Here is a 71,659-nt window from a genome sequence, read left to right on the forward strand (position 1 = left end):
AACAGGACCAATTTTTTTCAGTAACTTCACTTCTTAGCTGGGCCTCTTCTAACTACTGAAATTAACAACATATTGTGCAGACAGTGTTCACTCTCTCAGGCTGATAAGACCAATGTTTCTAGCTGATGCCCAGGATGGTATGCAGAGAGGCTCTTGCTTATACTTATTGCTGTAACCCCCAAGGCCAACCAACTTTGTTATTTGCCACGTTGGACGGTCAGAAGCGGAAAAGCATAGTGGGGTCGCGCCTGCGGGGAGGAGCGGACAGGACAGGTAACCCAAAACTGACCAACAGGGTATTCCATCCCATCTGCCTCATGCTCAGTATAAAAGCTGAGGGATCAAAGGGTCAGGGCTCTTCCTTCAATGGCCGACATCTGAGGAGGACTCTGTTCGTCTGCCTGTGATCCCGATCCTGAATGCAGATCCGGAATCCAGTTCCAGTCCGTCACTGAGTCCAGCCTGGCACTGCCCCAGTGCCAGCCAGTGACGTGATTGTCATCTCGGGAGCTTGATATGGTTTTGTATATATTTCATTATTTCTTTTTATTTTATTATTAATATTTCATTAAAGTAGTTTAGTTCCTTCTAAACTCACAAGTCTCTTTTTCCCTCCTCTGCCTCTCTCTTTGAACAGGGGTAGAGGGGAGCATCTGTCGGTCCCGTCTGGGGTCCCCTCGGTCCCCAGTAGCTGATTTGGCCTCAATAACGACACTCTGGAAAGCTGAGGGGATGCTGAGAGTGAAGGAGATTCTATGATATTTGCCTTTTGGGTCTGAGGTGGGTCGGGACGACTATAGAATCATAAAATGGCTTAGCTTGGAAGTGACCTTGAAGATCATCGAGTTCCAACCCCCCTCCTGCCATGGGCAGGGACACCTCCCACTAGACCAGGTTACTGAAAGCCCCATCCAGCCTGGCCTTGAACACCTCCAGGGATGGAGCTTCTACAACTTCTCTGGGCAACCTGTTCCAGTGCATTACCACCCTCAAAGTGAAAAATTTCTTCCTAATATTTAATCTAAATTTACCCTCTTCCAGTTTGAAGCAATTTCCCCTCATCCTATCACTACATGCCCTTGTAAAAAGTCCTTCCCCAGCTCTCCTGTAGGCTCTCTTTAGGTACTGGAAGGCTGAAACAAGGTCTCCCCAGAGCCTTCTCTTCTCCAGGCTGAACAATCCCAACTCTCTCAGCCTGTCCTCATAGGAGAGGTGCTTCATCCCAGCCTTTGGCTGCTCCCAGATGCAGGCACCTTAACAGAAGTGGCTTTCGGGGGGCAGGCAAACACCCGAGCATCGCTCCTGCCTGGCAGGTTTCGGGTGGATTGATGGTGATGGGTTGCACAGTTGCAAAATGCGATGTTGCGCGTCATTTCCAAGGCCCCGGTAGATGGGGCTGTTATTCCTGGTTTGTCCGCATTTCGGCTGCTGCTGGTGGCCTGGCTGGAGAGCTGGACAGAGTGGGCACCAGGCGAGGGAAGAGTGGTCACAAGCTGCTTTGTGAGCACACCTGAGCCTTTCAGGGAAACTGCCTGTGGTGAAAGAGATCACCTGCCCCTCCTAAATAGCCCAGTTGCTACTCAGTGCTGGAGGAGATGCTTAATATCACTCTGAATCCCCTGGCTGTGGGTGCTAGTGGAGAAGCATCTTCAGCACCAGCCTCCATCTCTTGCCGTTGGAGCAGAGCTGGTCCAGCGGGCGCTTGCCCTGTCTCTCACCTGGCTTCTTGACTTCCCTGTAGCAGGATGGTGCCCTCTTACAGGGATCATAATACAGTTTTTGTAAAAAACCCCAAACCCTACTGTTTTTCTATACATGTCTGAGTGTTAAACTTGTCTCCATGCTCAGCTGCAAACTTTGATCTTGCTTTTAAATTTTCCCTTAAGGGAGCAAGTGTGGGATGCTGAGGGCTCCCAGTGCAGAGAAATACAGTGCTCCTACTTGAAGATACCTTGGAAACTTTCTAGCTCATCCATCCTGCTTGGCTTCTTGCTTCCAGTATTTCTACAGTGACTTGCCGTCTCCCTAGTACTCCCAAAACTTACAGGTATATAATTTGCTGCATCTGTTGGCTTTGCTTAAATAGAGAAAAATTAAGCAGCACATGTAGAGAGAGAATCAGAGTGTGTACCATTTTCCTTCACTTGTTATTTTGCTGTTAGAGGCCCTAATTTGAGAGGCAAGATACATATATATATAAAAAAAAAGCCACCGCCACCACCACCACTTCCCTCTCTACTGCACTTTTTCCAGAGGCTTCTTTAAGCCACGTGCCTGCTCCCAGCTGGGTAAGGTTTTAGGAGCTCCAGGTGCAGGAGGTTGGAGGTCTCCTCCCCTTTGCTCAGAAGGACTTGTGTGGGGTAGGACTGAGCATGCTGTTGGCTTTTCTTTTTGGCTTTGTTAGACAGACTCCCACTGAATGCTGTGAGCAGAGAGTGGTTCTCCATCAGCTCCTGCAGGAGGACGGAGAAGTCTAGCGACTAGTTTTTTCTGATTTCAAGGGTTCAGACCTTTGAAAAGTTTTGAGATTAATTTTAAGGCTTAACTTTTTTTTTTTTTTTTTTTTGCCTAAGCATGGCTGGGATTCCTCCTTGACTGCTAGGCTGCTTCTGCACCTTGTTTTAAATTTTATTTTCCTTCTGTGAAAGCTATGAGTTTGTGGTTTTGTTTCAAAATGAAAACTAGGATTTCTAAAACCACACCTTGAATATAGAAGCAGGAACTTCATTAAAATGTCGTATTTGAGATTTGCAATATAAAATGCTGCAAGGTTTCAATGCTGCAAGTGATCAATGCTGTGTGGTGCCCAGGTGGGATGACCTGTCCTTTTCTGGTGGCAGGTTGGTCCATGCTGGCTCTGCTCCCCAAGGATCCAGGAGATGGAGGCTGCTCTGCTCAGGTAAGTGTCAAGCCTTTGCATTTATTTTATTTTTTATTTTGAATCTTGGGAATCTGTTGTTCTACCATTACAAGAATAGTGGATTGACCTTCCCTTCTAGTGTCTGTTTGGTAGGCACCTGTGTTAGAGTGGCACGTCTCCTATCTGGCTGCACTCTGGGGAAGGCTCAGCGTGCACGTGCGGCCCCACGTGTGTTCTGGGACATGAGGGCTGCCGTAAGACTGCTGTCTTCGGGGACTGTGGCTTTGTGATTAGCGACCCTTGGGGCTCTTCTGCTAATAAGATAATTGCAACACAAAATATGGAGGAGGACAACGAGTGCCTCCTCTAGGGCGATGTAAGACAGAGGGGAATAGTGTAGGGACCAGGGGCAGAGCAACCATCTCTTTCCTTGCCAAGCCTGGTAGTCATGGTAGCTGCTTGTTGCTCGTACCATAGGGACACCCGTGACACACGCGTGCTTGGTACATCTTCCTAGGCTAGGTAAGGCTTAATGGAGGATGCCTAGTATGCGTCTTGGTGCTGCGGGACCCCCGCATCCCACCTCTCGGACACTGTTGGGGTGCATTTCTCATGGGGTACGTTTGGAATTAATGGTTACTGCATGGCAATTAGAGCTGTCCCACCATGTTGGTGTTTGCGGACCTGTTCAGGGGCTCTGAGCTTCAGGCTGGTGCCTTGCTGTCCCCAAAAACGCTCTGAGGCTCCCTTCTCACCTGTGGCCTTGCAAATAGCTTTAAACAGATGTTACTTTCAGAGGCTCTGACTTGCATCCCTTATTATTCCCTCTGAATGTGAGGGAAGGACGTGCTGAGAAAGGGGCACGGCACTGTCTGCAGGTGGCTTGTGGCTGCCAATGCATCAGCGCTGGCTCCCCATCACCCAGCGAGGATAGCAATCTGAAATGCAATTAGTAAATGAACCGTGACTAAGAGGGGTTGAATCAGCACCTTCTTGGGATGCGCCCTTAGCCAGGAAGCGCACAATTTGGTGGTGGGTGGGAGGGAGCCGAGGCTGCTGTCCCCGGGCCGGCTGCGCTGGAGGGGATGGTAGCTGTGGGGTAGGGTGGAAGGAGAAGGATCAGGTTGTGCCCATGAGGTCTTGCTATGTTTCTCGTTGGAGTGGCAATGAAAATGCATGAGCTTTGCATACTGTCAGCGCCACAGTCCAACCCAAATAACCCTATTCCAGCTACTTGCAACCCCCCCTACATTTTTAGATGGATATATGTTTTTTTCTCCCGGACTTTGGGTTGGAGGAGTGCTGTGAGAAATGTATGTCTGATGAAGTGATGTTTTTGGCTGTTTGGTGGATAACCAGTTCAAATATGCTGCTTGGCTTTCACTTCTGTGGCACCGTGGTAGTGTTGCATACCCAGGTGGTGACTTGCCCTGTTCCAAGACAACTAGATTAGCTCTTCAGAGACAGCAAAATGTCTTTAAAGCTACTTACCCTCCATGTTACTGGCATTTGGGGGGATATAAGTGGCTCAAAGGACACGTGCCTGACATTTAGCTTTCCCTGGAGATGGGTTAGAGCAGATTTCCACTGCTTCTGCACCAGAGGACAGGCTCTGTCCACGGGTCAATGCTCAGGGCAGTGCAAAGGCGGAGGTTTCCCTACTGCTGCTCTCTGCTGCTGTGCCACAACCCTGTTCCATGCCAGGACGATGGCAGACGTGTGGAAAGCTGAGCAGGGGCTGCGGAGAGTTTCCCAGGCTGAGCTGAGCTGCAGCTGCTTATAAGGGAAGGCTTGCCAGTGGCTCCTTAGTTATATTAGAGCAGCCCTGAGGAGAAGGACTTGGGGGTGTTGGTTAATGAGAAGCTCAACATGAGTTGGCAATGTGCACTCGCAGTCCAGAAAGCCAACTGCATCCTGGGCTGCATCTCCAGCTGTGGAGCCCCTAACACAAGAAGGACGTGGACCTGTTGGAGCGAACCCAGAGGAGGGCCATGAAGATGATCAGAGGGGTGGAGGACCTCTCCTACGAAGACAGGCTGAGAGAGTTGGGGTTGTTCAGCCTGGAGAAGAGAAGGCTCTGGAGAGATCTTATAGCAGCTTTCCAGTACTTAAAGGGGGTCTACAGGAAAGATGGTGAGGGACTCTTTATTAGGGAGTGTAGTGATAGGATGAGGGGTAACAGTTTTAAACTGAAAGAGGGTAGATTTAGATTAGAAATTAGGAAGAAATTATTTACCCTGAGGGTGGGGAAACACTGGCATGGATTGCCCATAGAAGTTGTGGATACTCCATCCCTGGAGGTGTTCAAGGCCAGGCTGAATGGGGCTTTGAGCAACCTGGTCTAGTGGGAGGTGTCCCTGCCCATGGCATTGCAACTAGGGGATCTATGAGGTTCCTTCCAACTCTATATTTGCATATGCAGTGTCAAAACACTTCTGCAGCCTTCTCCGAAATTGTGCTGGGCTTCCCAGGGAATAGAAGTTTGGTTTGCTGGGGCCTTCTGCAAACCCCTGTAGGCCTGGCCTTGCGGCAGTTTCCCCATTGCAGCAGCCGCTGATGGAGCTGGGGCACCCGCAAGCTGCAGTGGTGCTGCGGTGATGGCAGTGAAGTTCTTCTTCATGTTCAAGTGGTGGTTGTACTGCTGTGCCCAAGCTGCTGTAGCAAAGTGCTCTGGCTAATTAAGAAGGCATGGTTTTTATTATATTTTTTTTTTCTTTCTCTCTGCCTGGTCCTGAGTCCTCCCAGTACCTGATTTAAATAAATCTGATAATAACCTTCTTATCTTGAAGATGCTAAACATCTGCGTAGGCACTGAATTATGTACTGCTGCTGCTATGCAAAAGAAAAAAAGTCATATATGTGTGAAATGCTTCTTAATTAGAAGAAGGTTTGGATCTGTAGCCTTTTGCAGAAGGAGTCTTGGTTCCCCTAAACAGCTTTGCTTTGAAGGAGGGAGAATGGAGAAAGGGGGAGGAAACAGCTGCTTGGGATGTTTCTGCAGATGCTGTTCCCTGGTAAAATGGGGTTACCAACTCATTTTTAATAATGTTACACCTACTGCTAACCTGGTCTGCACACTTGATCTCTATAATGGTTTGCCCATCCTCGAGCAGTCCAGGTAACAGTGTTATGCTGCTATGTTTTTTTTTATTTTATCTTCAACTGAGCTGAAGTGATTTGTTTTTTTTTCTCCCTCCCACATTGCCTGGAGAGCGATGGCATTGGCATCTTCTGCAAGCATAGCTCGATTCCCACCAGAGAAGCTCCCCTCACCTCTGTTCCTGCTTTAATATCCTCCAGCTGTTTCCTTGCAAAAATTTTTTGTTGCTTGTATGCAGCAGCGGTGGGCGCAGTGCGTACCCCTGTGCTGGCCCTGAGGGGCGTGTGAGACTGCCGGATTTCTAAGCCATCCGCTTGCTGCGCCTGGGGCTGAACCCTCCTGATTTCCCATCTCTGTGAGCTGGGTTAAATGATGCTAAACCCTGCTCCTCTTCCCTTGGGTATGAGCCTTTGGAGAGCCCAGCTGGGCTCAGCCCTGGTGGCTCTTGTGTCCAGCTGGTGCTCTCCTGCCTGGGTCTGGCCCCCAGGAGATGGGGGAGACCCTCTGTGGTCACCCCTTTCCACTTGGGCTGCTCTGCCACCTTTGGCGGCTTTTGCCTGTCTGGTCTTTTCATGGGGGTTTGATGCTGATATACTCAAAGCTTTTGCCTGCTGGGAAATGGCATCTGTCCATCCGTCCGTCCCTGAGCAGCCGCGAGCTCTCCTCCTTCTGCCTGTGTGCAGCCATGGGAGGATGCTCGGTGCACCAGCCTCAGTGCTTTCCAGTTTTGCTGTGAATCATGAAGGAGTAGTGGAGAACATGATATCAATCCTGAAACATTTTTAAATCCACTCATCTTCATCTCAGTGCCTGTGTGGATACATGCATACGCAGATTGTCTCCCAACATGTGGGAGCTTAACGGGCTGCTTTTGCTGAGGTGCATGGAGGAGGCGGGTACTCCTGGGTAGCGCCTTGTGGTACCAATTTAAGATTTAGAGGCAATATTCACCACTGGTTTTGCCTGTCTATAGATGGCTGAATTGAAGGGGACTCTAGGGAGTTGGGTCCTGTGATTGGAAATGAATGATGGCAGCAAAGCCAGTCCTCCCTGCGTTAGCGTGCCGCAGCACAGCGCTGAGTTGGTAGACTCCATTTAGAACGCGATGCTGAATTTGGATTCAGCAACGATGACAATGTTGTGGAAGAAATAGGCCGGGACCTAGAAATCCTCGGTTTCCAGAGCTGCCTTTTTCCCTAGGGAAAAACTGTGTCTGAGTGTTTCTGAGCTCTAAAGCCTTGGCTGCAGATGAAACCGGGCTGCCACCTGCCAAAAGACAAGCTGCCACCTCGGTGCTTAGGCGAGCGGCAAGAAAAGTGTGACGGAGAGGAAAAAAAATCCCTGTGGTTGTCAGGCCAGAGAGCTGATAACGTTGCATGCAGCATGAATCAAAACGGGGGATCACTCTTTAAAGCCTTTTGGTGAGGACTTCATGTTTTTGTCAGGACATTGCTGCTTTAAAGAGACGTGGTTTAGAGATGCAGTGGGGTCAGGCTTCAAAGGTCCACATCTGACCTGCTTTGGTGGCAGCAAAAGCACCTGCTACAGGGTCACGAAGAGGGGTCCAAGCACGCTGGGGTGCAGAGAGGTGCTGCACCCGTGGCCTGCCAGGGTCAAGTCAGATGTTAGATCAAGTCTTAATGCATCTTCACTGGTGTGGAAGCCACTGTGGTACTCCTGGTGCTGGCAGAGTCCCTGCTCAACTGCTCGATAAGCTACAAAAATACCAGTCTCCATCACCGGGAAGTTTCTCTGGGCATGAGGAATGGCTGCCAGTTGTCTTCCTCACCTGGATTCGTCAGAGAAGCTTTCTCGGGGTGGGTCTCAGCGGGTGCCTGTGCTGGTGCATCTCATGGCTTCTGTTCCTATGATGTCTGTTGTGGTATGTGGAACCTTTTTCTTTTTTTTTCTTGATTTCTTTAGCTTAGACATGCAGAGCACACCTCCCCTCAGTACCTTGAAAGAAACCACAAATCCCTCCCCAAAACACTGGTTCATTAGCTGGTATGAGGAAACCCTTCTCCCCCTGCCACAAGCAGTGCTGTGCAATGTTTCTCTCCTTGGAAAGCTTCGTGTGGGCAACCTGAAAATACAAGCTCAAACGTTTCAAAGTTCTCTTTTGGAAGGAACTTATTCTTCTCCTGGAGGGAAAAGCTGACAGAGAAGCCGAGACCCCAGTATTATGGTACTGAATGCAAAATCAGTGTATTCTGTGCATGTACGTAAGATATTTGGACCACTTTACTGCCTTTATAAGCAAACCTATTTAGCGGCGTCTACTATTTTCTGTTCATTGTGAGCATAGCAAGCAGTTTATCTCGCACCACGGCTGAGCACAGTATGAAAGAAATGGTTGAATGGCATTCTTTACCCTAAGAGAAGTGTGCATGCTGGCATCCCTTGCGCAGTTCGTGTTTAGCTATATGTGTTTTTCAAAATTGCCCTTTTAAACTTTACTTTTTTTAAATTTTGTTTGGATTCCTGTTCATCAGTAATGCTGAGCAGATGCTCAATCTTTCCATTCTCTGTCTGGCCACGCAAACTAAAAACTGATGCCCGTAAGACCTGCCTGTTTAAAAACAAACCTTCAGTGAGAAGAATAATTAAAGAATTAAGCTTAGACAGTTCCTTGTTTTTTACCAAAACCTTTTGGATGCAGCGTTTGAGCTAGTGGCAATAGAAGATGTGAAAAATTTGCAATGCAGATGGCTTTTCTAGTCATATATGAATGCAAACCGTGCGCTGTGTGAGGTTACTAGGAAGCTCCCGCAACACACCACTAAGCTTTTCTTTTTTTACTTTTCCCCTTGAAGTTAGCCTTGGGGCCCAGAGGAAGCTTCAGATGGATATAGTCTTTCAACAAATGTCAAGGGAGGAGGGGTGAAAAAAAAAATAAAAATTAATGCTGAATTCTCAGACAAGTACATATCGCAGTTCAATATAATAACATAAAAATAGGGATGAAACCAAACACTACTGAGTGCTCCTATGAGTTTGTGAAGTTTAGCTTCCAGTTCCACATGAGTAACTGGTGAATAAATAAATAATCTTTTTGGTCAATATGAAGACCAAAAGTTGTCATTTTTACACCTTCACAACTGTTGTGCTCTAACAGAGGACTCCATTGTGAATTGGAGTCAGGGAAGAGAGTTGCCGCTGGTCTGCAGAAATCATTGTTTAGCTGATACCATCGCCCTCGTATCCTGAAGCCTCTGAGCTTGCAGAAGACATTGATCAATGGGTGAACCTAATGTATTATAATTAGAGGTGAGCAAACCTTCAAAAGATTGATGAGCTAATGGGCAGTTACGTGCTCCAGCGACGACAAAGTTCTTTGTAATGCTCAGTATTATTGCAGGTCTCAGGGGCCTGATTCGGAGAGCATTCAAATCCTGGAGTAGTTAATCAGTGTCCATCTAAGCCTGCTTTAGCTTCTCAGGTTTTGAACAACTGTCTGGAGTTCTCTATGGCTTGTTCATAATATTTCTTATTGCCCTTATATTCCTTGTGCAAATAAATCAATCGATGTGTTCTTCACTCTTCTTTCACATGCACACGTGTATGCACGTGCACAGTCAAGTTTCCAGCCCCTTCTGTTTTCTAGCAGAGGTGAGTGAGATCTGAAGCTGCATCTTGCCATTTTAATGTGAGATAAGGAGCTAAGAGGAGGGAAATCCTATTCCTCATTATGCAACCATTCCCTAAGATACTGGAGTGTGCAGGGCAGACCAGCTGGGCTGAAATCAGGGTACTGTGTCATTTCTGCAACATCCTTCTGGATTAGCAGGCTGGCAGCACCTTCCCCAGCACTTTCTGACCGATATTTTCTATGGACACCCATGGAGAAGGATGGGGGACAACGGCTTTTGCCTCCCGAAAAAGGCCTTCTCTTTTCTGACTTTTCTCCAGTTCAAGGACTGGGTATCTCTGTGGACAGAGGTGGCAGGAGAGGCAACTGCAGCCATGTTGCACCAGCAACTCTCACATGAAAGAGGCAAGACATGACCTTATCTGTGAGACCCAGCTCAGAGAAGTGTCCTTCCAAGACCGGGAAATAAACCTGGTGAGCAGCTTCCCACATGAAGGCTCCCTGGGAGAATGAGCAACCCTGATAATTGCAGCATGCCTGGGAACAGCCAAACAGACTTTGAGCCACACGCCAGGGACAGCTATTTCTACAAATAACTAATTGACTCTTCTGTATTTGAAAGCAAAATGCAATGATTGAATTTTTGACGAAATTCTGAATTCTCCTTTTAGTTGACTCTCACTTGTATCTCCTCAAGTGCTCCTCTGGGGCTCTGTTCTGTGTTATAAAGCACAGACATCAAAAACTAGGTCTCTGCCTACAAATAAGCACAGCACAATGTTTAAGCTCTTAATTCCAACAGGGAATCAGATGCCTAAATAATTTTGTTGGTTTGGACTTGAAAAAGGGAATACTTTTCCCTATTTTCTTCACATCCTATCTAACTATATCCCTTTGCCCAGCTCCTGCAAGGTGGACTTTCCTGCACTGAAGGTTAAATGCTCTGTGCTCTGTCAAGCCATAGAGGAGAAATAAGTTAATGAGTTTCCGGTGGGGAAACTTTTAACCCCAAATATCTCCGCTGTAGTGTGATTGTTACAAGCTATATTTATAGATTTGTTTTTACTAAAGAACATGAGTTTATTGTTTACAGAAAGTTTTATGAAGAACAACACATATGTGAACATCAAATCTAAGCTGGCTGGGATGGGATTGTGTCAACAACAGGAACTAACTATTGGTGTAAAGGAGCAGGACAACCCAGAGAAGTCCTGCCATGGAGTCCTGGGAAGTCTTAGGCCTTAGGTCTGTAGATGTGGGAGATATAATCCTTAAATTGCACCAGAAATTTGTAACTAGTTATAATGGGAAACTAGGCCAAAGCACTTTTAGTCTCTCAATTGTGCTGGGTGATGTTCCTAAATTAGAAGTTGTAGGGATTGAAATAATGGTGCAAGTGACTGTCAACAGGCTATGAAAAGAGGAGCAGAGCAGAAACCCAGGGAAAGCGGTGGTGAGATACACAGCAGGGTTGAAACAGAAAGATGAATGTTTGGAGGTGGTAGGCTGGAAGAAATACAGCTGACAAAACCTCTTCCTGTGCTGGCCTAGTAGGAGTCCTCTACTCCTAGTAACAACTGCCATGCAGCTGGGAAGGGACACATTATTTTAAACAAATACTTAATTCCTCAGGTTGAGGGACAGGGAAAAAAAACCAAACAACCCAGCAACAAACCACCCCATCTTTGTTGAAATTATAGGTAAACTCACACTACTTTTTATTAACTGAAGAAGCCTTTGAAGGGAATGACAAGTACTCACACCACAGAGCGAGCTCACTGTGCTGCTGTTTGTGGCCACAGGGTTGCATCCTGAATGTAGTAATTTAGCAATGCCACAGATGATTTTTCATCCTGACGTCCTCCTGTCTTCATGATCAAAATCAGCATGGCTATTAAGGGTCACAACTCCAAAATATTTCTAAAAAACCTGATTTAGATAGAGCCAGTGTTGGCAGATACAGCTCGTCATGGGTGGATGACCAGAATACAGTAATCATTTCCTACTAAAACTACGACAGTTCATGCAGCACCTCTACTTTAATGTCAAACAGGAGAAACATCACTGAGCTTATCGAGCAGTGTGTGAGTAGCCTGGCTGTCCTCTCCCCCTTCCAGGGACTGGTCCCATTGGGTGTCCCCTTGGCCTGGGCTGACCAGGGTAAGGTGGCCGGACACCCCGTGTTGGTGGCTGTGTCACAAACACGTGCGGCGGAGGGGTGAACACTGCTCCTCTCCCACCAGTCATGGGGCTGCCGTCCAGGGCTGTTGCTTTGCCTTGTTTCCCATCAGAGCTGGTTTTATTAGGAGACTCTATTTTCTTGTCTAAAGCAAAGATTATGAATGTTATTTTCTTGAGAGGAAACACTGCCTGCCTTCCTCTCCCCCGTAGCTGCTGTTTCTTCTGTGTGCAATAACCCAAGCGTCTGGGGATTTGTGTTTGAGTGAAGAAACCATAAATAAGACCGTTAGCCCCCGGCCAACAGCCAGTATGTGTCTCTGCTGCCTGAGTCCTCTTTGCAGGTTCATACTGATGCGTTTATAAGAGATGATAGTCTGACCAGCACTGCTGGTACACATCTAGACTTGTGGGGGTTCATGGGTAATTGCTGATTTTAGTCTTTATTTTCAATGCACTCATAATGCTGCCATCACTATTTGCATTTAAATAAGTGCTGTGGGTCTGTTCTGGGGATAACCTGTATTGGGTTGGCCTGAACTTTCCAGCTCGTCTCAGCCTCTCCAAGAAGCAGGCCCATCTAAACGCGAGAGGGTTATGGTGGCACTAATCTGCTGTTATCATCTGCATCAAGATAAATTCAAAATCTTTAACACATGTTGCTCTGTTTCTCGCAAATGAGAGCAGGAGGCTCTGGTGGTCAGGAAAGGGCTGTTTCAGACTGAGCCTGGAGGATGGGTCTTCCTCAAGAGTGCCTGGGCCCTGGTGCCAATGACTCCTCCCACATTTTTCTGCCCATTCACAGACCCCCCTCGGCAGAGCTTACTGCATGTGTTTATTTGCCCTGAGACCAATGCAGTCCTGAAAAAAGCTTTTGTCTCATTCATAATGAATTTTCCAATGAAAACCTCAATTTGGAAAAAGTGTGTGTCTGGCTTGACTCATCAATCCAGAAACAATGCTGCAGTTTCAGCACTGTTTCCGGAATAAATTGTTGGTTGAAACAATCATGATCAGCATGGTTGATAGCTGGGATTTGAGTCATAACTTTGGATTACAATTCCCACACTGTGATAAGCCTGTGTGAGACATAACCCAGTCTAAGAATACATCCTTCCTGCACATCCATTGGCAGGTGGGCTTTTGTAAGCTCACAAAATCTGTGCTAGTTATACTTATCCGATCCCTTGCAAAGGTGTATTGCCCCAGTTTCTCAGTCCTTCCCAGGCATCATTTGCTGACAAAAGGAGCCTTTTCAGGAGGGTTGAGGGGTGGTTATTTAGTTTTTTACCTTCTCCTTGTTTGGGCTGACTTTCGCTCTTCGTACTTGGTGTAAGTAAATCCTCCAGATCTTGCAGCACAGGGTTAGTGCTTGCTTTGTTGTTTCTCTTGTTTTTCTCCTCTTCGCGTTGCTGCATCAATAAGAAGTACCGGTTTTAGTTTGAAACTGCAGATGTAATCCATGAAATGGTGGCCTGGTGTCATGGTTTGTCTGGTGAGGTGTTTGTTGCTATGAATGTAATCTCTCTGCCAAGTTCAGCGTTGCAGAACCTTGGTCTGGTGACCAAGGGTTTTATGGAAAGAAAGCATATCCCAGACAGGACCGAGAGCCTGGGAAGTCACGGTTCTGCTCCTGTTAGGGCAAAGCACTCACTGATGACATGGTTTATGTCTACCAGGCTGTCTGTGTGTTTCTGCTACTGCCAATCTGCCCTGCCCAGGGTTTTGGTTTGTTTTAAATGTGGACCTCTTGGGAGGAAGGATGCCAGTGATAAATGCCAGAGAAGGAAGGCATGGCAGCATGGGGATGGGCTGTAGGGCTGTCTTTGGTTTTACTTGCATGCATTTAGATCTTCAAGAGACTTCCTTTTGGATGGCAGAGAGAAGAAAATACCTGGGGGCTGATTTTGCTCAGGACAAGCATGCTGGGTGGGGAAGGGAGAAGCTTCCCTCTCTTATGCAGTAAGAAAGCTTAGATGGACTCTACTCTGGCTCCGTCCATCCTCCCAAAAGGGTGATCTGCCAATGGAGGGGACTGTGTGCTGGGGCCATGGGGTCCAAGGCAGCTCGTGGCCTTGCTGCAGCTGAGAGGTCCCAACCCACAGAGCAGCCATCCATTCGGCAAACCTGGCAGACTTTGAGGGCAGCCACGGCATATGACTCTGAGGTCAACAGGTCACCACACAGGGGTCTCTGGTGGGCTCCAACTGCTGACTACCCCTGCCGTGACCAGGCAGCTCCCACCCCTCGCTCCCTAAGCATTGGGGCTGTGCTGACACCCTCCCTTTTCCCCAGCCCTGCTGTGTACCCTTCCTCTCGCCAGGCTTGGCTGCCTCAGCAAACCTACAGGTGCCTGTGCAACAAAGATACGCAAGGTCTGTGCAAAGGCACATGCTTGTCTGGAAATGTTGCTGTTCCTTTGGGTAGCACCTGGCCTGGCTTTGTGGCCTCTCCATGGAGGTTTGTGTTCCCTCAAACCTTGGTTGCAACCAGTGAAATAGACTACGTGCCTCCAACTCCAAGCGTGCTGTAGCATGTGTTCGACTCTTGCAATACTTGAGGGTGCCCTAAGCACCAAGACCCCTTTTTTAAGCCGTATGCATGAGCGATCAGTTCTGAATTGGAGCATTCAGGTGTACTTTATGGAGTCTCATTTCTCAGTGCTTACATCCTTACTTTTAATGTTGCACCAATCTCAGCTTTATGCAATGTGTTGCTTGATGTTCCATTGCCTCCTTGGCTTGAATCCTGCCCTGTACCAGTAAAATGGCTGATACCAATCCTTTGGTGGCATCATATCCTCTCCTGATGCAATACTAGATACTTTGGACACTCCTACATAGTATAAAACAGCACAGGGTTAGAGACCCACCAGGAAAACTCTGGGGGAAACGGGTGCTGCCAGACCAGCACAGGCCCTGGGGGCAGGACACCTTTGCTGTTTCTCGTTGAGACTCATTATCTGAGTAGAGCTGTGCTTTTGCAGCAATTCTGCTGCCAGAGCTAATTTATATTAGTTCAAGGGTTCCTGCTTTATGGTCCTCTGCATGTTGCAACCTCTCCCAGTTCTGAATATCATGAGGTCCAAATCCTCCCCCTGCTAATTTGAATCATTGCATCCACCTGTATCTTGCTTTTCCCATCTGCGTGGCAGAGACAGACACCGGCCTCCTTTGTAAAGCGCTTTGAGAATTACTGGTAAAAAATGTTATTGCCATGTTGTTATTTATGGCTCTTTGCTCTTCAGCTTGAGCAAAATCTGGCTGTGGTTTTGACAGGCTTATCATTGTGCCTGGGAAATCTTAGGCTCCAAAACGTTACTTGAACTTTGAGGTAACTTATTTTTGTAGGTGGAAAGCACACTTTACGGGAAAACTCTCTGTAGTTTTGATGTATGAAATAGCAGCCTATTATGGGATGTGACCGCTCTGCAGTTAGCCATTAAATGCCATCAGAGAGGACTGAACAAGTACAAAATGGGTCTTCTCCTTTTGTCACTAAAGTGTTCAGAAGTGAAGAGCAATTTAAAAGTATATGTTGCACACTAAACTTGAAGTGCATAGTGTTTCAAAGATGGCTTTGCCAGATCAGTACATACCATTTGCATTTTCTTCTTCAGCTCTGCATTGGCGCGCTGGTACGCTTCAGCCACAGCGTTTAGATAATAGATGGCGAGGCTACAAAAACAAATGTGTTGCTGTAGTGATCGGATCAGGGGAGAGAGAAAGTTTTACAGGGAGCATTTAATTTTTGCCTACCTTTGCATGCCTAGTTTTCCCACCAGCTGTCTCCAAACTGCCTTTAGAGGCTCAAGACTTAGGAAAAATTCAGGCTGCCTTGTGGCACAGTCTGCTAAGATGGGCTGAGCCAGCCCAGTAGCTCATTTCTGCTCAAATAGAAGAAAAACGACCATCCTGCCTCCACCTTGGCTGGCCATGGGCTCCCTCTGCTTCCTTTGCACAGGTTTTGGCCCTTGGATCTTTCCTTGGTGGTGGGCTCATTCAACTCAATACGTGGATGAAAACCAACTCAGCTGATAAAACACATGGCTTTCTCAAGGACTCAAAGGAAAATCAAAACAGACACCAGGTCACACAGGGAACTTAAAAACCAAACCAAAACAAACAAAAAACCCCACCCCAAAACTAGGAAACAAGGAAAACAGTGGCGTGGAACAGTCCCCAAGGCACAGTCTGCCTTCTCCCCCGGCCAGGACTGGCTGCCTCCTGCATCCTGGGAACGGGCTGTCAGGAGCGAGCAGAGATGGGAACTGAGGGTGAGCAGGAGCCAGGTTGAAGCAGAGCCATTGGCTTTGGTTTCAATCCCTTCTTCTGCTAAAAGGGCACGCCAAAGCTAGGGAAAAACCAAGCCAAGCTGGAGGGAACTGAAAGGGGAGCGGGATGGGAGAGGGCGCGCTGGCAGCCAGCCTTTGGCGCACAGAGTGGCGCATGTTTTAAAACCCGCCCAAGTGTCTGGGGCTGTCTCGCCGCTGATGCCACTCTCCAGCCAGTAATATTTTTGGTTGTCAAAAATGTCTCCTCCTGGTTTTTTAGAGTGCTTTTATTCTTCTAAATTATAAACATCATCTGCTCGGTAACTCTGAGCCATTCCCAAGAAAAGCACCAGCTGTTCAGTTCATCGCTACAGATTTTATATTTTTTTTTTTAAAGTAGAAAATTCTCTTGTAAAAGGGGGAAAAAAAAGGGGGGGAGGGGAAAGAAAGAAAAAGGTGGACTGAAAAAAAAACAAAAAGGGTTTTCTGACAGTTCATAACCTGCTTGTGTGGCTGCTGCCCCTGTTCAGCATCCTCAAACCATGCTCGAGGATTTTGTCAGCAGAGTACCTGACTCTAAGCCCAACTAGGCACAATGTACCAGCGTTTTGATTTCCAGGTGGGAGATCAGAAGGGGGTACTTTGGATGACGTTTCCTTTTTTCAGGGATCTGTCTGGAGGAAACACATTTGCTTTCTTTTGCCTAGTATTAACCCAAAACTCAGTCTTGGTGAGTTTGAAAATTCTTATTTTTGATTTTCTCTAAGGATGAAATAGTTTTATTTCTTCTACATTGTCAAACATTGCATAGGAAATATATTGCTTTGTACTGCTTTCATAAAGATAACTGGATCTACCTGGTCAAAGCCATCTGGGATGCCATGGGCTCTATTTCTGATCTGCCTTCTCAAATTCATTGAGTAACTGAACAAATCCATTCCCATTCCTTTTTCAGTCCTTTCGCACCCTCTGCATCAGCAGACAGCACCATCTCCAACCACCACATCTTCCTTCCCTGCTGACTCCTGTGTTTAATGGGGCATTGATGGGAAGGGTGTCAACTCACCAGGTCCCTCGCCCAAATGTCGTGAGATATGAGCCTGCTTTGTTTGCAGGCTAAGCCCAAGTTTCCTCTGTCCTTGGTTTACTGCAGGTTTATTGCCCAAGGGAAGTTGAGATTGTCCAAGACTGAGTTGCCCTTAAGGGGTCTTGAGAGGGAAAGGGGCAGTGCCACAGAAAGGGGATTTGGGGGGATGGCTTTGCTGCAGTTCAAATCTGCAGGTAGTTAGGCAGATTTGGACTGGGTTGTTCAGGTCAAGACTCAGCAATGCTGAAGCAACCTGGATGGTCCTCCAAGGTGCATGCCAGTGTCCTGCTGAGGTCCTACAGGTGTGCTGGATTTGCTATTGTGTTCCTGATTCACAATGCTAGTGCTGGCTCCCAGAAAAGGCAGAGCAAAGCCATGTCCTGGTCTGACTGTGAGCAGCAGCATGAAGAGGTGTAAACTTTGCTGGGAACTCAAGTGAGCATTAGCAAATAGAGTTTACCCACTTTTAACATCTACCTGCCTCTAAAATGAGCCTGGGGGCTTTACATCCACCTGCCTCTAAAATGAGCCTGGGGATGCCCCCTTATGCTTGAGCTGCTTAGCATGGATGCTGCGTGGCCCTGGCACCCCTCTTCTCTGATTTACTGCTCCCTGAGAGCTGGGGAGAGAGTGTGGGTCACTGTCCTTCTCTAGCCTGCACGGTAGTTCTGTATCTTTTTCTCCTTCCCCTTGATGCAGTGAAGTGCTTCTAGCTTCTGCCAGGAAGCTCTGCAAGCCATGGCTTGAAAACCTGCTCCTAACCCAAACGCGACTAGGTTGTAAGCCTATGTGCAAAGTGTCTCTGATGCTTCTTGCTCTGTTTCCTTTTACCCTTGTCCCCAGGCAGCTAGAAACATGACAGTAAGTTTGACACCAGTGTCATCTGCTGGACCCCATCATTGTCTGGGATCAGAAGCCAAGAACAGAAATAAATAGAAAAGGCATTTTGGATTGCACCTGGAAAAAGAGAGGGGGTTATCATGGCTCGAGGAAAATTACTTAATTCAGTCCATAGAAGCAGAAAACACGCTATTTGAGTGTCAGCCATCAAAATCAACTGACTGTCCATTTACGATACACCTGTTGCTCTTTGTAGACGCTATTTGTTATTTAGGCTGCATTGTAGATTGCCTTGCCTGCTACTTTGAGAGCTGCTGGCTCTCTGCTCATCAGGACCAAATGAAGCTCCAGCAGTTGCATTTCTGTGACTTTAATCTCTTGGCAAGCTGGATGGGGATCAGTGTAAGGACTGGCTGCAGATTGACCCTGTCTACCTGTCTGCACCGTGGCAGAAGTAGCGGCAGAAGCAGAAGACTTTCAAGGAGAGGTAGGAAACTGGGGGACTTGTTTCTGATTTATAGTTATCTACTTTCTGGAGAAAATGGTGAAAGCAATGTAAACCTAAGTTGCTGGCCACTGGTAGCCATCGGTTACAGGACTGTAAACAAAACTATTGTTGTCTTGCTCTTCTGGCAAAATTTTAATTGGGGTAATTAGATTCTGTCTTCTTGTATACTTAGGTCACTTTTGTAGGCGTACAAAGATGGCTTGCTAAATTTGCGTTCCTTAATTGTAAATTTTCTAAGGTGACAAAAGGACCCAAGTCTTAGGAAACGTCCTTGTAGGGTAGCTGTAACGTTGTCTGGGATTATCCCAGACATAGTGAGCACACATAGCGAGCAGTGCTTCTGCAAGACACCTGATGCTCTGGGGACATGCAAGAGCTTCTGCCAAGGGGCTGTTGGTCTGATTTGTCCATGCAGCATGGGGGCACCCACTATTTTAGGCCTGTGACTCTCTCGGTAGCTGGATGACTAGAAATCACATATATCTAATATTGTCAAAGACCGCACAGGCAGTGTATCTGGGCGGGAAACAAGGATGTTTTAGGTAATGTGGACATAGGGTATCTCTCAGTTTGCAGAGGGGATCAGGGCAGAGGCAAGATGGTTCCTTGAGGAGAGACGGATGGATGGGAAGGCTCTGGTGTGGGAATAGCCTAGACTGGGAAAGGGTGATAAAAGGTGTCTCTTCAGCAGATAAACTGTTCTTATGTTGTTCCCTGTCCTGGCTGTCAGTGGAAGAAAGGGCAGGAGACTGTCACTGAACAAAACGTTATTTTCAAAGGTCTACTGCTCTCCTACCACCTTTTTTTTTTTTTTTTATTTTTTTGAGTTACATCAAAGCCCCAGAAACCTGACCTGCAGCCCTTTCATAAAGGTCATCCATTTGGGCTGATTAGTTCTGCGCTCTTCATCTCATGTTTGTGTTAGCATCTGCTAGTGCTACTGTGAAGCCTGCAGGGATAGAGCTAATAACTCAATAATATGCTTGTCTGTACTAGGGATGTAGCATGAGACTTCTTGTCTCCTGCATGTATCTGATCTGATTCTTCTAAGGGTAGGATCTGTCTGCATGAGTTACAGTATCTGATCATCTTTATTTAGGTTAAAATGAGTAAGTAGTTTGAGGCAGGTAGAGGGATGACAGATCACTTTCAGTTTAATTGGAACTTTTCTCAGGTTGAGAAAAATTCAGGCTGAGAAACTTCATAACACGGGAACTTGTATTTGATTTGATTTAATGGCATTGTCTTTGGTGTAACCTATTCAGAATGGAGGATCACAGTGCCTAAGAGTGGCTGTACTGGATCAGCCCAGAGGTCCATCTCCAATGTGTGTGGATGCCCAAGAAAGAGTCCGAGCAGCCAAGCATATGTAATACGCTACACAGCTCTCTGTGAGTCTCCCACTGTTTAGTCTGGAGTGTTCAAAGCTGCCTGCAAAATTTGGCCACAGCTCTCCCACTCATTTTGATAGCTATGGAAATCCTGAGAACAAAACTAAAAATATCTCTTTAAAAAGGAAAAAAAGATAACTGTCCTGGTCCTAGTGATGCTGAAGGTGCTAGGAATTAAGCATGGTTTCAAAGCTGAAATGATCAGATAGTACCGAAACAGATTCCAATGTATTATTCGGGGGAGGTGGGAAGGGGAGAACCAAAAACCCAAACCAAAACCACACATCTTCATATTTTTGGAATGTCAAATTTTTGAACACCCTGGTTTGGCAGTGCTGCAAATACCACCAGCTGTGACAGAAATTGCTTCTCCACAACGCACTAGGCTGCGACTGTCCATTTATTTCCTGCTGGCTACAGAAAATGTTTCATATGGAAGCTGTGACGGCTTTGATATCCACGAGGCCTCTGTCAGCAATGTGCTTCATCTACAAGGTTGTGTTAAACTGGGTCAGTAATTTAAATTTTGGGAAACTGGGTTGGGCAAGGGGACGGGGGGAATGGGTTAGGGAACATGTCTCTGCCCTCATCCAGGCAGTTACCTCAGCAGAAGCTATAAGCAGACCTCGCTAACATCCCAGCAATTTTTTCCAACCTCTTCCTCCCAGCCAGGCACGTGATATTGCAAGGAAAACTTACATCATGAGCAGAATTGCAGGTATGATCAGCCCTGGGTTTGCCACATAGCTGAAGATCTTGGCAACAAAAAGTGGGAAGTCAAGCTCGATGGTCTCTTGAATGACCTCATACATCCTTTTCTTTCCACTGGAAAGACAAACAGCTAGTTAAGGAGTGTACGTATTTCCTGGAGGGACAAAATAGCCGCTAATTTAACAATGCTAAGTAGCATGTTTCCTCTCTCTTACTGTAAGTGTCAGCTTGCTGTCGGGCACCAAGGATTTTGACAAAAAATTCTACTGGAATGACTTCATTTTGAATTATCTATTGGTCCATCCATTCCCCGCATGCCCCCCATTGATTATAAGAATAATCTTTGCTAGGCAAACTTGGTCCTGGAAATAATACACTTATTTCCATGTGTGGCTCCTTTGAGTTCTATTTACTCCTCCAAAATATATAAAATCCTACAGATTGCAGTAACCGTACGTTTCTGATCAATAGCTTGTTAAATATGGCCTTTTCATGGTAGAGAAAACTTTCCATACACAAATTCCAGCTTTCTGAAATAATGAGCCAACTTGAAGAGCTGCTAAGTAATGACAAAAATAGCAAGCTGTGATTATTGCTTAATAGGAAACTCAGCGAAAGAGTAATTTCAAACCGGATTGATAAAACAGATGAGAGTATTCTGTATGAAAGGAGCATAAATCTATAAAAGGCTGGATTATGTAATTGACCTTCTTCTCTCCCCAGCATCTCTGGCTCTGTGAATTCAACCCTAAGAGTGCTATGCCTCATCTTTAGGCTTGTTGCCTCCTGGGATCTTGCAGGATTCTGCTCAGGAAGGTGTTGGACTCTGTCCTGATGATGAGAGTCAATAAAGACAAACTTGGCTAAACGGTATCCCAACTTCATCAACTGCCTTAAGCCCAGGAGAGCTGAGCTTTCAGATGAGCTGAGAGGTGTGCCAAGGGTCTGAATCAAGCTGAGTGGCTTTTGAAGGGTTGATTGGGAATTGAAATAGCTCTTTCACGTTGCAGATTAGTCATCTCCAAACGACAGCCGTGTGTGCAACAAGTTTCTTGTCAGATCTTCTGACATTGCTCGTTGACACCTGTCCTTGTTACAGAACTGAGGGAATTTTGGTCTCTTGCCTTCTCCCTGGAGTCTTTTAGCTTTCTATTGTCATTCTCCATTAGCAAGTGGATAACCTAAAGCAGTGCATCTACAGGAACAATTTGTTCCAAGCTGGCTCCTTGCTGAGTCACACTCAATGGGCACAGGAAATAGTGCTACTCAATCAAATTAGACTTTATTGGCATGTTAATCTGGTCCACTGAATGCTCTGTGCAGTGCTGATTCTGTCCTAACTTAAAAAAAAAAAAAGCATTAAAAAACCCCCCAACAACACAGCTTCAACTCTTCAGGCTCAAACCTATCCACTTCCTGCTATTTTCTAATAAAATTCAGCACATAAAATATATTTTGTGCTGTGAGAGTTCTTGGCTCTGTGGAAGGTCTTAGAAGGAGGCTTTGGACCCCCATTTTGCTCCCACAATGCTCTTGAGAGCCTTAGGGGTGCTCCCGTTGCTTTTTTTTTTACTGGGGACTACACCCTGCTGTCCCACCCCTGCTGTCCTCTAGTGCTTTCATCTGCATGTGCTGCCCACAGCTGAGCACGGCCCATTGCCTCACATTGCGAAGGATTTAACCAGATGGAGAATGGAGGCATTTCACCGTGCCTACTGGAGTCCAGGCCTTCTAACTTCACGAAAATAATCTCATGTATCGCAGCAGAAAACTGGTGTTTTGGGTGTTATGCTAGTACCTGAATGGTCCACAGTCAAAGGAGGGAGGCAGGGACATGATGGTATAAGCCACTGGCAGGAGGCTGAGGAACAGGATCAACAGCAAAAGTCCCATGTAAAAATTATTAGACTTGGATGCTTTGAAGACTCGTTCATGAGGGACATTGCTACTCATGACAGCCCAGCACTGAAAGTACATGGAGGTTAATAAGCGCAGCACGTTTATACCAACGAGCCCTGGTGCGTAAAAGGATCCCATCCTGAAAAGAAAAGGAGAAGGACAGGTGTTGTTTTTTGACAGACTGGAAGAGGTTTTGTGTTTTCAGAAGAAGGAAAATAAGTGTTCATGTAGTGGGAAATTTACCCATTCACGTTGGGGTACGGTAATCATACGTTAAGGAGCAGTGAGGTCTCAGATCCCTCAGTGCTTGGAAAATATCAGGTGAGTGTAACCAGCAGGGAGAGACCTCCCAGAGTCTGCAGAGATGATGTAGTAGGGGAACGGGCAGAAATCATTAGTCTGCGGCAAAAGAAACCTTGCTTCCAGAGGAGGTTTTGTGCTCTTGCCTATTGCTTCTTGTGCTGTCGTAGCAGGGCAAAACAGTTCCTGGTTGCTGTCACATAGAGCAGTTTTGGGACTTGTCTCTCCTGCCCAATCTGTTGAGCTGGCTCCATGCCCACCCTTGCACTGACGTGTAAGCTCGTGGTGCCCCCAAAGCCCTTTCTGATCTCTTCCCATAGTACATGGACCATCTTAATGTGTTTTTACCACTGGGGGAAGAAAAAAAAAAAAAAGGACTCCGGAAAGTGAGAGTGGGGCAGGGATTGCAAGACTGTTCTATGCTGCAGTTCTGCCATTGCTACTCCTCTTGGATGAGCAAGTTGGCGTTTTTAAATTTCCACTTTTATAGTCAAGCACAGAAAGCCAAACAGTCAGAGAAACCAAAACCCAAAGGTTATTGTGGCTGGTATGGAAGATTTCTAACTCTGCTGGCAGGTTTTCTAAATAATAATAAAAAACAAACAAACAAACAAAACTCAAACCAAAAAACCCACGGAAATCTTACCAAATCATTCCCTGGTTGAAGACCAAACCCAAAACGTTGCCGCTAATGTCAAACTCGGCATAGGATGGCTGCATGGGGAAAGAAAGGAGAGTTTGTTGTTGCTAGAGGTGCCCACTGTTGTTGGCTGCTGGGTATGAGGATGCTTGTTTAAAGCTGGTGCGAAGGGATTTCTGGGAGGGGTCCCGCCGCGTGCGTGCTGCTTGAATGACCATCAGCAGTGCAGCGAAAGCAAAATTGGAGCTACTGCGCAGTCGGCTGCTGCTTCTCTCTTGGCTTGCTGAAAATTGGAAAGACGTATGGGTAGAGAAGAACCTAATGAGGTTCAACAGAACCAAGTGCAAGGTCCTGCACCTGGGGAGGAAGAATGCTAGGCACCAGTACAGGTTAGGGGCGGACTTGCTGGGAAGTAGCTCGGAGGAGAAGTATCTGGGGGTTGTGGTAGACAGTAAATTATCCATGGCCCAGCAATGTGCCCTTGTCGCCAAAAAGGCCAATGGAATCCTGGGCTGCATAGGGAAGAGTGTGGCCAGTAGGTCGAGGGAGGTCATTCTCCCCCTCTACTCTGCACTGGTGAGGCCACAACTGGAATACTGTGTCCAATTTTGGGTTCCCCAGTTCAAGAGGGACAGGGAACTGCTGGAGCGAGTCCAGCGAAGGGCAACTAAGATGATTGAGGGCTTGGAGCATCTGCCTTATGAGGAAAGGCTGAGAGAGCTGGGACTCTTTAGCCTGGAGAAGAGAAGGCTGAGGGGAGACCTTATTATGGCGTACAAGTATCTAAAGGGTGGGTTGAAGGAGGATGGAGCCAGGCTCTTTTCAATGGTTCCAAGTGACAGGACGAGGGGCAATGGGCACAAGTTAGTACACAGGAAGTTCCGTTCAAATACACGGAAACACTTCTTTATGGTGAGGGTGACAGAGCACTGGCACAGGCTGCCCAGGGAGGTTGTGGAGTCCCCTTCCCTGGAGATTTTCAAGACCCGCCTGGATGCAGTTCTGAGTAATGTGCTCTAGGCAATCCTGCTTTGGCAGGGGAGTTGGACTAGATGATCTCTAGAGGTCCCTTCCAAATCTGATAATTCTGCGATTCTGTGATTCTGTATGGAGGTGCTTAGAATTGCTCTGCGTTTCTGTCTTCTCCCCGCTAATATAAAGGCAGCTGTGAGCAAAGGAGCCATGGCACGGCACGGGGTTTTACACTCCAGCAGGTGTGTCCAGCTATGGACTTACAGTTCTACCCCGGTAAAATATCAAATGTTTAAATGAGGAGGATGATGATGAGCTGGAGGGCAAATGCTATGCCAGATACACCCATGTCTTCAGGTCTTGCAGCAGCATGCTGCTGAAGAACCGAAAGAGAGGGCAAAGGGAGAGAAATATGAGGGAATATATGACCTGATGGGTATCTGGTGGCATTTTGCTCTGTACTAGCCAGTCATTAAAATACTGCTTTATATGGAGTAACCTGTCTGTTGTGGGTGCTAATGGTGGTAGATCCAGAACAGGCTGCTCTAATCTGTTGAAAATATTTGCTATTTTATAAATTATTATTCTGGTAAATTTGCCTATGTTGAACCTGCTCTTTCTTCTATGTATATCTGCCTTTGTGCACACAAAACTCAAATGAGTTTTTGGCAACTTGAACTATATGTAAAATTTTTCTTTTTCATTTTCTTGGGGGAAAAAAAAAGCGTGTATTTTTTTTACTGCATTGCAGAAAACGTGGTTCTAAGAAATGATGGGTGATGCCTTTACATGTTTGAAATGTCCTGCACAGTATGTCTGTTTTTCACCCAGTTTGCACATACTTAATACTGTAAGCAGTTCATAAAGTTGACGTTTAAGATGTCTGTTGCTTATGATGAAAACTTGGAAGGAGCCTGGTCAGAGTCTTGCTTCGCTGACTGCTCACAGCTTTGGGAAGGGATGGGTGCAAACGTTGTTTGCTTTGTTCTTTTGATTCTAGTATATTTCTACTTCAAATCTTTAGCTAGAGGTTAATATTGCCTTCTTTTTCCCATGAAAACAAAGACAACTTTCAGTGCCTGCTGTCCTCTGCCTCGAGTGCTTCTGTGTGAGAATGCGTATATTCACTGTATGCATTAGAAAAACACGTATATGATTATGCTCGTGCCCCTGGCTAGGTTGGGTTAGAAGGCTGTTACCAAACCATCCTTCACTCCTTTTTCATTTCTGGGCCAGGGGAAAAAAACCCAACCAACCCCTACTAGAGGACCAGTGGAGTAATACGCTAAATACATGAATCTCCCAAAGATGTAGGAGAAAAAGAGGAGGGAAGCCCACGGTGCTTTCTTCTTGCTGTTACTACCATGGGAGCTGCTTGGCACGAAAGGAGAGTTATGGCTTTGCCCAGTCGCAGAGTGCGAACCCTGTAGTGCTGCCCCATGTTATGGTCTGCAACTTAACACTGCTAATAAACAGTAGTAATAAGTAACAGCCCTAATAAATAAGGGCCTTGCTTTGCTCCTTGGGGGCTGGGTTGGACTGCTCGTTTGCGAATACCGACCTTTTGCAGCATGTTAGTCTGGTCATCCCCTGACAGATGCTGATTGCTGTTTGTTTCTCAGTGCAAAAATCACTTTACAGCCTGCCTGGGCTGATGCCGAATGACACAGGAAAGGAGAGAAGGAAGTGTGGAATAAGCCCTAAAGCAGCTCTTTTAAATTTCACTGAGAGGTGAAGGATGGATTTCCAGGAAATGTATGGGGGCTTTTTTTTTTTTTTTCTATACATCAAGGATTGCCTGCAGGACAGAAGATACCTCCAGCTGTTTCTACAATGGAGATCTTAAGAATGAAGAAAAACCCCATGTGGTATTTCTAAAGGTTGTTTTGAAGAAAGCACCTAAAAAATAAAAAGAAATCAAAGCCAGCTAACAAAGTGAGAGGAGGACATAGCCAGGAGGAGGAAATCAGAAGGTTCAACAAGACCATGATCTGTCAGCACACGCAATGGGAGCAATTGTGTGCTGCTTGGCTGCCAGGGAGTTCCTGCAAGCTCCAAAATCCCTTGGGCACCCTGGAAATATCCTCTGCCTTCCTCAGAAGAAATGCAAAAAGCTCCGCAAGCAGCAAAATGCCTGCTGTGCCCTGCCTGCCCTTGCTTGACCAGGCCCCTATAGACACCTGCAAAGCCCGCCTCTGCTCTTCTCCAGACCGCTCCTGGAAACCCCCCCAGTATGACAGCTGGGCAGCTGGTGCACTGATATAATTGTATTCCTGCCAGGTATTTCCATCTCTGTCTGAATCCATCTGTTTCTGCCACTTCTTATGTGAAACAATGGAGTGTATCTATTTTATTTTTTTTTTTTTCATTATTTTATTTTGTATATGTGCAGCTCCAGGACCAGCTGCTTTGGTAACGTAGCCATTATGAATACCAAAGAGTCCAGAGCTGTTGTGTGTTCTGCATATGGGAGAGAGGAAGGAAATGCTCCTTGCTCCACTGCAGCAGAAGTAACACCAGCTTCCAGCATCCATCAGAAAAAGATGCTGTGAGTAAAGCGTGCTACTGCCTGCAGGGCGGGCAACGATCAGGAAGGTCCGAGGCTTTGAGAAGAGGTATAGAAGGGCCCAAAAGTTTGGGGTTCTAACGGCTGAATGAAGATCAGATTAATTTATTTTTTGTTAAACTCAACTTGGTGTTTTAAAGTCCTGAGGTGGGAGAGAGAACTGTATTTCTGTAGAGTTCTTTCTGGGATGAAACTGACTGATCCAGAGAAGTGATTCAGAGACTACCTACGCCAATTAAATTATCAGACAAGATCAGAGGACCACTAGAATCATGCAAAACAAATCTGTAGCGTTTGACCTAATGGCCCTAAATTACTTCTGTCTTCTCAGCTATAAGGCATTAACTTACAAATCCAGCCTCTAGGTCCCAGCACCAACAGTAATTCACAAATCTGACGAAGCAAGCTCGGATGAAATCTCCCACCAAGATGGTTATGTAGGTCACCAGGATATCAGACACAGTAAGCCTTACAAACTCCTGCAATTTAAAACAAGGAAAAAAACATTTAGCTCTTATAATTTCAGTAGCACATTCGGGATTATATTTTTTTTATTAAGCCATTTGTCCTTATATGACAGTAACTTTCAGAAAGGCATGCCATGAGCAAACTCCCTGCCTGTTTTCAAAGAAGCTTTACCTCTGTGCTTGGGAACCATGAGCTCTGTTAGAGCCATTAGCCCTGGTAGTCGCTGCTAGAATTACTGACTGCGCTATATGTTTTGGCAGCATGTAAAATGTAAGCAGAATGTTTATGCTGCGGTAATGCTGGTGTAAAACATAAATACACTGAGGGTAATTTTGACTGTGGATAGCTCTGCTATGGCTCAGCTCCATAACCTTCCTGTGGACTCCTGAGGAATTTGCTCAGTTGTAAACAAGAGCTGCGAGGAAGTGTAGGGAGGGGAGATGTGCAAGACAAGAAGGGTAAAATTGCAGGTAGAAGTAAGACTTGTAGGATGGGGATAGCTGGTGTCCCAAGGGTTCAAAAGGAAAAACACTGACAAGAAAAGGTTTAAAAGTCTTAAGGGGGGGGGGGGGGGGAACCCAAGGATTTGCAAGGTGACAGCTCAGTTGCACTGAGGATCAGCCCCTTCCAAGGAGCAATGGTGGCTGGTCTTTCCCCACTTGACTGAAAACCGTTTGGCCAGTGAAGAGTCATTGGGTGTACACACTAATGCATAGCCTTGTTGCTTGGTTAAGCCCTAGCTAGCTGTATCAGCCAATGCATAATTGCTTTTACTTTTTAAGTTGTCTGACTGCAGAACTACTTGGTGAATGAAGAAAGTTGCCCGAAGTGGGAAGGTTGCACAGTGGGTTTGTGGGGTGAAAGTCTGAGGACTTGAAGGCCACTCTGCATGCATTTCAGGGAGGTTATTTTTGCCTAGTTCTGCTCTTGTCCCACGGCATCATGATGCGTTAGTGATTGGGACGTGTCAGGAGTTCCCTTGAGGCATGTCTTCTGGTTAGGTTTTACCCATGTGCTCCAAAGCCTTCCTGCAACGTGAACTGAAGCGCAGCAGTAAGTGGAGAAGACAGGTTCCTTCAAAGGCACAGTCATGATCTGAACCAAAGCATGATGCAGGCATGGCTGCAGACTGCCCGGCCTCTTGTGCCCTTCATGGAAAGGGCCGCAGAACAGTGCATGCCGTAGGCAAGTCCAGCTGGGGATTTCACCACCAATGCTTGAGAACTGTGGCCAAGGATTTGTACTGCCTTGGTGTTGCTATGCGAGAGTCAGGAAAGGAGATGCCATTTGCAAGGAAAACTTCAAGCCTGGAAATGCTGAAAACATCAACACCACAAAAAAACCCCACCACCTCAAACCAGCCCAAAGACTTACTACATAATGAATTTCTTACAATGCCAACAGTTGTCTCCCAGCAGGGTCCCCTGGGCACGTCTGCGGGATCAAGGGGAGGTGGGGTGGCGGCACTGCCGTTCCCCACAGATGAGTTGTGGTGGCCAAGCAGCGTCCAGCGTGTGATGTTCTTCACCACGTCCTCTTCAGCCAGCTGCAACGAAGAGACCTTGCAGCCAAAAATGTCAGGAAATGGGGGTCCCAGAGGATGTATTTGGAGAGACCTAAGGCACTGGGTTTCCCCATCCTCCCTACCAGTTACCACCCTTTATATAAGCATTTGCTTACAGACAATTGCAGTGCCGGCACTGGAAAGGGAAATAGCACAGAAACTCCTTCCCTTTTGCCAGGAGCAGGGGAGCAGCAGCCCCTCCAGACTGAAAGCAGCTCGGGGCATTGAGTTTTGGGGAGCTAGCAGCCTGCTCCCCACATGTGGAGGAGCCAGACCTCCTGTCCTCCTTTCTCCATCGTTTTTCAGGGCTGAACAAACTGCCCTGATTCCTCCAATTCTTCTCAACTTAAAACAGGCTCATTTTTTCCTGCAGATCAGTTGGACGTTTATCCTTTCCTGCAGTTATCTGCCTGCAACACGCTACCAGGATAATATTAAAGAGGGGAGGGCAGGGGAAAAGGATTAAACTATATCCTTCAGGGCCTGCGTTAATAGAAATTGCAAACGGTGTCGGAGAAAAAAATTATCCTAATATGCCATGATTATAGGAGACAATAACCACTCTCTTCTCAGGGCTGTAAGGAGAAGCTGGAGGCTCTCTGGAAACCCCTCTGAGTTGCGAGTCTCTCCAGACCACTGCAGCCGGTGCTCGTGAGGATTGGGGAGAGGGGAAGCACCTGCTGCAAAGGGGGTGATCGTCCCTGCTGGCTGCGGGGACGGGCTACGCTTACCCTCGGCTCTGGACAATGATAATGAAGTTGAACACTGAGTTTTGGCTCAGCTCTTACTTTTTCGTTGACGTCATCCATCAAGGCCAACAAAAACGTGTAGAGATTCCCAAGGAAGAGCGCGAAGATCCGTCCCAGCTGCCACTTCAGCCCGATGCGGGGATGGTAGTTTTCTAGTGCAGCGATAGTTTCAAACAGCGGAGGGCAAAACATGCCTAGCAAGGACATCACAATTTCAACCTGCCGCGTGAGGAAAATGAGATTACCACCAGTAGAAACAACGGCGACTATCTTTCTCAGAGTGGAGTGAGGGCTGCCAGCAACTCATCAGCAACTGGTTGGAGCTTCCTGAAGGATTTATAAAGGGGAGGGAGCCAAAGCAAGCTCAGCTCCTGGCTCCGCTTAGCACGCGGGTGGCACAGCATCAGACTTCGGGGCTGGGTTGCACGGCTCGCTCTTGCAGGAGTGCTTTTGCTGTTATCTCAAAGGGGTGAGCTTTGAAGGATTTGTTCCCTGTCAGTCCAGACTCATGAATATTTAGGTTCCTCAAGTCCCTCGTAGTACTGCTTGCATCAGCTCCGAGGTTCTTATTTTACTTTCAGAGGAAGCGCAAGACTTGGCTTGTGTGCACAAAGATAATTAGTTGATGCTAATGTTTATTTTCCACATTCAGCACCTTTGCTTTTGCAATAAGCAATTACAGATTTGAATGGAAACAGATCAAGGACTCAGTTTTGCAGCTCAAGAAAATATGTCCTAGTGGTATTTTTCTTCCTATATATGGTGCAAGATGCTAAGTTGTACTGTGGTCAGTGAGGTCACTGGGAAGTCAGAGTTAGCTCACGCATGACTTGTAGGCTCTATCTTTTTTTTACAGCCTTACAGTGCCCGTTGGCCTGCAGAGGACTCTGTCTGTACAGCCGCTGGCAGGCTGTGACTCACAGGTCTCTCTTCTGTGCTTTTCATCGCGGTAGAGGGAACAGTACCCAGGACTGTATATAGTCAGATCTCAAGTTATCACCCGCAAAATCTCAGACACTAAACCTTTTTTTTTGTTTTTAAATAGTACTTTTTTTTTGTTGGGGAAAGTTCACTGAAATAATTCAAAGCATTTTGTGAGAAACTGCAGTATTGCTAATGTTTTCTGATGGAATTCTGAAAATGCATGGCTTTGAATATAATTTGGCTCTGATATATAAATACATGAGAATGCTAAAATTAAGTCTTTCATTAGGTTGAAACAACCTTTTTTTGTGTGTGTGTGTGTGAAGAACTTTAAGATTTCAACTTAAGATTTCCAAACTCAGATACAGAAAAATTTTGACAACTGAAATTTTTCTGCAGGTTGTAAAATCTTATTTCCATTATTCAAGATAGATGACAAAGGTCTGAGTTTAGCTTTACGTTTGATCATGGACGTTTCTAACACCCAGAGAGCTTTCTAGTACAACAGAATCTATAAGCCGTAATATGTGACTTGGGGTAGATGCTTTAAAAAATGGTCAGTGATGTAAATACTAAAAGCCCATTAATTTATTGTGATTTATTGTAAGAGTACTTTCCCCTCTTTGCAAGAACCATTAAATTACCCTAGAAACTCTCACTGATACCAATGTGCTTCCCAGCTAAAACAAGTACAAAGGTATTGAAGGGGTCTTCTGGGCCCTGGTAGGGAATCCCTCTGCCTTGGATGCTGTCCTGAAGCTGTGGCAATGATTATCCTGATGTCCAAGGCAAATTATCACAGCAGAAAACTGGAAGCGAAGTTTCCTTACCTCATTTCTTTCATACCACCCGACGTTTTGCATTTTGGAAAACGTCTGGGAGCGTTTCACCACGAAATAAATGAGGTAGCCACTCCCGCACAAACAGCATATGATGAGGACGTTGGCCAAAACCCGCAGAAACCTTCTGAGGTGGATGTTCTCATCCTTGTTACTTTCTTGCTCATCCACGATAGACTCCTGAAAAAACAGGGATGCTCACAGAATTGGAGTGTGCACCTTGCAGCACCAAGCCTAAGACAACATTGGATGGTTTTCTACCCTATGAAATGTATTCCCATGCTATTCTGGCTATGTTGAACTTGGTAGTTTGTGTTAAGCTCAAGCAAAGCTTCTTACAGGCATCCTGGTTTGACTGGAAAACATCAAATGGCAAACAGCCAGCCGTGTCCCTGGGGAACATGGTGGGGAAATTGCACTCTGAAGTAAAACAGATTTTTTTTTTTCAAATCCTAAAAAGATTGTTGGGGTGGCCTACGGCACAGGAGCTGGAGCTGCTGTGATTCAGCTCTATACCCTGTTCGTATGGAGAGATGCTGTACAGGTACCCAGATTTCCCCTTAAACCTCTGCCATGGTAGGTACAGAGAGCATCCCCAGAAGCAGACAGAGAAATGCCAGTTAGGCCAGTTCTCTTACCTTGAAGCTGGTGGTGATGGATGCAAACTTGTTGTCTGCTGTCTCTGGGTTGCCAATGAGGTAGTCCCAACTGGTGAACATTTTCCAGCTAAAAATGAAGTTGTCATCGTCCCCGTCTGCTGTACTTTCGTTGGCATTGCGTGCCATCCTGTGCAAGGACATGTGTGATGGCAAGGTCAGGGAGTGTTTCACAGAGCCACCACGTGTCCTTCAGCTTTGCAAAGCAGCGCTGGTGGCTTGGGATTACTGGTGGGTAAGGAAGGAGCGGGGTGAGCATCTCGGAGTTTGGGTGTGACTGTCTGTCATGTGCCATGCGACTTTAGGTTTAAGGAGGACCGAACTGTCAAAAGAGGTCTTCAGGGATATGCAGGTCTTGTATTAAAAACAGTAAAGTAGAAAAAAACCTTGAAAGTTAATTAAAGCACGTTAGGGATTGCTTCCACCAGGTAGTGCATAAAGAAAGTCTATTTACAGTGCTTCTGGGCCCCAGGGTACAGCATACGTTTATGGCAACCTTTAGTTAGTTAAATTTAGTTAAATTTAGTCAAAAATCACTGGTGCTGTCCAATATACCCACTGCAACACAAAGTTTTTGTGAGATCTCAGTAGCTGCACAATGCTGGAGCCAAAGGGTTTGCAGCAAACCATGCAGAGAGAGAAAAAGGATTATTCTTGTTAATCAGCGTAGGAGCAGATATGGCTTCTGCTGTTCCCTCTCTATTATTTGATCCTGAAATCCTTCTGTAACTCCCACTAGAGTTCCTACCACCAGTCCCTCAAGGAAGGCAAGACAACAGATGCTGCAATTTCATGGCAAATGTGCAGCAAATCCCCATGTCCCACTCCAGCCAAAGGCTCAAGAGGCTCTTTCTGCTGCACAGTAATAGGGCCTGTTTCGATAGCGATACAAATCCGTGGGCTTATTCTTTCTTGCAAAGGAAGGATAACCTTTGCATAGTGTGGCCTCGAGAGAGAGACAGAGGGTTTTATTTTTGGCTTTGCAGAGACTGCCTCAGCAGTGAGAGGTGCCTTGGCTGCATCTTTGGTGCCCTGGGGATGCTGTGGGGGCCTCACTGGTGCCCCAGGATGGTGCACCAGGGGCACAGAGATTGGGGCCCCACTTTAGAACTCCACTGATTGGTTTGGGGATGCATCAAAAGCAGTTTGGTACATTTAGCTCTTTCCTATATTCCTTGCACTACCTATGTGTCTCACTTTGGCTTTCAGGAATGTTGTTTTGCAATGATAAGGACGGGAAAAGGAGCCTTTGAAATTTAGTGTAAGTTAAATCCTCCTTCATGTACAAAATCCACCTGTTTGGTGGCCCTGTAGTAATGTTGGAGGAAGGGTTAAAGTGATCCAGAGAAGAGGAAGCGGAGGAAGAGGAGGGCTGGAGAAGGAGGTGGGAGGATTCAAAATAATGCAGATGAGTACTGTGGCTGAGGCAGGGGACTGCCCAGTCCACCCAGCCCACCAGAGCCAGGGGTCGTGGATGCTGAGGCTGAGTGCGTGGCCATAGCTGGCACGCAGGCCCCTTTGCCCCAAGGCTGGACAGAGCTGTGAGCCGTGCCCATGGAGGGAACCCAGCTGTGAGACACATCTGGGTGGGTTTTGCAGAGAGGGCAAAGCCAGCCGTACTCACGATCTTATAACAACCATCAGGCTGTAGCCGAATACGCTGATCCCAACCATGAAATATGCCATCGGTAGCCTGTATTTTAACCAGCCAATTGTTCTCTGGTTGCTGTAGTAGCCATAAAAGAGCGCTGAGTATTTGATGTAGCCCTGGAGGAAAAGCGAAAGCAAACCTTTGTGTAAGCTGTGCAGTGTTTCTTCTGCAGGGAAGAGGTTTCTGGTGAAAACTGAAGTTTTAAAACAAGGAAAATCAACTTAGAAAAAATTTTAGTGTCTCATTCTGATCTGTTTGCTGCTCTGTCACCTCTGAGAGCCGTCCTCCTATGAGCTTATCCTCCTAAGAGAGGGAAGAAGAGGGAGAGCACGTCAGAGGATACTGACTGAAAAAGGTAGTTTTTCTCCATGGCCGTTTCATTCATCCCAGAAAAACCGGCTTACTGCTTTTTGTGGCTGTAGCCCACCTGCTTTTCTAAGCCAGTATCAAACACTCTGATCTTGTAGAACTGCTGTAGTAAAGGGGTTTACCACCATGATATGACGCTTTTCCTTTCAGCTAGGAGGCAGCTGATGTTTGGTACCCTGCAGATTTAGTTCCTTTTACTAGCTACCACCTGCAGAGCAAATATAACTAAAGACTAAGATAAAAGCATTACTTTCCTGTGGAAAGCAGAGCTCAGACACAGTATCAGCCATGTTGTCTCAAGTAGATATATTTTTTGCTGTACAAACTGTTGGGCTTTTGACGAGTGTGCAAATCTCCTAATCTACATTAGCAATCTCTCCCTATTTTTCTGTCATATCTCATCCAAGTTGACATGTATCATTGCATATTGTACTTCTCTATTTTTGCCTATAGTCTTTCAGCTCATAAATTAAGCGTAGTTAATCAGTCTGGCCATGACAGTTGAGCAAACTCCACTCTGATCAAGCCTTTGGGAAGACCAAGATTGAGACATAACTTGAAGCTCGTATCAGAGTCTGTGTAACAGATCTTGTTTAGAGACACTGAATAATTTACATAGGAAGGGACCTCTGGAGGTCATCTAGTCAAGCCCCCTGCTCCAAGCAGAGCCAATTTCAGAATTAAGTGCTGTGGCTCAGGGTCATGCCCAGCTGAGTTTTGAAAATCTCCAAGGATGGAGATCCTACAGCCTTTCTGGGCCTCTCTTCCAGTGTTTGACCGCTTTCATTTAATCAATTAGACTAAGCTCCCCCAAAGTGCCAGGGTTTTCATTCCTAACCAAATATAAAACTTTGGGATCTCTGGGCACCACATCAGCTGTGTGTTTGCCCTGGGCAAAGCGCAGTGCCATGGGTACAGGATGATTTTGCACATATTTCTGCCAGTGTTGCTGAGCCACTGGGGGAAATGCAGCAAGACCGTGTCTGGCACACCACAGCATGGGTGTTTGGAGCTCGTAGCGTGTTAGGTATAATGTGTGCTGGGGAGGTGTAATGAAAAAAGCCTCGTAAAATATAAAGGCGATGTTCCTGGAAAGTGTTAGTGAGGTTTTTTTCTCGGGTTGTGATCCCAAAACTTTGTCTTTTTGATTCATCAAATGGTGGGGACTGAAAAATTAGTTTCTCTGCTCGCATCATTCAGTATGTTCTTTAAGCTCCAATTGTGAGACGGTGTCTGGTGTCCAAGTGAGATTTATTCCTTTCTACTCCTCTAGAAATCCATGATGTGACCTCCTTGCTGCCAAAGCATACGTTTCCCTAGCTCCTCTCTCTTGAAATGTATTTTTCAGGATCACAGTATTGACTCTTCATTGCCTGCTCTGAAATATGTTTCCCTATTGCACCTCTCCTGTGCAGCACACTGGAATAAACATCTATCCATTTTCAAAGGGCAAACCCCTGTGATGGGCTCAGTTTGACATCTTCTGGCTGCAGAGGGTATAGGTGTACTTTATTGCCCCATAGCTGGAGATTGCTTCTCAAGCTTGCGTGATTGCTCTCTGGTGTCAGGCAGCAAGGGAGTGGGTACAGGATGGGGACCTGTATGGCACAAGGGTTCAGAGGATCAAGCCCTCGGTGGCAACAAGGGAATGTAGTTGCATGTATCAAGCCACAGGCAGAAGACTGGCAGGTCATGGTAGGCAGCCCTTCATTCAATGGTACAGCCTCATCCAAGAGCAAGTTTCCTTACTGATACACATGTAGTTTATGGTCTCCCAGACAAAATCAGCAGCTGCAGGGTATTTTTGTTGGATTTTGTTGTTGTTGTTGTTGGGTTTTGGTTTTGTTGTTGTTTTTTTGTTTTGTTTTGTTTTTCTGGATGAATGAGTATAAATGCTGCTGCTTGTATCTTTACAGTGTGATGCGCAAATGAGCTTTTCATTCATTGCAATATTATTCAAGGTGTCACCTCAGAATTTTGGATTCTGGCAAGGTGCTGGGAGAGCAAGAGCTGAAAGGAACATCAGCGGAAAATGGGTAGTGAACAAAGGCCTGGCCCTGTCAGGTTTGTGGACACATGAGTATTTGAAGCTTTATTATTGAATTAATTTAGATAATCTGTCTTTCATTAAAGTAGTTGGGTTTTTTTTTAAGCTAGGGAAACTGTGGTGGGGTTTATTACAGAAGGACTGGGTCCCACACTTGTAACATATGAGCCATTGCCAACAAGCATTTAAGAAGTATTTCCAGAAGTAGCACCTTTGGAAGTCAGATCCCAAGGTATTGGCCACAGCAGAATCTCTTCACACCCTGCATGCATCTTTTTCTTTTTCAGGCCATGCCCTAAAACCACTTAATCTCTTTGGCCTAAATCTTCAAAGACAAAGAGTAAATGGGAGGGGGTCTGAGTCGGGGTTGCGGCCAAGTGCTCGCAGGCGGCTGAAAACTCGGCCTTTCCCTTTGGAACTAAACTTTGGTTTCAGCTTCAGGCTCGTGAATATTTCAGGTGAACAGGGATGGCAGCTATGTTGGAAGCGATCCCCTTCCCAAGGCTATGAGCAAATTCAGTGGTATGGGAAGATGCTTCCTGCCTGCCAAGGTGGTCTGCTGCTTCTGGCTGCCTGGTTTGGAGTAGGTCTCGTGTCTCACCTGCATGCTGGCTGCCTTTCTAGTTGGAAGTAAAAAGCCTCTTATGCATACAAAATTTTTTGCTTTTTTCAGTATAAAACTCTATATTATGAATGTGAGATGATGATAGAGATTTCTATAGATTGTTCTACATAGATTTAAAAAACAGCAGAAATGTATTTATTGGGTGTTTTTTCCTTTGAAAAAGGAACTTTGTTTTGCCTGAGTTCATGAGTCAACTCTGAACGTGGTTTACCTGAGTTGTACCGAGCTCACCACTGGAAAGTTCACATAGTCACCTGCCTTCTACTAACGCTCATAGAAAAACCTAACTTTGCCTTCTTGTGCTTCGTGAATAAAAATACTGTGTACATAAAAGGACATGGGGTTCTTAAATCTGCTTTGACTTCCTTCGGTGTGGAACTGTATAACTCCACTAGGCCTTAGTGGATTTTACTTTGTCCTGTTTGCACTTCATTGACCCCAGACAGACACATTTCGGGTGGTGTTAGCCAGCTGTCTTGGGATGTGATACGTCCTCTTTGGAATAAAAGTGCACGTGCCATACTGAGAAACCTATGTCTGTGTGGAGGTTCTGTTTTACCTCAAACCAGGACCGTGTGTTTGTGTGTATATATGCACGTGTGACATACGCCAGCTAGCATATTTGGATATGGAAGTGGTTCAAATCCATATGGAAGTGGTTCAAATCCATATGAAAGCGCCTGCGTGTGCACATGCTGTTTTGGCCAGAAATCTCTGGAGATCCACAAAGATTTCGTGGCAGCAGGTGTCATCATCTTCTGGAATAAATAGGTGCATTCATTGCTGGTTTATCTTGGAACAAATTCGTCCCAGTAGTGCCACCAAGTTCTGAACAGTTTTAGGAGGTATTCAACTGATCTCTTATAGTTAATGCTTCTGTGCTTACCTCAAAATCCCAAAGAACTGAAAAATCCATAGCTGTTTCTTGTTCAGCCCGGGGTACGGTTTTTCTCGGCATGCTCCCATATGGCATTCCCATCAGGACCTGGTGAATGTTAATAACAGTGATGCATGTACAGTATAACACACTGTACAGGTTTTAGCAGTTTTCTTAATGAGTCTTTTGGTTTGCTTTTTGTTGGTTTTCCTTTTGGTTGATTGTAATATATATTTTATTTCTTAATATCAGAGCAGCAGTTTAACATATTTAGAATTAATTTCACCCAAATAACCAGAAGAGTTCCCTTTCCCTGGTAAAATCCATTGCACAGAACTATTTTGCCAAGGAGCTGTATCCCTCAATGAACAGCTCCAGTTTAAATGTCCTTAGTTTATCAAGAAGTTCTTTGCTTGAACTTCATGGGTCTAATGCAATAAAGGGATTAGCTTTATCTTTTTACACAGGACTCCTCCTCTGAGAGAAGTCAAGAGCACTGGGTTGAGCTTGTGGTATATTTTGTATTATATAGTCTTGAACTGAAAAATGATCTCAAGGTGAGGTGAAGGGCAGTTAGGTTTGGGCAAAACCAGCATATGACAAAAAGATGCAAAGAACAGTTTTCATGGCACAGTCTCTCCTGATGGCACCGTGCAAAGCAGGACTTGCAGCAAGTCCAGCAGCTACTGCAGTCCAGACAGAGACCATCAAGGGCCATGGAGAATTAATAATGTATCTACAAGCAGAGTCCGACTCGTGCCCATAACAAAATATCTCATTAGCATTCATAGTCTAGCATTTTATCTAGTACTTACTTTTTAGGGCTATCTAATTAATTTCAAAATCATTTATGATTAAATGTTTGTTGCCCAGCTACTCTCCATATCGTAACAGTTCAGTAGGCAATGAGTAACAGTATGCATACTTTAAAGATGAAAGCTGTTTAGTTGTCTACCATATGCATAGTTCCTAACAAAATACATTTGTATTGTTCAGTGCTAATGGTTATGCCTCTTCATCCTGGGAGGAAACACAGCTTTTACTTTCGATAGTGTGAACAACCACATTAAGGAGAACAAAAGCACATTCCTCAAGAGAGACTCTGTGTTGCATTTTTGCGCCATAAAAATCTGCATTGAACAGAACAGATGCCACTGTCTGCAGATTGCACAGCCTTTAAAGACTGCACTGAGTAATTTAGCCAGAGCTGTAATGGCTACATTAAAAAATTATTGAATAAACGATCATATAAAGTTGACTATGAAATCTTTTTCATTCTCCAAGCACAGCAATAAATAGAAAAACTAAAAATAAAGCTCTTCCTTGGGAATCATCTAAATTAGAAGTACAGAAGAGAGATGTTTCCCAAACAAATGTTAGTTGGCAAAGTGCTTGGGAAATTGTTCCTTCCCTTGATGGCTCCTCCCGTGGGGCTCTGCAGTGGCTGTTGCCCCTGGGCTGTGCCCCTCAGAGGGCCCAAAAGGTGCTTCTGAGCCTGCGGAGGAGTCCTGACATTGGCACTGTCCATCAGAAACCTGGGTTTTCCACCCTCACCTTACCATTGCATCTGTGAAAGCTCATTCAACCATACATTTGTCGAAACTGGACTCAACACACACAGTGAGGACTGCATTGCAGCTGATGGCCCTGGTCCTTGGTAATTGTGTAGAAATAACTGATCCTACCTCACCATCTGTATTGTGATTTTTGCAGTGCAGACAGGTGAAGGAAATGTTTGGAGACGTTCCATAATGTCATGGGGTTTTTCTTAATCAGTTTCAGAGCACAGTCCATTTCTTATGGCTCTTACGGACCTGAGCTTGTACCTAGGAGGATTGCTAGATTGTGTTTTACACTTTAGTCAAAACATAAAAATAGCCTCAAGTTAGGTTTTTGAGCTCCTGTTTTAGCTGCTAGGTGGGCAGGATCTTTGGTAGCATTTTAGGTCTCCTGATTTCAATCTGAATTTTGATCCTGTGTCAGTAACAGCCTTGTAAGTTGGTCTGTGTAAGTAATCACCCTTATACATTTCATTTTTCTAAAGGACTGCCTGTTATAAGATGCTTGTTTGTGTTATCAATCTCAAGTTCATGTTAAGCAACAGGCAAGCTATTACTGAAAGGAGAATTAGCACTTACCTCTGGAATTATAACCAGTCCAAATATTAACCCAAAAAGGACAAGATTTACTCCGTACATCCATCGCAGAAATATGAAGTAGGAAGCAACTGAGGAGCCAAAGTGACCTTGAACCAGAAGACACTTAGTGGGTAGGAGTTTAGGAGGGTTAAACTATCCTCAGCAAGACCTGGACCCCTTTGCCTTCAGGTCTTCCCAGCATGTTGCCCAAGACCCTCCCGACAGTCCCCACCATGGATGGAGATGACAAAGCCCAGAGCTGTCCGGGGTGCATGCTCCTAGGTTGGAAGCAGGGCCCTGGGCCAGTGGACACTGGGGACCAGGAGCATTGTTTGGATGAAGGCAAAGCTGTCTTACAAAATGTCTCACTGCTACTGTGCAGCAACTTCCACTTACTCTCCACTTCTTTTATCTTCATCTCCCAGGGTATGCACTGGGTTTTAAAATTGTCAAAGTCTCTCTTAAATTTCACCCATTTCTGAAAGAAGACAACAGTGCTGTGAGCAGAGAGGAGCTAAGAGAGAGGCTGTAAGGCTTTCTAATGTCAATGTTTGGTAGCGCTACTAGAAATGGGTGTAAAGTCCAAAGCAAAAATTCTGGTCTGGGTCTGACCTTTTTCACTATTTCGGAAACTACCTTCAATCCAAAAGGACCCTACGCCCAGGTATTCACATTCATTATCTGAATTTTAACCTTCCCAAGCTTTTGGAAAGCTGCACTTGTGCTATCAGTTTACTATATTATATAGGGACGGAAAATTCAGACCTAGCTCTGCGTTGAAAGAGTTGACGCAGAACCATCTCTATTTAAAATTTAATTTGATAAAATACTGAGCTTGAACCCTTCCTTGTCAGACCAGTGGCTAAACTCCCATTGATTTCATCATCTCAGGCCTGGCTGTGTTTTTCACTTCTCTATATAATCTCCATGACAACATGCAACTTAGCTACCAACTTCAAACTTACAACGCAGCCATCATCCACCTCGTTGTCTCATTAATGGGAAAGATGAAATTTTACAGGAGTCCATGGGACAGTGCAAGAGTTTAGCATGGCCTCTCTCCTCTGTAGGGGTACCTTGTCCCACAGTTCAAGGTTTTGGAGAGTGCAACCAGAAAGCAAAGTTTTTCCCTGCTCCTGCAAACCCTCCATTGCTTCAGGGAAGGTCACAACGAGATGCAAGTGGGGGAAAATTTCCCCCTGTTCTTTCTGTAATTATCATAGATTTGAAGCTGGCTAGTATTTTTTTTGAATGCAGGCAGGAAGTTCTATTCTGATTTCCTGGTGTCTCTTTTGCCAAATATTAGCTAAAAAACTCTACAAAAACCAGGCTGAATGCACAACCAGGTACCCAGGCTTTTTCCTGACATCGTGGCAGCACTTACCTTTGCCATCATCATCTTATACGCGTACAACTTTTTGCCCTTTCCTTTTCCTAGAGCTCCTTCAAACTTCTCTACAAAAGCTTGTGCCTCCCTAGTTGGAAAAGAGACAAGCGAGTTATTGAAACAGCAAAGGGGTCTTTAGCTTTTCACCTCTGCCTGGACCAGTGGGAAAGCAGCCGCACTGCCCTCCCCATGTGAAGACAGGGGTTTGGGCTCTCCATGCCCTGTCCTGCGTCTGGGTGCCAGCTTCTATCTGCTGGTGGTGTTGCTGTGCCATGCAGAGGTCACACACCCACCCAGGGCTAGCTAACAAGTCCCCACAGCACTCATGCTCATGCAGAGATGTGTCCCAAATCTTGCTCCCTGCTTTTCCCTGCGTGTAGACCAGAAGCCTGCCTGTTCATCTTGCTCCAGAGCTCTCCCACCCCCACATGCCTGCTATAACTTCTCTCTCCTGGTGCACTGGTCGAGAAAAAAAAAAAATCTAGTGAAAAAGACTCCAAGAGGATGCAGAATTTCCCTCTATGAACACTTCCCCTGGACCTGGATAGGCTGGATCGATGGGTGGAGGCCAATAGTATGAGCTTCAATAAGGCCAAGGGCCGAGTCCTCCACTTGGGTCACAACAACCCCCAGCAGCGCTACAGGCTTGGGGAAGAGTGGCTGGAAAGCTGCCTGGCAGAGCAGGATCTGGGGGTGTTTGTTGACAGCCGGCTGAATATGAGCCAGCAGTGTGCCCAGGTGGCCAAGGCGGCCAGCAGCATCCTGGCCTGTATCAGGAATAGTGTAGCCAACAGGGCTACAGAAGTGATTGTCCCACTGTACCCGGCACTAGTGAGGCTGCACCTTGAGTATTGTGTTCAATTTTGGGTGCCACAGTATAAGAAGGACACTAGGTGCTGGAGAGGGTCCAGAGAACGGCAATGAAGCTGGTGAAGGGTCTTGAGAATAAATCTTATGAGGAACAGCTTGAGGGACTTGGGGTTGTTTAGTCTGAAGAAATGGAGGCTGAGGGGAGACCTTATTGGTCTCTACAACTACCTGAAAGGAGGTTGTAGAGAGGTGGGCGTTGGTCTCTTCTTACAAGTTGCAACCAACAGGACAAGAGGAAATGGTGTCAACTTGTGCCAGGGGAGGTTTAGGTTAGACACTAGGAAAAAATTCTACACTGAAAGGGTTATCAAAGACTGGAACAGGCTGCCCAGGGAAGTGGTTGAATCGCCATCCTTGAATGTAGTTAAAAGCTGTCTAGATATGGTGCTCAGGGACATGGTTTAGAGTATGCTGAGTTTGTGAAGAAGATTATATCATATATTGATGTTGCTGATACAGCATGAGAAGAGATTAAATTTAAGGAGCTGGGAGGTCCTTTGTAATCCTAAGCCTGTGGGAAGACGGACATCTACTTGGTAGAAATAGTTGGCTAGTTCAACCTGTAACCTTGGGAAAATCACCTGTAACTTTATTTGCAAACCTAAAGTGAGATTTCTAAGTCTTGAACATATTGTTTCATTCTCCATGTGTTTCACATTCCTCATCTGTGCAACAGGGATAATCCTTTCTTGTCTCAGGGTTGAGTTGAGCAGCCAAAATAACTAATGAATGTACAGCACGCTGAGAGCCTTTCTGGAGACCCCTGCACAATCAATGCAACAATTTTATTTAGGTTCATTAGAGGGTGGTAAGGATTGTCATGGCTCAGGGATAAGATGAAAGGATGAAGGTATGTTATTAAACATGGTCCTTGGCAGAATTATAGCCGGGATCCCACAGCAAAGGGAAAATATGTCAGAAATAATACTGCTTTCATTTGTTTTTTTCTTTTCTTGCAGAACTTTGCACTTTTAGGGTCATAAGATTTTGTTTGTAATGAGCTCAGGCTTATAGCATGCCTGTGAGTTAGCAAAGCTACTTTAATACAGTTTTCCTGCATAGATCTTTCCCAATATTTTTAGAAATAATTGGCAGCGTTCAAGACTCCTGATTTTAATGGAAGATGGAGCAGGTCTTGGCCTTCAGAGTATAAAAGAGAGAAGCAGAGACACACAGTGAGTGCCAGCCTTTTGCAGCCTGGTCACTGCAGCTCTGAGCAGCCTCTTGGCAAAGACGGAGGGGGGGCATCATCACTCCCCGTGGGACTGTGCACACCTTGCAACACTATTTTGAAAGCTCTTTCTGGTAGAAAGGGGTTTCAGCTGATTTTTAACCAATAGAGCTAGGATTTGAAACATTGCCTCGACATGGGAATGGTCCTGGTCAATCCTGCCCCCTTGCCCCCCATTGCTCTGCAGTAAAGGATCTCTGCAGCTGCCTGAGTTGTTCCCACATTCCGTGGGGACTGGGTGGCGATATTATGCCTGCTCCATAAACCTCTGCAAATAATACAGTATTTTTTCCAAGTAACGCTGTCTCAGGAAGCGTGAAGTAACGTGGCACTTTGCCACTCTGATTTCTGTCTGGCAGTGGGCAGGAATAAGCAAACCAGGGCACAGCGTTTGCTTTAACGAGTAGCCTGACAGTAGTGAGTCATTTGGTTTTAAATACAAGGGTAGAATGACCTGGCTGTGGGTATCAGTTGAACAGATTTGCACCTTGTTCATTCTTTGGTTACAGAGCCTGAAAATCAAATTCCACATTTTAACTGTGATCATTTAAACCCAGACAGGCAGGCCAGGCTCTGCCGGTCACTTTTTCTGAGACTGGGGTGTTACAGCAGCAAAAATGCAATTTCTAGGAGATGCAAAGTGCATCTGACATTCAGCAAAGACCTCATGGGTGTGAGTTCTGGGTGTGAGGGGTACCTGAGCACTGAGAGCTTCTTCACCATCCTCCAGGGTTTGTTCCTCATGGTGGAAATTAGTTTTTTCTTTTGCTCCACTTGCTCCATCAACATCGCAAGCTCTTCCTCTGACAGCGACTCTTCATCGGATGAGTGGGAAAAAGCAGAAGAAGTACTGGGGGAGACACAAAATAAAGGGTGCAAAATGGAAAACCTTGCAGGAGTTAGAGGGAAGGTCTTGCCTGGGGTGGGCCCAGTGCTGCTGCTGCCTCCCAGAGGTCCCACTCTGATGTAGACACAATGCCTCACCGTGCCCTGGCTCGGTGCAATGCCAGTGCAGCTCCTTAATGCCCAGGCCAACGCGGCTTCTGGCCAGGGCAATGAAGAGGCGATGGCACCCCACCATAACTCACCCAACATTGTGCTTTAGACCACGCTTCAGCTACAGAAGCACTGCCAAGGCTACAGCTGGCTCTGGAGAAATGTTTTTCACACCTTCAGAGGGTAATGGAAGATATGGGGAGAAGCAGCAGGCTGGGACAAGCAAGATTTGGAAGAGGAAGAGACCAGAAAACATGAGAGATCCCTTTTAACCTGAACATTTCTATAGACCAAGCAGATCTGAGTCGCTCCAGCTATTTTCTTTAAGAGTGCTTTTGTACGCTCAGATGTAGGCACTATGACTCTGCTACATGCCTGTATCTCATCCTGGCCGAGAACCGATAACGATAGAAGACCCTGGAAACAGTTTGGCGGCATGGCATTTTACACAACTGCTTTCCACTATTGTGTATCTCTCTTGGGAGAGCAGCAGCTTACTTGCAGTCTACTGGTTTTGCAGTTCTGACCCATATGCCACTGGCATGTCAATACTGCTGACACAGGGATTGTTTAATTACCTGTTTTTCCTGTCTGTCTTCTGTTTGTTCTCCCCCTCCTTTCCTTTTTTATTTGTTTTCCTTCCTTTGTTTTCTGACTCCTTTTGATCTTTGGTAGGAGTCTTTTTGCCTCTCTCTCTCTGCCGACTTCCTTCCTCTCCTGCCTTTTTTCTGTCACTGTTTTTTCTTTGGTAGTTTTTTCTCCTAGAAGCTCTGTTTTGTTGGCTACAACTGTCGTCTTCTTTGTTCTCATCATCTTCTTTGTCTTTCTCGTCCTTTTTCCCTTCAAGTCTGCTTGCTCTGCTGGTTTCCCTACGGGCATGTTTCTTAGGTGTCTTGTCCTTTACTTCATCTTCTGCAAGGGATAAAAAACAAGTACTTCGGGAAACACTTAGCTTTCCATGCTGGCAAAATAAGGATTAATCAGAAAAGGATGCCTGATGCAAACCCTAGCAAAGTCAATGAGCAGATGCCCATTGACCTCGGTGGGCTTTGCATTACGCCCCGTACAAGAACCACTTCCAACTCTTTGATTATGCAACTCCTCTTTAAGACTGTACGACTCATTTTAGCACAGCAGTGACTGATGTGTGACCATAAGAAAATGGCAAATTAGTTACAAATGCAAAATCCCATCCATCAGAGAGCACAGGCAGATATCTTCCTGACCTGTAAACACACCAGAGCAATGGAAACAGACATTGCAGCCAGTTAAACAGCTTGTTGGTGCAATGTCCTTGAAAGCTGTTTACTTTTCAAGGCTGGGAATGGAGGTATTCTATTTATATAGAGAAAAGGTACAGCTTAGGCAGCACCAGGTCTTGTTTCTCTGAGTTTTCTTTTCTATAAGAAGGTCTATATCCAGAGAAGAAAAAAAAAACCAGGTAGTCTCTGATGCACATTTAATTTTTATTGGCATTGCAAGCTAAAAAACTCATTTGTCCAGAAGTCAGAAGTGCTTCATGTTTGAAGGATTGAAATGGGACATGATTTAATTGCAGAATATTGTGGGAAGGGGGAAAAAACATTCAAAAAACCTCAAGCCCCTCCATCCCTTTTGCCACCAAGTACATTAAAATCACTACTAAGTTTTCCAGATTCTTTTGGCTTCTAATTTTCCAAAATTTCTTACTGATGAAAACAAAGTGTTCAAACAAACAAAAAAAAGAAATATGTAATTTTGGCATTTTCCCCAGGGTTGGAGAAATTGTAATGGAAGAAGGAAATAGTGCTGCAATGGGATCCAGAGTGAAAAATGAGCAGCCTAAAAGGCGAGGAAAATAGAAGCAAAAAGAATTTGAGTATTTGCATTTTTGATTTGGTGAAAAGTTAGAAATTAAAAAAAAGCTAATAGTTTTTGCTTGCTAGTGGTAAAAATTTAGTAGGTGGTGGTTGTCACACTTGTCACTGGGAATGAGAGGAACTTTCAACTTATTTCTCAAGAACCATTAGGTAGGTCTGAGTTACTATGTAAAGGTGCATCTCAGCTGAATTTCAGTTAGTGATCTAGGTCAAAGGACCACCTACCCTCTTTGGTAAAATGTTCATTTTGGGCAGATAACTACCACGGTTTTCATTTGCAGCCTATCAAATATTAGGTAAAATGTGGAGCATTCATTTGTTACTTTTATCTTATTTCCTTGTTTTCCTGTATGGGAAAGGTGGACACCGTCAAAAAAATAAATCCCAGCCATTTGCTAATTACTTTCTCATATTTTATGGATTGTACAGACATGGTTGTGAACCATTTTTGCAGTAGCGTCTACATTCTTATCACCTGTCTAGTGCTGTTATGATCTTACCTCTTACCTAGCTATCATTATTTGGTGTTATAATCCTACCCCTTTGCTATTCATCTTTATTTACTATATACCCAGGGTTAAAGATGTTTTTAATCCTGTCACTGTCTCTTCCTGATTTTCCTAACAGCCGTCAGTTTACCTCCAATCCATTTTCATTTTTATCTTCTCGTGGTCACGATTAATCAAGATACCAGTGTGTTATGGTCTACGCAAGCAGTACAAGGAGGGCAAGCAGGACCTCGGTGCAGTACGAAGCAGTCCCAACCCTACACAGGGTGGTGCTTACTGCGCTGCCTGGTTTTCCAGGGATTACTGTCAAGGGACATGGGCTCCGACAGCCTCCTACTCTAGGAGCATGGATGAATGGGGACAGACTGCTTAAGAATAGCGGTTTACATATCGCTATTATAAGGCAAACCTCAAGGGAAAAATCTACTTTCTCATGAAATGGTTCCTGTTGTAGAGCAAGTCACAAGCCAGAGAGAAAAATAAAAGGTATCACCTCCTGTATTTCAAACAAGACCGCATTTTTTAATCTCTACATTACCTTCACTCTCTGTGTCACTTTCGATTTGTCCATCAATCTCTATTCCAGCTGCAAGACAAAGAACAAAGAGTAATTGCATTTGTTGCTGGGATTTACACATGCAATGCTTTACACAGCTAGTCCTTAAGTGCCAGCTGAGCTTGGCAGAATGTCCCTTATTGATTATACATTATATTCTTTTCCTACAGTGGTGCTCATAATATTTACTTTAGTTTGGCAAATTGACAAAAGTTCCCTGCGTGAGCAAACCAAAATTGCATGATCTTTGAGAGATGCAAAATGATGTGCTTGGAAAGTCGTGAGACATTTTCGCAAGTATTTGGCACCATCCGAAGTGAAATGATCTCATAGTGATACCAACCATCTTCCATGATGACCTGTAAAGCACATTTCTTTTTCTTCCCCATGACAGCCTCCCGTCTTTTGCAATGACACCGTAGCTGCTATGCTGCGCTCGCACACCCCAATCATAGACGGGTTACTCTCTCTTCCAGTGCCTGTGTGATTGTCTCCTTGGCATTGCAGACAGACGGGCACATTCAGCCGCTGGTGACCTCCTGCTCACGAGCCATGCGGGCAGGGGAGGGCAGGGAGGGGTGGGAGAGGCAGGGAAGACCCGGGCTCTGCCTCAGCCCACCCAAACAGTTTCCCTTCAGCTCCCTTCTCCCTGTGAAAAAGCGCCTGTCGGCATTACATTGCATTTCATTATTTAAACATGAAGGAAAGCCCTTTGGTGGATACTTGGTGGTATCGTATGAAACACAGACACAAGTCACGTCTGGTTCTGACAGAAGCATGTGGCTGGACACTTTGAAAGGATCAATTTTCTTAATGCCATATTCTTTACTGACCTGCGTCAATCTGTGTAACCCTGTTAGTCATTCTCCTGCACCTTATTAAACCTCTCAGTGAGGTGCCCGGCGGGGCACGGCTGTGGGTCACCTTTTGTCCTCCATGCATGTCCTTTGAAGGGGACTCATGAGCTAATAGATGCAGCAAGGAGTCAGGAGTCAGAACACCAGGATCTCTCTTTCCTTTGCTCCTCTATTCTGTGTGACCTTTGCATACTCATTGCACTTGCTGGTAAAATAGGATAGATTTTCCTTCTAGGTGCTCTGAGGCTTAATTAATTAATGCGAGACCCTCATTCAGAAGGTCCTTTAGTACCGCAAAGTATTGTATTGCAAGCTGCAGCTTGCAGTCTTTCGATGGGCCAAGGATAGGTTTGTCTGAGCAATCTCCGGTGTAAAACCTGCAGCATCTGCCCCAGCTGTAGCTTTCTCAAGGAGCCGGTGCATCCCCAGTGCAGGATTTCTCCTGCAGGCATGCGGATTGCACAGGAAAGGTTCCTGAAGAGGAAAGCTTACCCTCATGCCATCTATGAAGTCTGCTGCAGACCCCTGTCTCGTGCCTGCATCCCTTGGGGGACCTGGCGTGGTGACAGCACACAAAGATTTTTTTTCCAAGTGTTGGCAGGGAGAGTGTTAATTCTCCCCTTCCCTCCCAAAAGGGAGGAATGTTGAGGAGATCAACTTGAGGCTGCTGCCACCATTGACTCTTGCAGATGACTCCTGCTCTGGGTCCGATGCACCACCCGAGGAGGTGCCAGCCTGAACGGGATACTCTCTGCTTCTTTTTGATCGCTGAATTTTGGTCCAAAGGCACCTTTCAAGTATTTTAAGTCCAATCCCATGGATTGTTTGATCTGCCTTTCACTTTAGCTCAGCTCGCCTGAGCTAAATAATGTATGGTATATGCCCATACATTATTAACAACTCTAACCCTACAAGTTCATTACATGGGGCATTTCCACTGTGTGGTCCCCACACCAGTGGGTCTGACTGGGGCTGAAGACAGCAGTAGTGGTCTTTGAAGGTCTTCCCAGTGAACAAGTTTCACTTACAACCCTATGTGTTGATGTGGTAGGTTGAAAATTTGTTCCAAATGTGATCCCTAGGTCATTGCATTAATACTGCTTCAGGCAAAACTGAGCCATCTGCAGTTGCTAGAGGCTACTGGAGTGGATTTTCTGCAGACTACTTCAGTTGCCTCAAGCCTCAGCCCTAAGCATCTCTTTCCCAAACAGAGGATCTAGGGATTTCATTTTCCTTGTTAAATGAGAGCCAGGTTTCTGGAGAATCAGCTGGTAAGAGGCAAAAGGGTTGTGGATGCCCATCACAAGCCTGCAAGTACTGCTCTCGCTGCTGGCACTGCTTCTTCCTCAGGACACCCTTCTTCTCCACCAAGGCATACTCAAACGCTGTTTGCATGCTCAGGGTATGCTCATGTGAGCATCTCATAGCCAGAGGTATGCAAAACGCTTCAGGAAGGAGCAAGTTGAGTGTCCTGAGTTCTACCCTGCCACATAGGCACTAATTCACCCATCATCTGCACTGCAGCTGGGGCAGCTGCAGGCTCCAGACCTGCTTGTGCCACTTGGCATATCCACAGGTACATGATTTTGAAAAGTGACGGGGACTGCAGGTTCATTTTGGTGTGGTTTGTTGCGTCTTCGAGACCTGTGTAACCCCTTCCTGAGAAATACTCTGCCTCCCAGAATGGCAGCTCATTGGATGCCAACGTACCAAAATGCGTGGCCGGGTAATAACTCTGCCCCCTGCTCTGAGCCAAAACTCTCATCCTTTGATTTTATAGTCTGCACTCCAGTTTGCAGAGGTGGTGGTAAGGTTGTGGTAAGGTGGTTGGTCGTGCAGTCACAGGGGCCCAAGGTGCAACAAACTCCGAGGAAATCTGTGGCCCCCACGTGGCCCGCCTCGCTGCACGGCGTAGATATCACCCTGCACCGTAGGAAGGGGTGATAGCTGAGGGGTCCCAGCGTAGGGGACAGAGCAGTAACGGTGGCTGTACTGTACAGTGTTCGTGAGGCAACGCATCCGTGTGGCTGTTTGGTGGCTGTAGGCATTTGCAGCAAGCTCTGTTTGGATGTTGCTTCCCCTCCCATACCTACACTGTCAAATGTAGTGAGCTTGACCCTGACAAACCTGCACTCTTACAGGCTGGGTGGCAGCATTTTAGCCTTGCATCGGTAGGGATCATTATCTTTCACACTGCCAGCTTCATTGGACTCCATCATACAAAGAGGAGACCGGTGCATAATGGCTAGCAATTATTTCCTAATGAAGAGCGTTATTAAAGTGGCTGCCCAAGAGCTTACCCTTTAGGAGAAACCCCTACATTACCTTTCAGACTTGGCCAGACTTTGTACAAGAAACCGTTTTTTGTACGATCTGCAGCTCCCTTTGCCTTCGAGCCTCCAGATCAGCATAAACCAAACATCCCACCCTAGCTGGCACTGTCCTCCTCCTCTGGAAGCGAGGGTCCACCTGCGGTTGATGTGCAGCCACACGAGGATGATGAGAAACCTCGGGGTCTTTGTCCTTTGTGGCACACGTCCTCGGGGGGAGAGGCAGAGACACCATCACTTTTGAGGTGGGCTGGGCAGCGCCAGAGGGTAAGATGCAGAAGACGGTCTGGGCAGGTGAGCCTGGGGAGCCTCCAGGAGCAGGGATCAGTGCAACAAAGTCTTGTTGTACAAGCTGAGACCAAGAAAAAAAGGAGCATGGTTAGGCCAAACCACATACTTGCCAGCCTTGTTTGCCTATTTTGATTGTTGGTAAGTGCTAAGAGATCTGTAATTTCCCCCCGGAATCAAGCTGGTGGAGATCTCACTGTACCTCTGGGCTGGTTTTGCCTGTGTGATACTGTGTTTGTAGTGGACATCAGGTGGGCTGGACACTGAAGACTGTTGGTCAAAAAGAGAAAGTTTAAAGAAAAAAACATATAGCTGTTTGTATGCAACATTGAAATATTATGGAAACACTTAAGGTGGGATAGTCTCTAAAATGTTGTATTTGAAGTCCTGATCTAGTTGGAGACATCCCTACTTATTGAAGGGGGGTCTGATAAGATGACCTTTAAAGGTCCCTTCCAACCAAAACTATTCTATTATTCTAAGTAAGAGAAATATACTTCTTTTCATGTCCTTTTGACACCCATCTTTCTTTGAAGGTAGAAGGTCCTTAGTTAAAAGAAACATAAACAAAAACTTTGCAACAACCTTCAAGGGTGGCAGGCCTGGGAGAGCAATGAGACGTCTTGTGTGCTGTGAGAAGAGGTCGCACGTGAGGACTCCCCATCTCTCTGCATGTGCATCGAACAGACGACGGATCATAGAATGGTTTAGGTTGGAAAGGACCTTAGGTTGGAAAGGATCCCGAAATAGCTCTGTGTAGGGTTGACCTGAGCTTCCATAGCGGCACAATGGGTAAATGCTGCCGTTCTTCAGCACCGTGCGTACCGCCATCCTCAGCTTATGAGCCTGATTTTTCCCAAGAGGATAAAGTGTCTTGCAGGGTTTATGATTTCTTAGGATTATGGATCGGGGAGGATTAATGGATTAGTTTTTTACCTTGAGTTATTCCACACAAGTCATGAATAAGTAACGCATGACCACGAATCCAGCTATTACTTATGTAAATGTCAGACTTTGTATGCAGAATGTGAGCAATTTGTGGAGTTGTAGCACTAATTTTTTGTCCTACACTATTTAGCTTGTTTCTCCTCACATTGGTGACTAACGTTATATAATTTGACAGTTTTGAGTTTTAACATACGAGGACATTGGACTTCTCACACACCTCCAAGTGTTAAATAAAAAGCAGTTGTGTTATGGAGAGAGGGTAACTGAATCCTGGAAGCACACACAACATGCTTCTAAATGCTTAATGAGCTAGTGTTTCTCCCTTTCTTGCTTTCTGATTAACATAGGTCTTTAGCTAATTAATCCATGGATTACATTTATTCAATATTCATCTCATCTATAAGTAATCTTTACTTGAGAAGGTTTTTCACTAATAGCAATAATACCTGATCCGTGTGTGGATATTTTGATGAGGGCCTAAAACTAGCAAATTGCTGGAGCCAACTCTAATGATACATCTGAGACAGACATTTAAAAGTTAGAGATCGCTTCCCAACACTGACTCAGTTCTGTCTGACTGTTAAAGAAAACTAAATTTTTTTTAAAAAAAGAACATAATTGTATTTTCCGGTGTCTCTCAGGCATGTTTCATAAAACAATTGAACTCAGCTGTGATCCAGTCTGGCTTTTCACCAAAATCTGGGGTTTACTTTGCAAAAAAGATTTCTGACTAAGCCACGGAAATCCAGCATGGCTACATATTAACCTGAGCAAATACATAAGCAGAGGTCATCCTTGCCCTCATGTAATCTTTGCAACTCTGTAATGTTTCCCCGTACTTTGGTACAAGGGTCGGCAGTGACCTCTAACAGAGCATCGTGGAAACACTCAGAAAGGAAGAACTCGTCAGCAGTGTTCTCTGCAAACACAGGGGTAGACAGTCTCATTAATTTAACATACTCTGGCAAAGAGATTTCTCAGCTTTTTCAGTCTCTGAAAATAATCCTCTGGCTCCCATACAGAAGAGTGGGTCTGGACTATGGCTGGAGGCAGTAAAATGGTGCCAAATACACGTCCTATGCTGTTTGTGCAGTAGGGGCATTAGTTACTTGTAAGGACAATGAAGTCCCACTGGAAGAAATTGTGCGAGACTAATCTCACGTTTGGGATGCTCAACTCATTGCCTTGCCAGCTCATACTCTGCCCATGGAAGTAACCTTTATTTCAGTAATCCCAACCCAGGGTGGGGGGCATGAGGTCCTTGGAGGCAGAACCATCACTTTTTAAATTTCCTTCTTGTTGTTATTTCATAGTGTTCTCTCTTTGGCTTTTCCCTCACCTCATGCCTCAAGGCACAGCTGGGAGTTTCCCGGGAAGGAGCGCAACAAGCTCTGTACATGCTGTTAGTCTGTGTTTTCACTGAAGAACAATTACTGCCGGAGGGCTGCTAATTCAGGTGGCCTGTCAGGAAGAATTAAATCACAAAAGAGGGAGGATGTGCACTGACAGGTCCTGGAGCTGTGCCAGCTTGGAGACATATCTTTAAACGTCAGATCAGTCATGTGATACAGCCCCTCAGTCTTCCATTACTTCTTATCATGTAGATGCCAGTAATAAATTATTATTTTTTAATTTTTTTTTTAATGTTGATTATAATGCCCAGACGTGTGAGAGTAGAGCACTCCTTTAGCCGCAGCCTTGTGGGAAACACTGCCATTATGAAGACCCCAGTCTAGGGCAAAACACAAGCCCGTGCCTGTCAGCTCACTGCCATCTTCACCAACTCCACGTCTCAGGCTAAGTGCACGCTTAGAGCCGTCCTGGATCCATGCGAGCCTGTCAGTGCTCCCCAAACATGGCATGTAGGTGTTTGGTAGAGGTGCTGGTCAGATTATGTATGCTGATCCTGTATCATCCCTCCCCATCGCTGGCCTTGACAAGTTTGAGGGGAGGAGGCTCTCTTTCATCCAAAAAGTGGTGTGTACCACGGCCCTGTGGTCCTGGCACCGCGTGAGTAACTAAGTGGCGTTGGGAAAAACATTTTTATTTGTAACCAGAGGCAGAAAACCTCCACCCATCTCTCCTACTCTTTGTAGGGAACAGACATGGCACAACATTTTTTTCAACCCATCACTCCCTCTCTGAAGAGGTAATGAAGCCCAAAACCGAAGATTGTGAAGTTTCCAAGGGCAAGAAGAGAAAATAGGGGAGAATGTATGTGGAAAATCAAGAGGAGAGAAGGTTTTTTGCGCAAATTCTGGAGTAGGAGAGGAATATTTTCTTGGGGAGGAACATTTTTAGTGAGCTCCATTCCTGTGTTACACACCTGCTTGCCCCTGGTCTGGAGGAGAAATTCCAGCATGGTGCCCTCAGCTTCATAGGAGGTGCCAGAAAGGCCAGCAATAAAGGGCACAGTATGAGAAGATCAGGAGAAGAACATCCTTCACTGGAGTTGAACCTTTTTTGTTGTCTCATGTCCAGCCCCTCCAGATACAGAGGGGATGCTGCTGCTGCTGGATTTCCTCCTCTTTCATTCTGCATCCTAGAGGATTTCTGTGAGGAAATGTTTTTTCACCTTTGTCTAGAATCTCTTTGCTGGAAAAACAAGGTGGTTTTTTTTTTTTTTTTAAATATAGAAAGACAGAGGGAAAGCTGCCTGACAATCCAATCATGGATTCCATGGTTTCCAGTCATGGACTCCATTCCTGACAACCCCATCAGGATCTTGCATGCTTTTAACCTCTTCCTAAAACTCACAAAGCTCCCAGAGGACCTGACTGCGTCTGCACAAGCCAGACCCTCCACGGCTGCAAGGTCTAAAACTTTAGTGACTTCCATGAGGCTCTGACAAGTTACATTAGTCATGGGTTTGTGTCAAATAACCCTAAAGCTTCTGTGAGGTCATGGGCTTAGTGACCAGGACTTTGAGGGATCTCCCCATAAAACACTTGCAGAGTCAGAAGACCCCTGTGAAGGCCCCTGTTTGTGTCAGAACACAAAAGGTGAGAAGGTGACTGGAAGTCAGAACTAGGATCTCTGTTCAAAATTATCTCAAGGCCCTATACACAGTTGATTTCTATTGGAATAAAACCAACCAAAACATGTTCCTGTGCCATTGTTAGAAATGTAAAGCCATATTAATGAAATACTTTGCATTATTTTTTTCTTATGCTTTCCAGGTGAGCTTTTAAAAAGAATAAAATGCAGCATTCAACCAGCATCATGATAGCGCACAAAACTCATGCAGCGTGAGAGCGAGCCAAGACAGAACAGAAGCAATTTGTTTGGGGAAGAGAAATACAACGATTAGGCATCTTAAGGGATTCTTTAATAAATTTAAGTTGTGCCACAGTAGCCTGCTTCCCCCTTAGCCTCAGTCTCGGTTACTCTCTGAGTGATGAAGGGATACTACTCACAAGAGTTGTACCTCCCTTCTGCTCCCAAGAAGGTAGCATTGCTTGCATCTGATGTGCTCTTACCGTGCTCCTACCGTACTCCTACCTAGCTGAGACCTGGCCCGGGTCAGGAGTGACCTACGATCAAAATGCTTTCTAGCCCTTGGCCCCAGACAGCTTCTCCAGAGGCAGGGAAGAGATGCGGTGAGGGAAGGGGGAGCGTTTCAGGGGAACAGCATCCTTCATGTGCCATACGGGCTCGAGAAACAGGAGGGCAAGAGAAGCTGGTGGCTACCAGGCTTTCATGGCAGGGTCAGTGATGCTCCATGCAGCTGAGATGAGCGAGCCCAGCTGCGATGCAATGGGACCTCCCTCTTGTGGCAGCCACTTTGCATAGCAAATGGCTCCATTTCAGCAGATTTACCATCTCCTCTGGCAGAGGCGGCACACTTGATAAAGGAATGGGGGCCTGCACTGGGTGAAACTTGCATTTATTTTTTCTCTCCTCTCACTGTGTCTGCTTTCTCTCTCATTACTGAGTCAGTAGAGGTTTCATTAGCATCTGATTCAGAAAGAATTCTGGTGTGGCAGACCAGACCGATACTGAGTTAAAATATTACATTTAACAAAAGTCCTTTTTATGCTTGCCATAACCCCCATGCGTGTTTCTAGAGAGCAGTCTCCGTGTTTGTAAAGCACCACTGCATTTCAAACCCTGATGACTCCAGCGGTGCCATACCTATTATGTTAAGAGAAGATGCTCACCGTGCTCACCTCTGGGCTTCACGGGTGTTGTGGTTTGGGCCAGACTGGCTGCTGAGATGAACGGCAGATGCTCTCCCTCACCTGTCTCTTCAAGGAGAGGAGGGAGATAGAGAGAATTCTGAGTTTAGAAGAAATTAAACTACTTTAATGAAAATATTAATAATAATAAAAAAAGAGAAAATAATGAAATATATACAAAACCAGTATTGAGCTCCTGGGATGACAATCACATCACTGGCAGGCACTGGAAAAGTGGTGCTGGATCCAGATTCAGAAACACACGGATCGGAATCAAAAGCAGATGAACAGAGTCCTCCTCGGATGCCAGACATTGAAGAAAAGAGAGTTGACCCTTTGATCCCCCAGCTTTTATGCTGAGCATGATGCAGATGGGATGGAATACCTTGTTTGTCAGTTTTGGGTCACCTGTCCTGTCCGCTTCTCCCCGCAGGTGTGACCCCTCTACACTTCCGATCCTCCAATGGGGCAAATAACAAACTTATCTGCCCTTGGTTGTTATAGCAATAAGTGTAACAAGAGCCTCTCTGCATACCATGCCTTGGCATAAATTACAGCTAATCAGGTTTTATCATTCAGAGAACGAACAGTGTCTCCACAATATGCTGTTAATTTCAAAGAGTTTCAGAGAGTTCAGTTAGTTAGAAGAGGCTTAGCTGCAAAGTAAAATTACTGAATAGAAAATTAGCTCTGTTTTATCTCATACCAGGACAATGGGTCTTGCGGGGCTGGAGCTATAACCAGGGCTGAGTGATAACTGTCTCCTTAAGGTGGCTGCCAAACTGAAAAACTGAATGGAAAAAAGGACACAGGTTAAACACAATCTGCATTTAAAACCCAAAGATTTTCTTACTGAAATATTTAAAAAAAAAAACAAACAGAACATCAGAACTCCAAACCAAGGTTTTGCCTTTTTTTTCCCTTATATTAAATATCATTCAATTAAAATGAGGTCCAGTTTAGACGTGAAGGGACAAACTGACAGAAGTTAAGATGAAGGAGAGGCACATCCCTTGCACTGGGTGATTCCCTCCCCTCCACACAGCTCCCTGGGTCAGCCACTAGTTTCTTTTACAAGAGCCAAGTACGATTTTGCCTTCTGCCTGAATCTTTTCAGGGCTCTAATTCTCAGATGCACCACCACATGGCACTCTGCAGGGGGAACGCCCGTGTCAGCAGCTTCTCTTCAAGCCAGGTGACTTTTCCGTAGGAGGTGGGAGTGCTTTTGGGAAAACTGGGGAAAATTCTGGTTGAGGATGGCAATGGAAATGTTTTCCAAAAGTATCACGGGAGAGGACTAATTAGAGCAGATTTATGGTTTCTGTGACTGCCTCTGGATTCAAAGCTTTCAGGTTTTCAGCCTCTAGAAAATGTCACGGTGCAGTTCCTTGGCCCCAAAGCCCTCCTGTTCTCTGCCCTTCTGGGTGCTAAGATCGTGCTTGCTGGATGGCAGATAGATGCCCAGGGCAGATGGGTGCTAAACACTTCCTAGCATGCTAATCAGCCAACGGCCAAAGGATTTCACACTTCAGCCTCATCTGAATGGTGACCAAATGCAGCGTGCCAGCTCCAGCTCTAGCCAGCACCCCAGCTTCACCAGGGCACCCCTGGGGCTGGCACCAGCAGAAATAACCAGTGCTGGGATGCGCGCAGTACTCAGGGATAATTTTCTTAGGGTGCACAGTGAAGAGAGTCTGTGATGAATTTTTACCTCCTGTTTTCTTTCCTCTCTGGTTGCTGCCACCTTTCCCATTTTTAGTTTTCCGCCTTTCTGGATGGGGTCCAGCAAGCCGATGACGTGCCCCAGGGTGGCTGTAGTGGAGTCTGGGCTCTCCCCCTTTTATTGTGTTAAATCAAGAGAAAATATGGTGTGTATTAAAACCCACAATCTTTATCTTCTGCTCTCTTCAGTAGAATTGGAGCTACAGCCTGAAAAAGCAGAACAGAAGTGAAGAAAGCAAGAGAAGGTTTTGTGGCTTAAATATTCATCATATCCTAAATCAGACGTATACTGGCATGACAGGCCTTTTGTAATATTAGCTTCATATTGTGTAAGTCCTTAATAGCAGACTTTTTATATTCTGTCTCTTTATTTTAAGGACTATTACTAAACTTTTTGCTATTGAAGGGTATGTTTTTTTTCTTTTTTTTTTAGTTTGTGTCCCCTGAGTTTAACAGAATAGAGGTGGGGTTGGAATTCCCACTTGGTAACAAAAACAGATTGGAAAAAACTCTTAGGAGTATTAGCTTGCGGAATTTTACAATCACTTATCACAAATATCTTCAGAAAAAGCCCCCAACTACTGGGAGAGGGGCTGGAAGGAAATAAAGTCATTATTTCCCAACAGGGTGAGATAATGAGACATTCGTCACAGCTGAGGTCTGCAAGTCAGGCGGTCTGCGCAGAAGGGCTGAGACTGTGATCTGAGGTCAGTAATTCAACATAATAATAGAAAAGTATTTAGTTATGGAGCTTAAGTTATGTGAGCATGTAGGAATTTCTTTTCAAGCAGCTAATAACCCAACTGACTTCAGCCTTGTTGTGTAAATGCTTTATGTTAGGCATAGTTTCAGAAACTTGGTGAGTCTGGGTCTCTTCTGGCACCCAAGGCATGAAACGATACCCTGTTGGTTTCTAGTGCAATTCTACTGATGCTGGAAAAATCTGTTTTAGAGGTACCTGGAGTCCTTTTTGGTCTGCGGAAAAACTTCTGGGCTGTGTCTCTAAATTGTTTTAACCTGTTTTTATGATGTTTCTTTCCTTAAATGTACTACCAATGCACTTTATTATCAAATCTCAAGGCAATAGACCAGCATGTCTTGAGAAAATCTTGTTAAATTGTCATTCATTGCAAAACATTGCCCAAGTTCAGTGGAAACTTTTGCCCTTTTGTCTCATGAACAAATTAATACCTACTAAGTGGCAAAGGAAGTAAATCCCCAACAAGTCATGTGCTTTTGAAGTGTTAGTTATTTCCATACTTACCATTAAAAATGACTGTGTATTATTAAATACTGACTGAAAAAAATGTAATGATAGATAAAGGCCTGTCCTTTACCAGTCCAGGGTGTGTTGCTGATATAATTGGCTTGTGAAAAATTATTGCTTTTATTTGAGCTTTATTTAAATATCTTCTGGTTCATTTATTCCCTTTAGATGATTTGTGAGAAAGCTCCCTTTGTCTAGAGATGTAAGAGGGTCATTGTTACTATTATTAATTTGTATGTGAACCTATATACACCTATGAGTATCTATATAAACATGTGTGTGTATACACATATGTATATATATCTTCTTTGGTTCAAAGTATCACAGATTCAGTAGGTTGTGGTAGGGTTGGGTGCTCTGCAACTTAATGTCCAGCATTAAGCGTATAACGTAAAACATATCAGCATGCCTCTTCTCTACCGTATGACCAGGACAGCAGCTCATTCATATTCTTTCACACTTACAGATATTTACATTGAATTATTCTCCTGGAGGATTCAATTTTTGAGTTGGGTAAATCCAGTGTTAAAACTAAAACTGAGCTGGTATGGATGATTTTTTCTGTATCGCAATGAAACTGGATTTTTTGTTGTGAAACTTTGAAACAAGAATTGAATGCAGGTGTGTCCAAGCAACCTTTTCCATCATCTTGGGCTGAGTTACCACCTGGGGCAAATCATGGTCTTCCAGCAGCTGAAGCAGGCTGGGGTTAGGCTGGCAAAACCTCTGTTTCTGGCAAATACCTAAGAAATGTAGGAACTAGGAACTTCATTTGTTAGATCACTGTTAAGTGAGTTTGAGGTCAGGTAAGTACATTGCCATGAAGATCCAAAAGCAAAAGATAGAAAGAGAAGTTATTTAAGGAAGACAAAATATGGTTGATTAGAATACTAACCTTCGATGTGGAATGCAGAATGGATTTGGGGGTTTGTTGTTGCTTTTTTCTCTAACTTTATTGGCCTGTTCCTGGGGCCATTTGTTAGCAGGTCCGTATTTATAATGTCACTACACAGTCACACTTTTGGCTTAATATTCCTTCTGGTTTGTAGTTGCTTGCTATGACTGCAGGACTCTCATCAAAACCAATATTAACTTGCTTTAGCTATTGAAGAAAGAGAAAAAGCAATCTGTATTTATTAAGACCAAATGGACAAAGTCCTAAGCAACTGAGTCTGAACTTGGCTTGGACCCCATTTTGAGCAGAGGGTTGGACTAGAGACATCCTGAGGTGTCCCTTCAGCCTGAACGATCTTATGATTACTGAAAAATATCACACACTTGTGAGCTAATGGGAACTGTTCTGTAGGGCACGAAGGAGGGGCTGTTTAGACTACTTAATCTAGACCATATAGTCTAAGCCTTTAGCTTGTGCTGGAGTACCCAATCCCTCCTTTTCTTTGCAAAAAGGATGTTACTGTTCTGTCTACGTGACAGAGAGAAATGCGGATTGCACCTGCTGTTTCCAACCTGAACACTATCCCTGTCTCCCCAAGCACCAGACTGTTTGTTTTCTTTGGCTTTATGGAATTTTAAAGAGCTTTCTCTGAACCTCATGCCTTTATGCATGCGAAAGGGATTTGAAAGGCCTTCCTTTTGACCTGCTAAACTCAGTATCCCTCTGGGGTTTGCCTAAGACTCAAGCTTTTATCATGTTAACTTATGCTAAAATAGCTTCCAGTGTGCAGTGTTTCAAGTTACCACAATAATGCTGCTCATCTATTTTGTATTTCTATAGGGAAATATAAGTAAACTGTGCCCCGGGAGAAATCTAGCTTTGCTCTTGGTTTGCTACAGGGAAACTGAGTCTGAAGGGTGTTAAACCGTGAGCTCAAGAAGGTCAATGAAGGTCTTCAACTTTGGTCTTCTCATTCCCAGATTTGTGCTCTACCCACGTTCATTTGTGGCATGCTTAAGACTAATAGCAACACATTGCCTTTACATAGCATCTCACCAGTTACATTATATATTCCTTTTGGTGGCACGGGTTGAATGAGAACATGTTCCTCCTGCTAGAGGTTTCTAAGCAGGACTGAATTCCTGTTTTTATTAAATTGCAATCTCTTAACCCAGAAATTCATAACACCGTTATTAAGATATTTCCCTGCTGAATAGGCCAGGGTGAGAATGCAAACTGGGCAGAGTGAAAACTTCTTTTGGAAACAACAATATTAGCAGTCTCTGACCATGGCCAGAGAGGGATCTGGAGAAGCAAATGGAAGTATTGCTTCATGCCGGGGCCAGGAGCGACACGATCTGTTCCTACCTCTGCTCCCAAAGCCTTTATGGGGGCCAGCATCTTCAGTGACAACAGTGCCGACCAAAAGTAGATATTTTGGTAGAGTAAGCTAAAAATGCAAGTGCCTCAGGCATGTTGTAGCTCTTGGCTCTATCCTGGGTGGATCAAGTGCAGGGGGAGATGAGTAACAGCTGATGGTCCCTCTTTGTCTTTGGACAGATGAGGTATCTGAAGATAGCTGCAGCTCAAACAGTGATGTAGGAGGGCAAGCTACTGCCTCCTCGACCAAGACTGGCTCTTGAAAGAGGACCCTGAGGATGTGCCTGGCAGTTTAAGCACAGACCCGAGCATGGGGCCTGCCCAGGGACTTTGCAAGCCCTTGTGCCCCTCCAGTCTGAGTGTGCACCTTACAGCCCCAGCCAGCAGTGAAAAGCACAGAGAGGGTCCAAAGCTCCCCCATGAGCAGCTGTAGACATAGGCAGGGCACAGATGAGGAGACAACAGGTGGTAGGCTCACTGATGCAAAGGCTCAGTGCTGCGTAGGCTTGCAGTGCTGACACGTGGAGGGCTGGTAAAAGAGGATCCCTTTTTTATTATTTTTTTTTAAAGTTGACATTGTGACATTTTTAAATGCATTGCAATGAAAACAAGCACTTTTGAAATTTTTGTTCTGAAGATTTTTTCCTTTCTAAGGTAGTCAGTATTTGAGTGGCTGGGACACTTGTCTAGGGTTTGGGAAATCCAGGCTGAGGGACCTGCTCTGAATCGTGTAGATCCGGAGCTTACAGACACCTCTGGTACCGCTCTCTGAGGTGAATGCCCTGATCTCTTGTCTAAGAGCTTCGGTCCCTCAGTCTTTTGTTGTGGCTGCTCTGCTTCTGCTAAGTGAATGTGAATTGAATTAGACACAGACCCGTACACCCAGGATGGGGGAAGCTGCCCAATGCAGGCAGACGTGAGCTCAGGTGCCTGAGGTGCTTCATCTACTTCTGCAGTCAGCAAGAGCTAAGAAACTTGTATAGCATCAGTTTTATTGCAATTTCCAGTGCCTCTGTAAGGAGATGAGATTTTTTGTTGTTGTCGTCGGAAGAATTTTCTATGTAGTCTAAAAGTCTGTGTCTCAAAGTTTGAGCTCACAGATGAGGAGGGGACCTTGATGCAGGCAAAATCAAGGACCTGCTGTGAGTTAATCATAGCGGTTTAATGGCTTAACTATGTTGTATTTATCACATATTCCCCTGTGGCCTCCATTTTTACATCAAATTCAAAGTGTGCTTTAAGTGGATTTGCTTAAAGAATATTTACACCTAATGTTTCAGCAGACAGCAAGGTGTTGTGGGTTGTTTTTATTTTGTTCTTTTTTAAAAATACATAATAACTTATGCACCAGTAGTTAGTCTCAGGAAAGCACCTCTGAAATTGATAGAGCCACGCTGATTTATACTGCTTAAACCTTTGATCCACCATTTTGACAAGCCTGTGCAAAATGGTGCTTTGTGCTCATGCTTAGAATCATAGAATACCAGGTTGGAAGGGACCTCAAGGATCATCTAGACAAGATGGTCCAGTACCCTGTCCAGCCAAAACTTGAAAGTGTCCAGTGATGGGGAATCCACCACTTCCCTGGGGAGATTATTCCAATGGCTGATTGATTTCATTGTGAAAAATTTTCCTCTTGTGTCCAATCAGAATCTCTCCTGGAGAGTAAGTTGTACAAATTACCCAACGTTTTTTCCATATGTATCAAATATAATATCAAATATAATTATAGGGTTGACCATACTGTATTTGTTGGTATCTGCTGGCTGTCTCAGCATTTGAGAAGGGCACAGACTCTTGATGTATGGGAAGAGCCTTTGAGAAGGGAATGGCTCATGATACAAATAGAGATGAGGCTGTCATTCACAAGTATGGCTGAGAGATGGCTCAAGAAGCCGCTCCTTGCTTACTTTCAGCAAGAAGCCATTGCTGCCTTTCCGAAAGCTGCTACCATGCAGTGTCTGTATACTGCCTGAGGAGAGTCCAAAACTGTTGCTTTTGTCACCCATTCCCCCTCTTGGATACCATAGCAAGCACCCAAGAGGTGGCACCTTTCTTGACCCACTTTTCATGGCAGCGGATTTTGTGAGAATTTTGAGTGTGCTTAAGAGTAGAGTCAGCCAGATTAACTTTGCCTGTACTCACTACTCACCATGTATGTGTGTGCATCATCTCTTTGGGCTCAGTGGGATGCAGAAACCCTTCACTTCTCAGCTGTGAGGCACCTGGCCCTAAGGACATGGCTAGAGCTGTCCTGTGCTGCCTATGTGTCCGTGCAGGATTTGCATGTCCTCAGGCATGGTTGGGTGTTCAACTGCAAAACCATCCACATGAACCCAGAGATCTTGCTGGTCCACCAGGAAGAGGATGCAGCTGAAGCTGACTCCCTCCAGCCTCATCCAGCAGCACGTCTCTGCTTGTTCACAGATGACAGAGGAGCGGCATTTTACTGAGGGAAAGCGGCTTTGCTGAAAGCTGCTTTTAGTGAGACCAAAATTATTTACCAACATATGCTGAATTTGGCAAGTAACTTTAGATAGAAAACACGCAGGGAGAACAGTATAGCTAACAACATCCCCCCCCCCCCCCAAAAAAAAAAAAAAACCACCCCAAAACCACAGGTCTTTCATTTAATTCTTTAACACAAATTTTTACATGATAAATTTCTACCTCTTTTTTTTTCTCTGGACAAAATAAACCCCAAAATTTGTATTTCAGTTCCAAATGGTTACATTCACCTTAAAAAATGTTCGGTTCGTTGTAAGTATTTCTTTCACCCCTCTATAATTTTAGGCAGTACTGAAGGGAAACATGCCTCCAGGTTTTAGTATTAAATCTCCTTACAGTTTTAAAGAATATAATAATCAATAATGCAACAAAAACTAATTCTGTGTGCTTATTTGAGCCAAATTACTCTGCTATAATTAACACGATATAGACTATGATGTATGGATCTGAGAAATATTTACCACAAAGCCTTTACTATTTGACACTGAAGGCATTGTACCTTTCCAGTAGGCTTTCACTTTTGACCCCTGCCTCCCCCAGATGTTGCAAATTGGTGCTATCTCAAGAATTTTTATGTGACTTCTTGACATCACATGGGTTTTATTACATTATCAAGTAGAAGGAGGATTTTTGCTGCTTCTCAGTGAATAGTATTGAGCTCCATTACTGCTCTCGCTGGTAAAAACAAACTGGTAATTTACTGGGAATGAAATGTCGCTACTTTAAAAAAATATAAATTATAAAAATCGGAGTGCTCTGTCAAGAAATTCAGAGATTGAAGTACCTATTTGAATATATATATGCAGACCTAATGGATGCAAGGCTATAAATGCAGAGGAGATGGAATGATTACAGCAGTAGATTTGTGTAGTTATCAATCTATAAAAATCAAACAGCCACGACGTTTTTAAAGGAAAATCAGGATATCATTAACAGAAGGGTAAGATTTCAGACAAGATAAATGGGAGATACTTAAACTGCGATATACTAAACTGATATTTACCAGCTAAAAGCAGGATGCTTATGTTCAAAACTTCAGGTCCCTCTAAAGTCGCTTGGACAGATTTATATGTTTTAAAAGCATCTGTGTCTGTCTGTCAGAGGGGCCCTTCCAAGACCCTAAAGACGAAGTCCATCCTCTTCTTTACATAGCAAGCTTCATTGCTGGGTTTCTCACCAGCAGCAGCTCCCAGGACAAAGTTCAGGCTGCTCCTCTTCACTCTCTTGAGTTTCTTACTAGCCTGGCCCAGCTGGATCCATTTTTATTACTACTTCTTACAATTTTGAGGAACACAAGCAAAGACATCCATTTCAAACAGCATTAAAAAAAATCCTTATTTTTGATAGTTTTGTTCATGCAGAATGATGGGCGGAATTTAGCAGAATGACTTTTGTGAACAGAAGTTGCAAAAGCAAAAACCAGCGGCAGAAGTTGAAAGCACAATGAAGTTCCTGTGTGAAATTAGAAAACTTTCCTGGATTATCTGTAAAAGGATATCTTGAAAAGAATCTATTTCTAAATGTCAGCTTTGTGAAAGATACCAGGCAGGATGAAAAGGAGATTGCTTTGAGGAGACCGGCCACCTGACTTTCAAAACATGGAATGTCACATGTAATAAAAAGATAACTGGTACACCTGTATATTTTTGTATCAACTAACACAAGACACAGTTTTAATGTATGTAAGATTGAAGAAAATGACCATTATATCCCAAGTCATGAGAAAAATGAGTAGAAGAAACCTTCTCCAGCAATCAACAACACTTTTCCATTACAAACAACTCCACCGATAATAAATTACAAGTTTTCAATCCCTGTGCCAAAAAGAATTATGTGCCACAAAAGCCTATGGATCATTGTAGTGGAGTGCAGGCAAGAGTACATTGGAGCACCTATTGGCTTTTCAGTATCATTTGGAAGAAATAAGCATATTATGATGTATTGTGTCTTGTTAATCTGCTCTCAAAAAAGTATTATGCTAGAGTGAAAGCAGTCAGTACAAAACAATCATGTGAAACTACACCAGCACGAGAAGCACTGCGGTTACCTTCACAGTGAGCACGAAGCACTCTGCAATTCAGACTGTAAAGCGCGAACATTAATAGGGACGTGTACAATATGCAATAGGAACGTGTGCGGATGTAAGGCTGCATTGTGAGCTGGCCAGAAAGCTCTTGGCGTTTCTAATTTTGGTTTTCATAGTGGTGGGACATATTGTCCTTTTATCTGCATTTATTTCTTCCTAAGCTGCTTGTCGTGAGTTCTGGTACACATAAAACGAACTCGCTGTGATGTGAAATGCTTTGGAAGTTCTTCTCAAGACTTGCAGAAATGCATAAGTTATTCCGAGTTCTTGAAAATTCCTTGCTGTGCATATATGTGTGTGTGTGTGAGTATAGACCTCTATCATACATATGAAAATACTGTGATTTGTTTGTAGGTATGAGGACCTAAATGATGCCTAAATGTTCAAAGACTGTAAGTGAGCTTGCTGGACTGAACAGCAGAAGACCATTATTGTTCCCATTCAGTGTTGAAAACCTGGTCGTAACCGTATCCACAGATATCCATGCTGCCTCTCTGTGTTAGTCGTGTGTTTCCCCAGACAACTCTCCTTTAGAAATACTGGCCAGAGCTGGGTTGGAGTTAATGCTGGTTTGAGTGCAGAGTAACATCAGTGTTTTTAAGAGATATCATTAATATATCACTCTAATATATTCAAGTCTATAGTTCAGCTAGGCCCTTTTGTTAATATTAGGGAAAACTTTGGTCAAGCTTCCCAGACTGAAATGAAATACGACGGTAACGCAAACAGAATCAATTTCGAATGCAGTCTGCAAAGCTGAGGGTATTAGTTCTCTCTCTAGGCAGTGTAATACCACTGCGATGCTTGCACACTTACAAGTATCAATAAATTCACTTCCCAGCACCACACGAAGCAGAGAAGTTACTTTATTCCCCAGAAGGAAGGAAAGCTCGACACGGGTTTGCTGTCTTCTTTGCGGCTGGGTACAGGGCGAGGTGAAGGCTGTTGGCTGCGGGGTCTTGGCCCCAGCAGAGAGGATGAGGGTTTCTGCGAGCTGGCTGGGCAGGATTCTCTCCAGGTCATCGCTGTCACCTCTGATGTGGCCTGTGTCTGACTTCTGTCTTCTTTCGAGACAGTTAGCAGAAATGCAGAGCCTTTTCTCTCTGGCTGCAATTTTTCGGGCTGACGTGTTGAATTTTAAATAAGCTATCTGGCTCTTCCTCCAGTGTGCCGTGGAGGGAGTATTTTCTGCTTGCCTATTGATGCTGTATTCTTAAAATGGAATAGAAATAATTCCAGTATCCCATTTTTCAAAACGCATGCCCTGTGAGGCGCTCCCTTATTCTCAGTAGGGGAAAAACTGAACCTCTGATTGTAGTTAAATGCATTTAATGTATACGTGTTTCTCTCTTGTGAAAAGTTTCCATGTGGCAGGTTAGAGAGAGAAAAGAGGAAATTATTGGACTCTTTCTCCATCCTGGTTTTCTTTCTCTCCCTCCCCAAACGTTTGAAAACAATTTATGGGGTGAAAAGATGCACAAATTATATTCTATTGTCTGTAGGTTCTTCCATATTAGGCCACAGAAAGATAACATATTGCACATATGTACCTATGTTCTCACCTGTGCACGGTGCTTTAAAAAAAAAAAAAGGCAAAAGTGGAATGATGAGGAACGGCCCGTAGTGCACAGACTTTTTATACTTTATAATAGTACTGGTATTGTCAATAGTTTTCTATTGTTATAGTACTGAGAAACCAAGCCGGCTGGAAGCGTGCTGTGCCGGGAGCAGAACAAAAAGTCTCTGCCCCAAAGAGAATCGAGTTGTCTTCTAGCGTGTCCTGCTTGCTTGAAAAACCCAGCCAGGGTTTTCCAAGTTTTGCCTGGGAGTGATTGCCGCTCGCAGGAGGGAGGGCTGCCGGCAGAGGGGAGGATGGGCTCAGCCTGGGCGGCCGCTTATGACAAAAAAAACAGGATGGGGTTGTTATACTCAATGCGCTGAGAGAGGAGGAGGGTTTTGGGACCTGTGGGGAAGGTGATAATAATGTCATGGTAGCCAAAGCATGTGAAAATTATCATCGTGGTTAATGGTCAGGCCTGCTGATTTAAGCTAGAGAAACTGGTCAAAATGAGAGGCAAGATATCCTGAAAAACAAAACTAACCTAAGTCAAGACTTCTTTCAGCCACCAGCTGTTTTCCTGTGCAGTGCATCTTAGTCCATCATGACACCTTGGAAAGACTAGATTTCTTTAAAATCCTGCTTCATCCTTCTTATCCCAGCCATACAAACGGTATGGTCTCATCTAAACTGGCCTGTGAAGCCTGGACAGAGAGGCGTGCTTCCATCACCACCAGCAGTTGAGGCTGAGTTGCACGAGGGCAGGAGGTGCCCCTTATCTGCAGGGGTGTAGGAGGAAGACTGCGGGCTGCTCTTCTGCAGTATGTGTAATCCCCACGAGGACAAACTGTATCCCAGTTTTCATCCGAATGCTGAGCTCGGGGCTAAGCTACGGGTTGCTTGCAACTAAACCTCCAAGGTCATGCACAGCAAAAGCAAGCGGCACGGATTTGGAAACACAACGTTGATCGTGCGCAGGGACAAAAATCTTCGAAGAAAATGACAGAGTGAATTAAGTGTTAGCTCCTGGTATCGGAGAGCGATGGCCTGCGGGAAGCTCGCCCAGCTCAAGGAGCTGCATGCGTGATGCTGCCAGCACAGGTCCAGGGGGCTCTTCCCAGAGGGAAGGGGGCAGCACAGAAGTCACTCCCTCTGCAGTTTTTTTTTTTTCCTCCTCCCAAACTCAGGTGGCTACAGACCCACCTCCGCTGGTTGTGCCTGTGCTCAGGCAGATGAGATCCAGAATTATTCACTTGATTACTGCATAAATACTCACAGAGTGGCAATGTCCCCATGTACGGAGCGGTATCAGCTGTGCCTGCTGCGTGGAAAATAAACAACATCTGCAATAGGTGGAAACGGATAGAAACCGAAAATTAAAATAAAACAAAGGCTGCGAAAGCCTTGAAACACATTTGAGAAGCACTGGTGTGTTTGGTATTACGCAGCAGTACATATTGGCCACATCAGCCCTGTGCGTACAGCGTTTGTTTGTGATAGCCTGGCTTTTGTGGGGTTTTTCGTAGGCCCATAAAGGATATAGGCTTCTTGTTAGCTAACAAAACATGCTGTGTAGTTTAATTAGCTTCCTGGGGAGGGAAAATCCCCACGGAGTTAAATTATGAGAAGACTCATGGATTTAAATGAATTCTGCAAACACAAAGCACGTTTCTGGCTGGTCTCCCAGCTTCCAGTTACACGGGATTGTTTTTGTCCCTCTTACCAGCACTCTGTGCTGCCTCCCTGCGTTTTATAACGTGAAGGAAATAATGTTTTTACCTGTAGTGGGGTGGGGTTTGTTACTGTTCGTGTTTTTTTTTTTTTTCTTTATTAAATCAGTGTTCTTGACTGCATTTAGCAGAAGCCTCCAACTTTCTGCTCCGCCGCTTTCACTTTCTTTGTCCTGGGAGGAAGCTGCTGCTCCGCTGACCCTGGCACCTCACCCCCGAAGCTGCGTGCTGATTCTCCTCCACGGGAATCCTTTCCTGAGAATCCCCCTCAATTCTTAAACATCTGGCATCAGATTATCGTTAAGTGCTTTTTCAGCAGTTAAATCCAAAGTTGCCTGCCCCAGGAGACTTGGAAAAAGCAGAGAGAGCATCTGTTAATTTGTCTTGGGCCATATTGCTGCACCTTTATGGCAATCTGTTTCTTAAGTATGAAATACAATATCAAATATCCCCACACACAGTGTAGGGACCATGGAAGCCAGAGAGGTGTGTCCACCCCATCGTGCTTTTCCTTTTGTTGTTCATGCCAGAAACCATTCTTCAGTCTTGGATTTTGAGTGATGCTTCTTGTAACCTGACCTCTGCTTCCAGGTAACGTGTCAGATGTTTTTTTTTCTCTCAACAATGGTTAAAAGTTTATTTCTTGGGGCATTCCTAGTACAGACACCTGGCTCCAGTTTCACATCGTTTCTTTTTGAGGTAGTTAATACCTAAGCATCTGGTTGCATACTCCAGAAAGTAGACTTATATATGGACCACTGAAAAAAGCTGAATATTTTTGTAGAAATCTGAATAATGTAGCATAGGATAAATTTTAGAAATAGTCTCTGTGGGAATGGCAGAAATCCTGATTCTGTACAGTTCCCAGATCATTAAGGGACAACGGGTTTTCACAATTGGGATACTGTAAATTAATATGTATGAATGGGGAGGTGCTGAACAAGCAAAAATCCTATTGGGGCCTTTCACAGAGGGCTTCCCACTGCAGCCAGAGGCTGAGGAACTCCCAACCCTGAAGAACATCTCCTGGCAGGGGTCCTAATCGTGACCCTCAGAGGGTCATGGGTCAGTCCAGTTAAATGCTGAATGAATCATTATGATCCATGAATCTGACTTTCCCTGTCACATAGGTCACGTAATTTCATTTTACTTATTTTTTGGTTGAACTCAAGTATCTCTCTTCTGAAAAGCTAAGGACTTTGCACATTGCGAGCCGTCTTGCTCCAATGATCAGTGTTGAAAGAAATATTCTCCTTCCTCTTAGCCTGAATTTGGCTAGATTAATCTTGCTGTCATTGAATATTTTTTTTTTTTTTAACCTTTATCTGATAGATTGGTTCCACCTGTAAATATATGGGTGTTTCTTTTTGTAAGCATAGAAAGAATCTTAACTGATCAGGTCTAGATAAAGTTCTGGATACGCTTTGCAGATTGGACTGCCTCAGTCCAAAGCAATAAGGTGAATTTTCTGTGTCACAAACTGTTATTTTCTGAACTTTTGCCAATTAATAAAAATTATTTGAAATGTGGGTGGAAGAGGTAAACATCCTGTTTTAGTCTCCTTCGCTGGTGCATAATAGAAACGCTTGCAGCTTATTTTGACTTAGGTAGTTCCTTCTCACCTGTCCCAGACCTGCCTTTGCAGTCTTCATCCATGCACTATTTCCCACTGTTGTGATTTAACCCCAACCGGCAGCTAGGACCATGAAGCCACTTCTCCCCCTCTCCCCAGAAGGGTGGGGAAAAGAGGGAGAAAAAGAAGGGAAAAGGAAAAAAAAAACCAAACCCCAAACCTCATGGATTGAGATAAAGATGATTTAATAGAACAGTAACAGAAAAAGAAAATAACAGTAATAATGGTAAAAGAATACACAAAATAAACTAATACAACACAAGTTGCTCTCGCCACCCAGTGATTGGTTGCCCAGCCCATCCTGAGCAGTGATTGTAGATCGCTGCCCCCCGGCCAACCCCCGTTTATATACTGTGGTATTGAATATTCCACTGGCCGGCTTGTCCTCTCTGTGCTCCCTCTCAGCTTCTATGGGAAGCTGAAAAAAAACAACTAGACTAATATAAACATCACCTGGCACAACTAAAACAATATGCATTATCCACATTCCTGTCATACCAAATCTGAAACATGCTAGAAAGAAAATTAACTCAATCCCAGCTGAAAACAGAACACCCACCTTCTTTGAAGCTTTGCTGGCCTCTCTGAGTCAGGTGGTCCGTGATGGCAAAGAGTGTGACTCTCTTCCCCATGCAAAGCACAGTACGGGGTAACAGGAGGGTTACTCGTGGTGTTGGCAGCCCGATCTGGGTACCTTTGAGGCAGTGAAACAGCCTGGGAAGGTACTGCACGAGTGCACCACGCAGCTGCGTGGCTCCCTGGTCCTTGCAAGTACCTGCTCATGTAGCCTTGGGTTTGCTTTTTGACATAATCTCCGTGGGTTTGCTACTGATGACCTGGTTTAAGTGGGTACTGCTACGTGACCAAACTACCCACCATATGAATTGTGTAACGTCCCCACAGGACAGTGATGCTGTGGGCCAAATTCTGCTGTAAAACAATGGCTTAAACACAGATCAGATCTGGAAGAGATCAAAACTTTAGAATTTTTACCCCCTGCTGTCCCAACATCCTCTCTTGTCCTTGTTTCTTGTTCTCTGGGTTAAAATG

At 45.0% G+C, this 71,659-nt stretch overlaps 1 protein-coding gene across 1 annotated transcript; it reads right to left on the bottom strand.

Moving 5' to 3' along the window:
* Positions 1-11,619: 11,619 nt before the first annotated feature.
* Positions 11,620-47,618, bottom strand: TMC2 (transmembrane channel like 2; the record flags this gene model as incomplete). The annotated part of the gene is made up of 20 exons (XM_082499174.1): positions 11,620-11,873; positions 13,019-13,139; positions 15,326-15,404; positions 20,526-20,651; positions 22,336-22,575; positions 23,383-23,450; positions 27,265-27,393; positions 28,776-28,928; positions 29,735-29,914; positions 31,450-31,638; positions 32,097-32,244; positions 33,739-33,881; positions 37,693-37,791; positions 39,822-39,928; positions 40,218-40,299; positions 41,206-41,296; positions 44,007-44,159; positions 44,884-45,217; positions 47,212-47,259; positions 47,573-47,618. The coding sequence occupies 20 exons, from the start codon at positions 47,616-47,618 to the stop codon at positions 11,620-11,622; spliced, it is 2,790 nt and encodes a 929-aa protein (XP_082355300.1).
* Positions 47,619-71,659: the final 24,041 nt, after the last annotated feature.

This window comes from Vanellus vanellus (genome assembly GCF_965231255.1).
Source record: "Vanellus vanellus genome assembly, chromosome: 2".
In the NCBI taxonomy this organism is placed as follows: Eukaryota; Metazoa; Chordata; class Aves; order Charadriiformes; family Charadriidae; genus Vanellus; species Vanellus vanellus.